This window comes from Nicotiana tabacum, chromosome 9, assembly GCF_000715075.1.
Source record: "Nicotiana tabacum cultivar K326 chromosome 9, ASM71507v2, whole genome shotgun sequence".
Taxonomy (NCBI): domain Eukaryota; kingdom Viridiplantae; phylum Streptophyta; class Magnoliopsida; order Solanales; family Solanaceae; genus Nicotiana; species Nicotiana tabacum.
The window spans coordinates 118,832,057-118,904,145 of record NC_134088.1 but is presented as its reverse complement, the minus strand read 5'-3'; the positions used below and the strand labels follow the sequence as shown (position 1 = coordinate 118,904,145).

The 72,089-nt window shown below is 36.4% G+C and overlaps 4 protein-coding genes and 1 pseudogene across 4 annotated transcripts in view; 3 read left to right on the top strand and 2 right to left on the bottom strand.

Annotated features, from left to right (window-relative positions):
• LOC107793840 (uncharacterized) overlaps nt 1-3,894 on the top strand; it is a 9,847-nt gene extending 5,953 nt beyond the window's left edge. The window contains exons 9-14 of the mRNA XM_016616284.2: nt 97-198; nt 532-596; nt 752-833; nt 3,208-3,287; nt 3,377-3,461; nt 3,645-3,894. Of these exons, the coding sequence (XP_016471770.2) occupies nt 97-198; nt 532-596; nt 752-833; nt 3,208-3,287; nt 3,377-3,434 (387 nt within the window). The 3' untranslated portion in view covers nt 3,435-3,461; nt 3,645-3,894. The remainder of the gene's footprint in view (nt 1-96; nt 199-531; nt 597-751; nt 834-3,207; nt 3,288-3,376; nt 3,462-3,644) is intronic.
• Nucleotides 3,895-4,230: 336 nt separating this feature from the next.
• Nucleotides 4,231-16,109, bottom strand: LOC107793839 (uncharacterized). The gene is made up of 11 exons (XM_016616283.2): nt 13,730-16,109; nt 13,379-13,618; nt 12,465-12,594; nt 11,490-11,642; nt 11,123-11,367; nt 10,974-11,043; nt 8,933-9,139; nt 6,723-6,955; nt 6,297-6,375; nt 6,084-6,221; nt 4,231-5,105 (listed from the first exon to the last, which is right to left on the bottom strand). Exons 1-11 carry the CDS (start codon nt 15,952-15,954, stop codon nt 4,908-4,910), a joined length of 3,918 nt encoding a protein of 1,305 aa, XP_016471769.2. The 5' UTR covers nt 15,955-16,109; the 3' UTR covers nt 4,231-4,907.
• Nucleotides 16,110-18,240: 2,131 nt separating this feature from the next.
• On the top strand, nt 18,241-21,594 carry LOC107793838 (pentatricopeptide repeat-containing protein At5g39680-like; annotated as a pseudogene).
• A 10,410-nt stretch (nt 21,595-32,004) lies between these two features.
• LOC107793837 (uncharacterized) lies at nt 32,005-39,280 on the top strand. Its single transcript, XM_016616281.2, has 2 exons — nt 32,005-32,190; nt 38,454-39,280. The coding sequence occupies exon 2, from the start codon at nt 38,467-38,469 to the stop codon at nt 39,010-39,012; it is 546 nt and encodes a 181-aa protein (XP_016471767.2). The 5' UTR covers nt 32,005-32,190; nt 38,454-38,466; the 3' UTR covers nt 39,013-39,280.
• A 2,247-nt stretch (nt 39,281-41,527) lies between these two features.
• LOC107793836 (pentatricopeptide repeat-containing protein At5g39680) lies at nt 41,528-56,043 on the bottom strand. The gene is given in 8 exon segments (XM_075222136.1): nt 41,528-42,194; nt 44,835-44,935; nt 45,043-45,719; nt 46,419-46,497; nt 51,262-51,336; nt 52,297-52,431; nt 53,471-55,934; nt 55,936-56,043. Coding segments are annotated over 2 exon segments (2,127 nt in total). The 5' UTR covers nt 55,960-56,043; the 3' UTR covers nt 41,528-42,194; nt 44,835-44,935; nt 45,043-45,719; nt 46,419-46,497; nt 51,262-51,336; nt 52,297-52,431; nt 53,471-53,831.
• Nucleotides 56,044-72,089: the final 16,046 nt, after the last annotated feature.

Here is a 72,089-nt window from a genome sequence, read left to right as displayed (position 1 = left end):
AGCCTGGAAATACTGTTGACTCCTTGCTATGTTTTCTTTCAACAGTATATCACACACTCAATAGGTGTTTTAATCACATAGTACAAAATTCTGCAGGAATTCCTGAGGGATAGAAGCAAAGTGCAGCAGTTGGTTCAACTATTTGATCCAGTTGTTCGAGCCGTTGATGGCACAGCTGGAGAGGCAGTCTCAATGCGAGTAAGTCGTAAGATGACCACCAACTATTGTTAGTTTATGTACTTAAGTTGTCTGCACTCACAGTGTATAATATTTACACCATCAGGTTAGATTACTTGTTATAACAGGTAAGTATTTATAACAAACATGATCAATCCCCCCACCCCACCCACACCCCACACACACACACAAAAAAAAAGAGTAGATAAACTGCTATAAGAGGTTAAATTACATATATAACTTAAACCCTAATAAGTTCATTCAGTTTTAATGCTGCTGAGAAATGCTAAAGATTGTCCAATCCTACTCGCAAACAGTAAACTCAGCAAGTTAGTTTGATCTTTTGTGAAACAGGTGGATTTAGAATGCTCAGATGGACACAACAGAATTGGTATATTTAGTCATAAAAGACTTTCTCGGTACGTTATCCATGTAAAAACCTTTACTTTTTCAGCTGTTGATTGTCAAGTTACTATCTGTGGGACGATCGAATCCCTGTGATTTTCTTGAGCGAATCTAAGCAAGAATGTAATGAATGCCAAAGGTTGTAAGCTTTAAAATGTTTCTTTTTCAGATCAGTGGGAATTTCAACAGCCGCATTTATCCTTGCTATTCTTGAGGGAAGCACAAAACCTGGTGTCTGGTTTCCTGAAGAGGTATGTAATGATGAACCAACATACCCGTGATTTTTTTTCTTTATAAATAGTAGATTTCGGGTCCACTTGCACACACCTCAGTTATTCCGTCAGGTTCTTCCTACTCCCACCAGTACAAGTATCGAGTAACTCTATCGTTTAAGCAGATGAGAAGAAATCACTTAGCATTTTTGTCTCTACTGATTTAACCATAATCTCTCATGGTTTTCATCATCCACCTAGAGGCGGCTCTAAAGGCTCGGGCAGTGAGGCCGTCGTCTTAGGCACCCAAAACTTGAAGGCCCCAAATTTATTTTAAATTCTTATTATTATTACTATATATTATATAAATAATATAAATAATTAGTATAAAGAAAAGTGTTACAGTATATTTTTTGTTATTTGATTGAGGTTATTTTATATCAATAAATTCATAAATTATAATAATTTTCTTCACTGTTTAATTAGTATATTTGCGATTAATTAGTATATTTGCTTCAGTCTTCAATTTTAGTTTTATCCTTTTTATATAGGAATTAAGTTAAATATATCGACAACATAATGAATTTCTTTTACAATGTTCTATCAAACTGCATAAACACAAAAGTATTCATGCACCGGTTTTCTTATAGTGTAATTCGACATATTATATTAGGTTATTTATAGGCAAAATGACCTCCCAGTCACTTAAACTTGCACCTGTTTATCAATCCGGTAAATCAACTTAGAATTTTCTCATTTGAACACCCCAACTTGGCAAAAAAGCAAATACTAAACACCTCCCGTTGAGCGTGTCTCTCAAGCGCCGTGACATGGCTGACATATCATATTCTTAGCCTATTATTATTTGACATGTATGATTAGTGGGTCCCAACTTATTGTCACCAATTTATCAAACATTCTAAAATCATTCTCTTTTTTCTTCTTCTTCTTCTTCTTCTTCTTCTTCACCGAGCAGCCACCAGCACCATTAATCTTCCATAAACATCATCCTTCTCCGCTCTAAAGTATCAAATCAATACTTAAGCAAAGTCAAAATTTTAACTTATTTTTACTCTCTTCCTTTTCACTTTTTTTCTTAAGTTTCATAGTCGTTGGTATCACCGTTCCTGCTACCTATCTCGTCGGAATTTCTGCAAATCGTAAGAAGTTTCTCTTATTCCTTTTCGTTTAGCAAAACATTCAATTTTTTATCATATTCCCTTCAAAGAGGGATTTCGTACCCCTGTGAATTGGATTTCATCCATCCGAAATTTTCCCGACGCAAGCGAGCTTGCCGGACTGATTTGCGGACTTGGGCAGATTCGAAACCTTGCTTATCTATGTCGTTTGTGGTAAAAAATCACTAGACTGCTTCTCTAGTAAGCTTGTCGTACTGATCCGGCCAATTTCTGATTTCTTTCTTCAATTTAACAATCCCCGGCGCGGCGTCTCTAACAGGCCAGCTAAGTTGTCGAACTACTTGCATTCTGTAGAAAAAGTGAGCTCTTGATACAAATGGTTGTGATTGATATTTGGGATTGAAAAGAAAATTGTAACTTCTAAGGTGGATTTTAAAGCAATTTAGTGTGTGTGTGTGTGTGTGGGGGGGGGGGGGTAGGGATTTTGAGAAGACGAGGAGATGGCAGTGTGCTGAAGTGAGGGGGTTTGGAAAAGATGGAGAGTGAGTGGGGGTGGATTTTCAATTTCTTTTTTATATTTTAGAATTCTTTTACTCAATTAATTTATACTCACGTGCCTAAATTAGGTGAATTGCACATAGTACTGCCACATAAGCATAGTCAACGGTCAAATGAATCTATTATTATGCAAATAGTTAAGTTGAGGTGTTAAAATGAAAATATTCTAAGTTCCTTTACCGGGTTGACAAACAGCTACAAGTTTAGGTGGTCTGGAGGCCATTTTGCCTTTATAATTTATTTTAGATATTCACCAATAAGCGCTACTTAATAGAATGAACTACAATTATAGTTTAAATTGATCATAAGGAGTAAATATTTTTGACACCATTAATGCTCAAAACTTAAGCTATTACGTTATGTACGTTTATTTCTTTTTCTTGTTTGTGATGATAGCCAAATCAAAATATGTGGACCTCAACATCCGATAGTCCACCACTTTATTTTTTGTACTCTTCTTCCAATTTTTTTTTATTTTTGAAATTCGCTTATTTTTGTCTTAAATGATTAATTTATTGTTTAGAAAGTAAATTTTGTTGTTAGTGTAAATATTTTATAAAATAAATTTAAGGGGCTCTCAATATGATTTCGCCTTAGGCCACGAGATCCATTGAGCCGCCCCTGCCGCTAGGCCATGCCCCTTGGGTGCAACATGCTCGTGAATTATTTTGACTGTCAACTTCATATTTAAACATTATTTGGAGCTTTCTCTGCAGCCTGAAGGAATTGCAGTTGAAGCAAGGGAAGTTCTTCTCCAAAGAGCTTCCCAGGGAACTATAAACTTCATAATCAACAAGTATGCATTTATTTCTTCGCATTTTTCTCTTGCAATGTGTGCTGCTTAAATTTTTAATACTTCAAATGTTACTTCTGGCTTCTTCTTAGGGCTCCATGGATGGTAGAAACAAATCCTAAAGAGCTCGGATTTGGAATTTATTCATAAATTCAGTATACAGATTTTACAGATCAAGTAAGTCTTCCTAAGTTTGGTGCTGGTTCATAATATGTACCTTTTGCATTTCAAATTTATAAATATATGGAGGTAGACAACCTTGACACTTGTATTGAGATGTTTTCTCGATTGTGTAAATATCTTTTACATCGTCAATGCATAGAGCTTAAATTCATTTCCTTTTTCCTTTTCCCTTTTCAGGCGTTGAGCGTGGAGCCAAAAAAGCAACCTCGCCCTGAAGATTAAAAAGATTACATTGTCTTATACATTGAAAATGCAGATAAAACAATGAAATGTCATTTTATTGTCTCCCTTTCCTTTTCTTTCCCCTGATTATCTTCTTTTATTTACATAGCTGGAGCACAATTCTATTAGAGAAGTCTGCTGAATGACAATGTTAAGACACATCTGATAATTATACATATTAAGCAGTTCCATGTTGATGCATCAAGCTGTGTTACTGTTTTAATTACCAATTATTTAGTGTTTTTGAGTAGTAGGATTTCTTTGGAAATCCTATATAACTACTTTACTTCCCTAGGTTTCGTGCGTGATTGTGAAATCCCAACACATGGGGTCTGGGGAGGGTAATGTGTACGCAGACGTTACCCTTATGAAGGTAGAGAGGTTGTTTCCGATATACCCTCGACTCTCGTGCATGATAACAAGACTTACTAAAATTTAAGTAGAGGAAGACTCAATATATAACAAAAGTTAAACAAAATGTGTAATACCCGACACCAAGTTTGTCAAATGAAATTAACAGGAAAGATGTTGTTACATTGACTAAAAACAAATCAAATAATTATCAAATTGCTCAAAAGGAATTGACTTTAGTGTATTACAAACAACAGAAAACCCCACCCACAATAAGGAAAATGAAAAGGAAAAAAAGAAACCACTCTATCATTCTTTCGACATTTCAAATACAAGCACACACTTCTGTACACAAATAAAATTACAAGTATTGCCTAAAATTTAAATGCAGAAATGAACTGGAACAGAAAATGATAGAAAAATCACTTGGAAAAAATCAGTCATATCCTTCTCAAACCGTTGAGCTGGTCTCTATAGCATGTCTGTATACATTGTCTGATAACTATACAACAGCATCCGTGCAGGCTATCCTCGTTTATTGCCGAAACATTTTTGCATGCATGAGTCCGGTTTGATGTACATTCGAATCTCTCTCAAAGTTGCTAAGCCAATGTTTGAAATCCTCAAACAAGGTTTTATGTAACAATTTTTTGTTCATCTCTGCTCGAATGACTAGTCAGGAAGTGCCAAATATGAAAGGCAGAGGTGTCGGTATGTTGAAAATACTTCATCCACAAATTCCACGCCTCTTCTTTTGTCATTTCTCACACATCCTGCGCTAACAGCAGACTACACATGCAAGCAGAATGCTGAATACGTGGCTGGATCGAACTGTATGAAGGCTCAAGCACAGCAAGTTCGTCACAACTACCAGTTTGATCTATTTCTGTCCGACTCTCTGGGCTGGGTACTCTTATATGCTCTCCAAACATCTTCCCAATGGTGTCTACTTCCACTTCTCTCAGACGGATAATTGCTAAAATCCGTGTGTGTTCTAAATGTGCTGCTCTCATTGCCTCTACTTTGACTATTTCTCATCTCTTCTTCAAGGTCATAACGTGAACGCTTCAAAATAATAGCAGTAACTCAGTTTAAGATTCAAATTTCAGCAAACAACTGTACAATCTACAGAAGGAAGCTGTAAGCAGTCGAACCACCTTAGTAAAGAAGAGAAAAAGAGAAGAAAACCAAGAAGTCCTTGCCCTTCCAACCATCGGATTGGGAGTTCGAGTCACCAAAGGAGGGAAAAAGTGAAGTGCTGTTAATCCTCTTGGGAGATGGGTGGACGGGTCAGGCACGGGAGGTGGGTTGGGCTGGCTCCTAGTGTTTTAACAATATACACCAATGCAGGTTTTGTTTTGGTTAAAGCTTTAGGCTTGTCAACTACAGCAGCTGCTTTTCTTGAAAAGCTCCTCGACTCCCAACAACAATTAAGAAAATTCCATTCAAGGGAAGGACATCTAACTTTCATAAGCTCTGCATTGACAACCCCCGCAACACTAGGAACAAGATACATGGGATAAGGCAAGGGCATAAACAAGATTGATTTCTTCGATTATATTAAAATATTCTGAAATTAATAGGCACTCAAGCAGGTTTGGTACATAAACTTGCTACAAGCCCCTAATTCCATGCCAACCTACACCCTAGGGGAAGATCCACGAGTACCCAAGACCGGGATAGGGAAAGAAAGACTAGCAACAAATTGGCCATTTTACACGCTACGCGTTCTTTGATCTTGATAACAAATTTAATTTTATAATTGTGGTGTCCGGGTCAGCTTTGTTCGCACTTTGACTAATTCCACGGAGATACCTGCTACCTCCCACCTGCAACAAGTACCAGGTAACTCTATCCACCAAGGCTTGGACAGATGGGAAGAAATCACCAAGTATTTTTTTTCTCACGCTGGGATTTAAACCTGAGATCTAAGGTTTTGAACCCACTTCATTGACCGCTAGGCCACACCCTCAGGTGTGATCATGGTAACAAATTACCTCAGGAGAAAAACTATGAAGCACAATAGAGTATGCATAAACATACCTTTGCAGAGTCCGAAAGCACTGCATAGGCCTCTCCTATCATCTTAAAGAGCCTGTCGGCATCTCTGTGGACTTCTTCTGCTATGTCTTTCCACAGTCCATCATCCGCATTGTCATTTCTAGCCAGTGATTGCCCAGCCTAGATCAGCAAAACAATGTTTAGCTAAAGTCGCCATAAGCGGTGTTATAAAGTAGCAAAGGTCCTAGAAAGAACCTTATCAGGGTGATGCTTGAGCGCAGCTTTTCTATAGGCTTTCCTAATTTCTGATGCACCAGCAGATGAATCAACTCCCCTGTCATTGTCGCATCAATCGTTAGAAAAACAATTGCTTACTAAAAAATCATACACCTGTATGCATATTATTTCCACAAACAAATACTCTCTCTATTTTTTTGATAAGGTAACAAATACTCTCTCTATTCGTTTTATAGATGTAAGCTAGAGATGTATAACATAGCAAACAAAACCTTAATATCTTGTAATTTTTAACATGCCATGTCTATTTCTATAGCATGTCATTAAAGGTAAATGTGGCCTCTTAACATTAAAGAGTTTTTAAATATCGAAAGGTGTCAATCTTTTCATGACAGAGCAAAAAATAAAGAGTTCAATAACTTGAGTCACAATTAAGAAACTTACAAGATGAGGTAAAAGTTCAAGGGGATTTCCTTTCTGGCTTCTTCCTCCATTGCCGAAAGCTTCTGTTGTGTTTGCCGAATCTCATTTATGAAACTCATTTTGTTATGTGATCCAGATCCACCAACTTTATTTTCCATATGCCTTGTCAGAAGGGACACAAGTCGCTGAAGATCTGAAGCTGCTCGTCCGTAATCTCTGATCATCTCAAAAAGAGAAGCCCGTCTAGAAAGTGCCTGCATTAGTTTATGTTGGCATTAACCGAAGATATACTGTACCCTAAAATCAGGTAGCTAACTCCACAAAATTGCTATGGATACTTCTTCACTAGAAAAACACTGCCATAACTGACCAAATTCAATGTACTAGGTTACCGAAAACTTCAGTGTAGTCAAGTGAAGTCCTCCGGGTAATGTTTAGAACTGCACAAAGAACTACTGTGCTTACCCAGCCCATTCATATGAGAGAAACAATAAAACTACCATATTTGAACCAGTAACTCAATCAGCATAGGACTTCGTGAAGCAAATGAGAAGGAATTTTTTTTTCCTATTTAAGTCATCTATGGCTATATTCATCATAAAAATATGCAAATGAAAAAAAGTAGCTAGAAAAAAGAGATCGTCCAAAATGCAGTCCTGGAGAAGTCCGATCTCATAATTATTGCAAACAAAAAACTCCATATAATAGTACGATCATGCCAATTGGGATTTTCCTGGATTTTATTATGTTGAGAGTGGGATCGGGGGACAGAGTGACAGACAAAGGAAGTGGATTAGATTCTGCACCGCTACAGTCAGAAAATCAGTCCTACTGAATGGTAGCCTGTGCGTATATTTCGGTAGCTCGAGAGGTCTAAGACAAAGCGGATCCATTATCGTCCATGTTGTTTAAACTGGTAATGGAAGCACTGAACAGAATGATGGTTTGAATTGTGACAAGTGGATACCTGAGGGGTTCTCTACAGTGTTTAGGGGTCAAGGCATTGACAGAGTTACACATCTCTTGTTCACAACAACGCTCTAGTATTTTGTGATGCCGAAGGAACCAACTGGAAACCTTGAGACATGCACTTATTAGGTTCTAGGGCAGTGCTTGGTCTCGAGATCAACCTCAGAAAGTTTGAGACCATCCAGTGGGTGAAGTGAACAAATATTGATAGTTGTACAGGTGCTCAAATGCAGGATTGAAGCTCTTCCAACCACTAGTATCAGTTGTTGGTTCATCAAACAAAGAAACAGAAGCAAGCAATCCAGTAGTAGAAAGGGTAAAGAAAATGACTTATGAGTTGGCAGAAAGATTTGCTCAAAAGGGAGAAGTAGAGAAAGGAAGTGTTAATTAAAAGCACTACATCACTTATTTCACTTGGTTGGTCGGCTAAGTAATCCGTTCATCCTCCAGATCCAACCTTTTGTGTAAGAGCTAGCTAAACAAGGTTTCCATTCATCTTTTTTACCATAGACAGCTTCGATTATTTGCTTCCAGGAAGCGTCATCTTCAGAACTGTATTTTCATAGCCACTTGAAGAGCAAACTTTTATTATGCAGTTTCAAGTTTCTAACTCCCATTCCTCCCCCTTTATTATCCCTTATTACTTTATCCCATTTGATCAAATGCATCTTTCTATTTTCAAAACACCCTTCCCAAAGAAATTTACTCCTCGGGGAGTTCAGCTTTCTTTCAACAATAGCTGGTAAAGTAAACATTGAAATTAGATAAGTTGGAATCCCATCAAGTACACTATTTATAAGCGTAAGTCTTCCCCCATATGAAAGACACTGCTTCTTCCAGGGAGTTAGTTTGTTATTGCATTTATCCCGTACTCCCTGCCATAGGTTTGGATCATTTCTTCTTGCCCTCAAGGGAAGTACTAAATATTTTGTAGGAAAATTTTCCACTTTGCACTCCAACAAAGCTGCTAATTCTTCAACCACATCATCAGCACTAATGCTATACATCCGAACCAACACAAGCCCAATCACGGCCCTCTAGTGAACACTGAACAGTACAAGCTTTCAACTCTTATGCAATAATAAACTGCAGAGGAAACCATTTTCCTCTTTTCCTTCTGAGCATTTGGAGAGTTTATGTTGGAGACAAAAAATGGGTAATAGAAAATTACCCTTCAAGGCAAGACTACACGAAAACGCAGTAGGCCTAAGAGAGAAATTACATTCAACAGCTGAACTGAAAAGACAATTCTGAAACAATACCTTCACATAATTCCCATCTAGCGCAATTGCCAGGCTGCAATCTGCAATGGCATCTGAAATTTGACCCATAGCTCGGTATGCAGCAGCACGATTGCAGAAACATATTGCAGTGAAAGGCCGCGACTCAAAATTACATGATACTGCAGCAGTATAATGCTCAACAGCTTCTGCATGCTTTCCTGATTGGAATGCTGCATTTCCAGCTGCCTGCATGGTAAAGGGTTGAATATCTTGAAGTGCAAAACAAGATGTTCTTTTTCATTTTTATATTTACTGTTTTCATGGGGTGGCGGCAAAATTTTTTTGCATTACTTGCTCTGAGATCTTTCAGAAATCAGAAAATGCAAAGAAGATGAGTAGTAAAACAAGGTAGGTAGAGATGGGTAGGAATATATTAATACTTAAAGGCTGAACAAACAAGTCGAGGTCTATAAAGAGGCAAGAGTCTGAAGCAACTAGAAACAAGAACCATAATCAGTTCACTCTGTAATGGAGCAACCCTACAATTTCATGTTTGCTGATGGATTCAGGGCATTAGGACTACTAACTTAAGTAAATTACTAGACTCACTAAAACCATACAACTTTCAGTACAAACACAACAGAATACGTCAATAATTGTATCTCATTTAGTCACGAGAATGGCTATATTATTATAGGCTTTCTCAGTAAACTGCTTTGTTGCATGTCAATCGCCATTTCTTTGTTCTTCTTTTTCAGAAAGGTTACTAACTACAGTAGCTTGCTCGTCTTAGGAGCTTACCAAAAAGGGCATCAAATAACTTTTTTCTTTCCGCCTCAAAAAAAAGTAACACAACTTTGCTAGGAAATTTTATGACTGACCAAGAATGACCAACCAAAGTAGGTGATGATAGAAAAAACATACACCCCTCAAAGAGCAATTCCTAACGCTTTTCCCCATAATAATTAATCACAATGCAACAGTAGAAGATTACTTGTCTATTTAAGGGTGGAGGAAATAAGCAGCTATTTACAGATGATAGAAAGCTTCCAAGGTCAGTAGTTAATTCCAGATAGTTTAGTGCGGAAGGAACGTAAGGATCGCCTTTTCTCAGTGAAGTTCTGATATAATGTTTTGTCACAAAATAGACAGCAAGAACAAATATGACCATGAAAATTCGTATGGAGAACAAAGCACCTTATGCAGTAGAGTGTTTTTCATGTGTCGTGTGTGAAGAAGATTATGAAGACGCAAAACAATTATTTATATATTTGTTGAATCAAAAACCAGATCTAGTACATGCTGAATTTGCTTGAAGTTATATGGTGCAGCCATGCTACATTTTTGGAATAGAAGAATAATACGAGGAGAAAAGAGTTGTGGAACACTATACCAGCGGTTATATGGTGGACTATGTGGAGGAAAGGAACCAATGATACTTTGAAGGCAAAAAGGAAAACTTTCTCAGTGGTATAGACAGAGCAGCCCTAGCAAATTTAAAGATTCAAAGACACAACTTCAAATATAAATTTTCGCTTAGTGTGATACCTAGTGAGTTGCTCTAGTGGTAAGCACCCTCCACTTCCAACCAAGAGGTTGTGAGTTCGAGTCACCCCAAGAGCAAGGTGGGGAGTTCTTGGAGGGAGGGAGCTTGAGGGTCTATCGGAAACAGCCTCTCTACCCTAGGGTAGGGGTAAGGTCTGCGTACACACTAGCCTCCCCAGACCCCACTAGTGGGATTATAGTGGGTTGTTGTTGTTGTTGTTGTTAGTGTGATACCTACCATCTCTCTCATTTATCATGGCTACTAATTAGCTAATGCAATCAGAGACCAGGATTGTCTCTTCTTCTTCTGTTATTGTTATTCCATTTACCTTCCAATTCATCCCAGAAGATCTTCAAAAATATCAATAGGTAAATCATTTTACGAGTTTCACGAAAATAGAGATTTATAGTTCAAATGGCAGCTACCACATTTAGTTACTGAATAATACATGTATAACAATGAAATAAGCTAAATATAAAAGTGATGGATGCTTGTTTAGGAAAGGGAAGATGATAAAGCACAAAGTTCACTCACCTTGAGGCACAAGAGCTCACGTATTGTTACAGCTAAAGGAACAGCAGCTTCTAAATTCTTGAGTCCACTACTGCAAAGTCAAATTATAAGACTGTAAGCTAACGCCTACCTGTAAAAGTGGATAAAGATATTCCAAATAAAGAAGCCACCTTTCCATTAGACACGTCGATTTTTCTTGGTTCTTCATAAAAGTATCAGCCTCTTCAAGCTTCCCAAGATAAAAGTAAGACTTGACTATTTTAGAAAAATACCAGAGCCCAGAGGAAGCACTTTTCTCTGTGGCCGCACTATCTAATTCCGATGACTGGTAACTGGAATTAGAAGGCAGAGCATTTGACTTAGCAAATTCAAGTGTCTTCTCACATAACTGAATCACCTCTTCGTACCTCCTCAGCTGTTCATTAAACTCACAGTTTAGTTTAATTCAAGAAATTCAAAAGATTTTTAGAGCACTTGTTGCAAACTGTTAAGTATTCAAAATTTAATTTTACAGTCTCATGGTTCAATGACAAATACCAAGAGAAGAGCATCTGCTTTCATTTCAAGAAGTTTCTCCGAATAGGTGCTTATTGTCAAAGCCTCAGAGATTGCACCCAAGGCCAAGTCTGCATCACTTTGCCTTCGCCTTTGCAGAAGTTCCACACACTGCTTCATACATTCTGATACTCTCTGAGGATATCGAAAAAGACCAATTAGTTTTCATTTATCAAGAAGTGCAACAAAGTTCATTTTGTTTGCAAAGAATTCAGATGTTGCTTAAATGTCATTATTAAGGAAGAAGCTGGACAAATAAAATCATAATCAAAATTCATTAGAATGCCAAGAACACAACCTAATGACCTATGAGTAAATTACCTATTCTGTCCGCATATTTCCAGTTTTCATTTCTTAGTGAACAACAGCTGTGGTACACGGAGGGGAGTGTCAGATAAGAAGTTATCTAGCAACAGATACTTAATTCATCCTCCACCTTCTTTTTTTTGATGAAGTAATGAATTTTATAAAAAAAGGAATCAAGAAAATGCAAGAAGACCCTCAACTTCTTTTAATCAGTACACCCTCTCGACTTTGTGTTCATATTATCCCTATTTTCTCTTCCTTTTCTCAATTTTGGGGCCCTCTAAGTGACCTTGCATCTCATAGGAGATAACATAAACAAGTTGTTCATGTCGCATGCTTTGCCAAGCTCAAAATTTTTATGACTAAAGTTTCCAGATAATCTCATTTAAAACCTAATGTAAAATCCATAGATCTTGTTGGAATTTTTCTTTTCTTTCTTTCATCAAACAACTAGTGGATTTGAAACAAACTGGGGCATAAACGACATTAATTGTGTTATTGCTGAGGTAAATAATTGCATACAAGACACGGCTACGACAATTCAAATAAGGGGGGCACAGTCTAGGAGGTAACTGTCTGGCGAAAGAATCTGCTAAAGATAAGTCCTGATAAGAAGAATGTAAAGCAAACTACTGAAGTTAATCATTTTACCTGTGTCTTTTCCAAGCCCTCCGAAGCTTCCACCAATATTTTTCTGTCCGCACATACCTCCGGCCCTTGTTGCAAGCACTTCATGAAAAACTTTGATGCATTTTTGACTTCCCCAAGGGCAAGGTAACAGCTAGAAAATGCAAAACAAAACATAGTTACAAAAACAAAGTGTCTGCTTTTCCTTCTGTCTATAAATGGTATTAACACTACTATACACTTTGGCATATACTGGATGCTGGAATGCAACTGTCTACAACATTCTAATTATACGATTAATCACCGCTGAAGTAAGTTCGTGATTTGAAGCTGTAAACAGAATTTCAGGAACTATCTAGAGTGGCTAAATCTTGAAAAGCTGCAAATTATAAAATTCGATCACCAAGAAATTTGTGACCTTTGTATAAGACCTAAATGCATCAGATGAAAAAGGACAAGAGTAAAAGCTGTATCATTGATTACACTAAATACACGCACATATCAAAAGACAGAGACCACAGTAACTGGGAAATATCAACTTTTTCTCCTTTTTCTAATTTACATATTTATAGATATTAAAAGATGAACCTAAAGGTATTGATATTCAGTTTCTAAATGAGTCTTCCCGACAAAGTTATACAAGAAATGTTGACACTGCGTGAAAACAACCAATATAACTAAGTTATCACATTAAAGAAGGTTTATCCAACAAGAATCACGGAATGATAAACTCAAGACAGAATATTATACGTGCTCCATGCACTGTGATTGTTTTAATTTTTAAATCAGACATGTTTATGCATACTAAAGGACAGTGATCAAACTTGTATCAGCCAACCATATGTTCAGAAAGGTAAGAGGAAGCTAAACCTATACCATATGGAAACTAAAGGAACTTATGACAAAGGGGAAGGTAATTAATAACACATGGATCATACTTTGCAGCTCGAACTTGGACCCTGAAAAAGTTCGGATCTAATGCAACAGCCTTCATACAATCCTCAAGTGCTTCTCTCATTCTTCCAAGAGACATACGTGTTGCTGCACGGTTGCTATAACATAACATTAAAGCCCGAAGACAGCTCTTAGATGTCTCGCTTCCAGACACACAGTTCAGTCCTTGTGTGTAGAATTCCTCCGCTTTAGACAAGTTCCCATTTGCATAGGCTTGATTCCCCCTAATATAAATAGAGATCACAAGCATGAACTTCGGACAAAAATGCAACAAAAAAAGGAATAAGTGAGTGAACAAGGTAAATCCCTCCATGATAAAAAACAGTAACTTGTACCTCAATCGCCATTTTTCACAAGCTTCCTGAGCAGCCATGCTTGCCGCAACCGTTTCATGGTTGACCTTCTGCACCTTAGCTGGTTCATCATTTCCCTGGCTATGGCTTGTCAAAGCAGGTATATATCCTTTCTTACCCTGAGTGGGAGATGAAAGAGGAGATCCAGAAACTTGCAAAAATTGCACTGGTGATGATGAGAAAGAAAATTGCGTAGTTGACATTGAACTACACGAATCATTGGTGAGCTTCGTTCGATTTTTCTTCTTCTGTTGCCGTGTTGCTGCTGCTATCTGATTTTGAGCAACAGAGGATGCACCAAATATGAAGTTACCCTCAATGCAACACTCCTCAAAATTTGAAGTAACACTAAACTGACTTCCTCCATCGCTATCTTGTCTCTCAATTGTTGATTTGGAAGTCACTTCATTTTCTGCTGCAGTTACGAAAGAATCAGTACTATAATCTAAATGCTCGGTAGCAGATTTGAAGCTTTCAGTCTCAGTCCCAGATATAGACTCTTCAAAAGGACCGCCTGTATCTACACCATGATGAATAAAGTGTCCAAATTTTACTTCTTGTGTTTCGTTGTATGTCACATCATTTTCATTGATATTCATGCGTTCTGTTGCATCTACCAGATCTTCATCTGTTACATCATTTGCAACCACTGGTCGTGAATCACTACATCCATAATTCTCATTCGGACTACAGGACTCATCGGAAGCCAAAGAAGTTTCCCTTGACAATGTATTATCTGTTGGTGGTTCACGATACGGAGAAATATCCATTGGTGAATATGGTTCGGAAGGTTCGGCATTCTCTTCTGAACTTCCTCTGAAGGCAAAGTCTTGAGCAAAGTCCACTGGAGTTGAGTGTGTTTGCTTAGGCTTCCCTTTCTTTTTCTTGTATCTGGGGTCTTTAGTCGCTTCCCTTCTAGTTTCAACTTTCTTATTTAAGCTTCCTTTAACAGTTGGTGTCTTAAATCCAAAATTTTGCATTAGCATACCATCAGACTTTGTAGTGAAACTAAATTCAACCGGATTAGTAAAGGGACTATTCCGCGTTGCTGCCTGAAATGAGAACCCTGAAGGAATTGAATCTGAAATTCCACCAGCATCGGTATTGCCCGAAAACTCAGTCTTCCCTTTATCCACATTATCTGCGGAAGCAGGCAAATCGGTCTGTGTTTGACCAAAATGGTTTCTGCTTCTGCTTCCAACTCCTGACTCATTCACATTATCATGCTTATTAACAATATTTCCACTGGGGTCACTTGAACTTGGATCAACCTTTACATTCTCATTAGCAACATAAGAACCCATAGGCTCATTTATATGCATGTTTTTCATCTTATCATGAAGCAAGGTCTCTGAGCTTCCACCCAAAGAGCCTCTTTCCATATATGCATAGTCCTTCACGTCATTCTCAATGCTTTCTTTGATATTCAACTTGTTCATCTCATTCAAGAGTTTAACTCCTACACCCTCACCAAACTTATTATCAACATTTTCACTACTCGACAAGCTGCCAAACACGTTAAACTCGGGTTTTACATTCGGTGCAGAGTCAACATTTCCCTCACTATCAATGTTTAACTTGCTCTCCATCTCCTTGCTTACCATTTCATCAAGTTTCGCATCGCCACCCGTAAACACGAAAGACCCTCCTTTATCAGCAACAGAATTAACCACATTGTTGTTTACACCACTCACATTCATTTTCTTCCCACTTTCAAGTTTCAGTTTTCTCATTTCATCAACAAGAAATGTTCCTTCGCCTACATTGATATTTGAATTTGCTCCAAACGGACCACTTTTATCATTACTACCACTAATTCTACTAGCTCCAAAAACAAACCCTTTATTACCAGCATCCCCACTACCCCAATACCCCAAATTACCCCCCGCCCCCAAATTACCTCCCACCCCCAAACCCATGTCCATTTCTTGATTTTCCACAAAACCCTTAAAAGGGTTGAAAGGTTGATCCTTTTTATGAGAACCCGTGTATTTCTTCTTATACAATCTGGGTTTTTGCAGCTTTGCAGAAGACCCAAATGGAGACGGGTTCGGATCTTGACCCTGACCCGTATGTCCAAGATTGTGATCCATTGGAACCCCACAAAATATTTTCTGCTGCTTTGAAAGATTATAAGAAGATTGAGTGTTAGAAATCTGACCTTTATGAAGATACAAATCTCCGGTATCAGTCAACGCCGGCGACATAAGTCATCTAATCGAACGGATGGCGTTTACTCCCATAAATTCTGATCATGAAATAATTTGGTTTGTTTTTGGGAGAAATCAAATGAAGCTTGTAGAGGAGGGTCTACTTCCTCCTTAATTTTCTTTTTAGCTTACTATTTTCTAATTGTTGTTTAATTATTGTTGTTTGTTTACAAATTTTCATGTTGTGTGTGTATACATTTTTATTTTTTTTAAATCTTTGGTTTCTTAATCATGAGGGTTTTTTATTTTATTTTATTCCATGACTGTGGGAATTTTATGTTTTTGAATATGACAGTTCTTTTTTTTTAATTTTATTTTATTTTTTTAAATGTTTGTCTTTATCTTTTTATAGGATCTTTTAGTGGCCTTTCATATTTTTCAGGTCCATATAATAACAATTGTTTTCATTCTGTGGTGTGATGCAAATTGTTCATCTTTTAATTTGAATAATTATTTTTACATTGAGTGTGTTTGGTGTTATTTATACGTTATGTCCCTTTATAATTTTAAATTTAAGAAAATGACCTTTTTAGATATCTTAGTGTAAAAGATATATCTCTCATGTGTAAAAAAAAAAAAAAAAAGTAGGGTCATAAAACTAAAAACAAGTTTGTAAAGAGCCAAAAAACCAATTGACCTGTTTGGTGCTATTTTGCATTGTTATTATTTTGATATGGATTGAATATTCAAATAAATACCTTTGTCCTTACAAATAATTGAGTGGAATGAATATATCAATCATATGAGACTTGAAAACAAAAATAATCCTTTTATGAGTGTTATTAAGAGATTAACTAGTTATATGAATCTATTATTTGTATCGCAATAAAATGATGTATGCACAATTAATGAAACATGAACTAGGTCAAGAATTATACGGACAAAAGGATAATTTGGGATAGAGCTTCACCAATTGACCTATACTAAGGTTAATCAATATGAAAATTCCTTAAGACACAATTGATCTTCTCGAATACAAACGACTATCAAAAAGTGACTAAACATATAAGTTTATTTTCGCTTAAATCATACCTTTTGTACACTTCATAATGTAAAAGTAATATGAAACAAGCTTTTATAAAATGGTAGCGGTTTTAAATATGCACCATTAAGCTTGATATTGTCTATTATGAATGATCTAGTCATAAGAATATCCCCTTGTACTTCACAATATAAGTGTAATAGAAACTAGCTTTATAAAATGACAGCGTTCCTAAAAATACATCATTAAGCTTGATATTGTCTATTCTAAATGATAGTCATAAAAATATCCCCTTCTACTTGAATTTCAAAACAAATTTTGTCTATAATGCATTTAGAACAACACAATTAATGAGAATTTTAATTCTCGGTAAAATAAAAATATATTTACAAGAGTACAAGCATAATTTTGATCATTGCCACGTCCAACACAATTTACAAGCATTAATCTACCACCTTATGGAAGCAAAGGTAAGGATCTATTAGGAAAAAAACGTAGGTCTAACCAAAATAATTATCTGTGTATTTAAAAAGTATTATTTTATGACGAAACTCAATGTTTTATATTGTTTTGATGTGCGTTAATTTCTTTTTTGAATTTTTTTTCTATTTTTGTTCACAGCAATGTTTTATCTGGAAAAGAAAAATTAATATTTAAAAAGTATTATTTTATGACGAAACTCAATGTTTTATATTGTTTTGACGTGCGTTAATTTCTTTTTTGAATTTTTTTTCTATTTTTGTTCACAGCAATGTTTTATCTGGAAAAGAAAAAATAACTTGTTTTTCAAATATTAATTTTTCTTAACTTCTCCACAAAACTACAAAAGAAATTATTTTGATAAAGTTTGAAACCAAAAGAATTTTCAGATAACTTGTTGAAAGTTTAAGACAACCAAAATAAACAAAGCTAGAAAACCTGAAAAGAATTTACCAAAACAATTTCAACCATTTCTCCAACCAAACCCTTTTTTTGTGTGTGTTTTGTTGATTTTTTTCTATTTTTTTTAAAAAAATTCTTTTTTCTAAAAAAAAACATTTTTATTACTCTTTTTTGAAAATCAAATCTCTTAATTCCTCAGTCCATCAGTTGCTCGCCGTCTCTGCTCCGTCTGCTCCATGTCTCTGCTTTTCTACAGAGGTTCTCTTTTTCTCCTCTTCATATTAATTCCTGTCATACTGTTCTAAAATTTGCTAAAATCTTGTTTGTCAAAGGTGCTAACTTTAGACTCTAAACTCGAGCTTAATCTTTTTTTTTGTGGGTGGGGGTGGGGTGGGGTGGGGTGGGGGGGAATTATATACTACCGAGTTTAAACGTGCGCCAATGGCCCTCGAGGATTTATGGGTTATAGAAAAAACTGAGCTTATTCTTTTTAGTTACTAACTTAAAACGTTCAAATCTGGAATCGTTCCCAATTAGCTTAAATTTTTAGTTAAGGTGTTGAACAGTTGAATAAATAAAGAAGTGATTGGAATTACTAGTGTGGGCAGCGTTCATTATGTTTGCGTGATTGAACTTTGGTTGAAACTAGTGTTGCTTTTATCATTTGATGGACCGATACAAGAATCTAGCATCATCTTTTTGCAGTGCAATTTTCTTCTAGGGTTTATAAGTTGCTAAGCACTAATTAAATGGAAAGCTATGACTGACATGTGTCCAGTGGTTTGGGGGGCTGAGGGGCTGGGAAGAAGATACTAGTATAGCAATATTGTAACTGATGTAAATAAGAAAAGCTTCTTGGTTTCAAATGCATGCTGAAGTAACTTGATACATGGCTCTTGCACATGTTTTTCTATATAATTTTTGACAGTACATATTCTAAACATGTCTTGTCTTATATTTTCAGATTTAGCATTCTTTTTGTTCCGTCAACATACACTTCAAGTGTCTGGAGCTGTATTACTCTACAAACAAGACTATAGTGAGACTTGACTATGTTTCTGACAAGCAATGTCCACCCGCGTTCTTCTGCACGTGAGTGCGTTTTCTCTATCCCAAGTGAACTCCCAACGTCTCTTTTCCGTGGAGTATGCTGTAAAGTCAGGGGCGGATCCAGCCTTTTGGTACCGGGTTCATCTGAACCCAGTACTATCGACGTGGAGCACAAATTTATGTTAAATTATAACAAATAGTAGTTATGAATCCACAACTTTAAAAATATAATCGGTTCAAGGCTAAAAATCTTAAAAATTGAACCCATAGAATTTAAATCCTAGATCCGCCTCTGTGTAAAGTTGTTGAAAAAGTTAGTTGATGATGGAACTTCAAGTTGGGAAAAGCTGTTCATGCACTTCTTGTTGTTTCTAGTAATGTCTCAGAAGACCACATAATTCAGAATAATTGTCTCATTAATCTCTACTCGAGGTGTGGACAACTTGCTGTTGCTCGGCAGGTGTTTGACAGATTGAGTCAACGAAATGTAGTTTCTTGGAGCTTTTTAATGGCAGGGTATTTGCACAATGGGTATGCTTGGGAAGTAACCAAATTGTTCAAAGACATGATTTCAGTGGATAAAATATTCCCAAATGAGTATGTCTTGTCTACCGTACTTTCTTCTTGTTCTAGCGGTGGTTTGCTACACGAAGGGCGGCAGTGTCATGCGTTAGTGTTGAAAGCAGGATTGGTCTTTCATCAATATGTGAAGAATGCTCTTCTATCCTTGTATACAGTGTCTTCAGATATGGAAGGGGTTTTGGAAATCTTGAAGTCTGTTCCTGGATTAGACATCATTACTTATAATTCTGTACTGAAGGGGTTCTTGGATCATGGGTATACAAGTGAAGCGTTGGATGTTTTCTCAAGGATGTTGGCTCACGGCTCGGCGGGGGATAGTGTCAGTTACGTGAACATATTTGGTCTGTGTGCTCGCTTCAAGGATTTGAAGTTGGGTAAGCAAGTTCACTGCAGAATGCTGAAGTCTGGTCTTCAGCTTGATGTGTTTCTAAGCAGCGCAATCATGGACATGTACGGAAAGTGTGGTGAAATTTCAGGTGCAAGATATATTTTTGATTCTTAAGCGAACCATAATGTGGTGTCTTGGACGACAATCTTGGCTGCAAATTTCCAAAATGAATGCTTTGAGGAAGCCCTGAAACTGTTCTTACGAATGGAACTTCAGGATATTATTCCAAATGAATACACATTCGCAGTGTTGTTGAATTCCTGTGCAGGTCTATCAGCACTTGGTTACGGGAAAACATTACATGCACGTGTCGAGAAGACAGGATATGGTTTTTTTGTTGTAGTTGGAAATGCTTTGATCAATATGTATTTTAGGAATGGCCATATTGAAGCCACTAGGGCCTTGTTTTCAAACATGATATGTCGAGATACTGTTACTTGGAATATGATAATATCAGGTTTCTCTCATCATGGGCTTGGTGAGGAAGCATTGGATGTGTTTCAGCATATGTTAGCTGCCAAAGAGCAACCAAACTATGTAACCTTTGTCGGGGTTATTTTGGCTTGTGGACATTTGGGTAGGATAGAAGAAGGATTTTACTACTTGCAGCATCTAATGAGGGACATCGGCCTTGAACCTGGGTTAGAGCACTATACCTGTGTTGTTGGGCTCCTAGGTAAAGCTGGAACACTTGATGAGGCTGAGAATTTCATGAGGTCGACGCCAATCACATGGGATGTTGTTGCCTGGCGTACTTTGCTTAATGCTTGTAACGTCCACCGCAATTATGGTTTAGGAAAGAGAGTAGCAGAGCATTTGTTGCAACTGAACCCCAACGACGTGGGAACTTATATCCTGTTGTCCAATATGCATGCCAAGGTGAAAAGGTGGGATGGAGTAGCAAAGATACGGAAGCTATTAAGAGAAAGGAACATAAAGAAAGAACCTGGATTGAGCTGGACTGAAATAAGAAATGAAACTCATGTGCTTGTTTCTGATGACACTCAACTCCCAGAGACGGCTCAAATCCATGAGAAGGTGAGAAAATTGTTGGCTGAAATAAAACCATTGGGTTATGTTCCGGACATAGCTTCTGTCTTGCATGACGTTGAGCAAGAACAACAAGAGGGTTATCTGAGTTACCACAGCGAAAAGCTGGCTGTAGCATATGCTCTCATGAAAACACCATCCCAAGCGCCAATTCATGTTATTAAGAATCTCAGAATATGTGATGATTGCCATTCTGCTTTGAAGCTTATCTCTAAGGTCACAATGAGAACGATAGTTGTAAGAGATGTCAATCGATTCCACAGCTTTCAAGATGGGTCCTGTTCATGTGCCGATTATTGGTGAAAAAGCACAAGTTTGACATAAAGTTTCGTACACTGTGTCAAAGGAGATTTATGCTTGCTGCTCATGTTCTCAGCCAACTAGAGATAGTGAGCTTGAACAAAGCTCTTTTAACTACACAGCCATGTAAGTTGTCTGAAACGGCCATTCATCATATAATAAGTTTGTTTCTAGCTTCCAAAATTCTAATAATATTCATTACATTGAAATCAATAAGTTAGAAATTATAATAATATTCATTCTAATAAGTTTGTTATTGCTGCTGTTGTTGTTGTATCCTTACAAAATTCTTGTTGTTTCTTCTTTTCGCCTTCTGAACAGAATTAACTATAACCTGATGGCATTGTAATTAGGTGTTCATATGTACACAAACTTATTGAGTTCATAATTTGTTTATGTTTAATTTGTGTTTGATCAAGCTGGAAACACAGTTGCCAGTATCTTACAATATGCAGATACTGTAATGTATTAGTGATTGTATCATTCCAATTTGTATTTTATGATTTCTAGACATATCTTAAAATTCTTGTACAATATAATTTAGGCTATGCCAACAGAGAATGAGATGTTCTGCAAAATTTTGGGCGGGCAGTTTTCACCGTGGAGACTTGATTCACAGAATCCACATGTAAATCTTGGACTTCTGTCTAGTTTTCCAGGGAGGATATCTAAGCTGTCACGGATGCTTGGACGCTGAGAATCACTTCAAAGATGATTTTTTGGGTGTAACCATTCGATATCCGGTACTACCGCTGCATAGGGCCATTAAATGGGAAGCGCTCCCTACCCGGAGTTTCTCCATTTTCAGGACTAAAACTCGAGACCTCTACTTTGAATTTTAGTGAAGGTAAATAAAGATATTAATTGTTCGTCTCAACTGTAATAGGGTGCCTAGGAGGTCATATAATGGTTTAGCAACTTTTGAATAAAGCTGTTACTTCCCTTTTGAGACAGATAATTTGACAATATAGCATGGGAAGGTGTATCTAAGAAGTAGACATGAGAAAGGGCTGCCTTCTAGTGCTTGAGAAAGAAGCATCTTTCCATACATCATACTGCCAAGCCAAAGTGACAGGCTTATCCTGCTAACAACTCAATTTACCAGGTTTTTCCTCCTCCGCGATAATGCAGGAGGAAAGGTGTATAGAAGAAACAGACTTGCTAGAAAAAAAAAGAAAAATTTCTGTTCTCCGAAATTGCACAAATGAAGAGAGATCACTTTACAGTAGCAGGAACATGTTGTCGCTGTGCAGTCATTTATGATATTCATCATCTTGCAGAAATGCAGGATAAGGTTGCGTACAATAGACCCTTGTGGTCCGGCCCTTTCCCGGACCCGCACCGGACTGCCCTTTTTTATCATCTGTTCAAATAAAATCTTTATAACCTTACATCACATGGAGCACACAATGTTGGTCATGATATCAATATGTCCATGAAAATAAATAGAAACATAGAGATAGCAAATCTACACTTCTCTGATCTCCCCTATCTCTCCGGAACATGTTATTGCTAAACTCAAGCCCACAGGGCTATGTTAATGAAATGCTTAGATTTGTAAATGTTGATTTGCATAAGTACTTCTGCCTGGCCAGTTGGTTCATATTTTATTGCCAGCTTAGTTACTGCCCATATAAATGTCCAATTGCTGAACTAGAGTTGACAATGAATCAAAGTTGCTTGTGCTGGAGGAGACAATGACATGAAAACATATGAAAGCCATGACATGTATGTATACAAGAAACTCTGACAGAAAGGAGAAAGAGCATCTATCTAGCATACATAGGCCCGTGGCAGGTCGCTTACATTAATATGTACGCAATAATAATAATAATAATAATAATAATAATAATAATAATAATAATAATAATAACAACAACATGAATAGAGGTAAGACATGTAAGTCATATCAACAATCGAGACCAATTCGGCAGTCACAATCAATTATTTCTTTTATCATTCTATTTCGACGTGCAATTCGTTCCCACAATATAATCTTTCTAATAAATTCTGTTGCGGCGTGCAACCCGATCCAATAATATAAACTTTCAAATATTTTTGTTGCGGCGTGCAACCTGATCCCACAGTATAACCTTTCAAATAGATTCCGTTGTGGCGTGTAACCCGATTCAATAATATAAATTAATAACACTTATACGTAAGACTACTTCAATAAATGCACAATTAATATGAAATTATTAGGCAACAAGGTATACAACAATTATAAATTATGTAGGAAGCAGATAGGGGGCAAGTAACAAATAAGTGTAGAATCAGGGAGGAGATAGACAATTTAATATACGAAATGCTAATTGTCAAGTAGCAATTATGGCACAAAAATCAATTAAACAGGTAGCAATTAAGGCATGAAATCAAAGCATAATAGTAGGCAATGAAAATAATAGAATCAATTAATTCATGAAATGAGGCAATTAGCGGATATGTAGAAACATGAAAACAAGCAATTTGACGACGCATAGACACTCGTCACCTCGCTTATACGTCGTTACACATGAAATTCACATAACACATAGTTCAAGGGTTCTATTCCCTCAAGTCAAGGTTAACCACGACACTTACCTTGCTTCGCAATTCAAGTGATCACTCGACCACAATTTTTCCTTTCGAATTAGTCTCCAACCTAATCAAACCTATCAATTTATTGGCCAACAATTCAATTGGAGCTTTAGAAACTATTCACAGTTCGAAAGAGACTTAATTTAAGTTATTTTCGGAAAAGTCAATCGAAAGTCAACGTGGGACCCACTTTTCGGAATCCGACAAAAATTCACGAAATTCGAACACTCGTTCCGATATGAGTTCAACAATACAAAAATTATCGAATTCTAACATCGGATCGCCTTTTAAATCTTCATTTTCATTTTTGGAAGATTTTACAAAGACCCCCAATTTTCTTCCGTTCAATTCACTAATTAATGATGTAAATAAGTATGAAGTCAAGGAATATAACTAATTTCGGATAAAGAATACTTACCCAACTCAAACTCGTAAAAAATCCCTCTCAAATCACCAAAAACTGAGGTCTAAAACTATAAAAATGAACAAAAGTATCGGACTTCGAACTTATACATTATGTCCAGGCAAGTCGCATGTGTGAAATGCGATTTGTCTCATTATTTCCAGGCAAAAATTTGCAGTACCAGCCTTCAGTAAATTGATAATAACTTTCTGTACAGATGTCCAGTTGATTAATGGTTTACCTTTCTGGAAACTAGATTCAAACGGTTACAATTTTCATGTTTTGATCATCTCCAAATCCCGTCTAGATTACTATATATAAGTTTTCAAAGTCAGCCCTGTGCAGCAGAAATTTCTCACGATGCACACTGCCATCCAAAATAACTGTAGTACCAGTATTCAGTAAATCGATCATAACTTTCTGTATAAATGTCCAAATGATGAATAGTTTACATTTTTCTGGAAACTAGACTCAAAGAGCTACAACTTTCATTTACGGATCATCTCCAAATTCCTTACAGGTTACGAGATATAAGCTTCCAAAATCAGTCATGTGCAACAAATATTTCTCGCGATGCACATTGTTGTAGCAAAAAACCTAGCAATTAAAAATGGCCTAGAAATGGTCTGAAACTCGTCCGAAACTCATCCGAGCCACTCGGGACCCCGTCCAATTATACCAACCAGACCCGTAACTTAACGCGGACCAACTAGAGGTATCAAATCACGTCAAACAACGTCGAAACTATAAATCACAACTCGATTCAGATTTATGAGTTTATGAAATTTTCAATTCTATAACTCGCGCCGAAACATGTCAATTCAATCCAGAATCACCTCAAATTTTGTAGGTAAGTCCCAAATGATATAACGGAGCTATTTCAATTCTTAGAATCTCAGTCCAAGTCTGATATCGACAAAGCCAAATATATTGTCAAACTTTGGAAATTTTTAACCTTTAAGTTTCTAGATTTCGTCAAATGGTGATAATTCGAGCTAGAGACTTCCGAATTTGATTCCGGGCATGCGCCCAAGTCCCAAATCACAATACGGATCCACCGAAATCATCAAAATATTGATCCGGGTTCGTCTGCTCAAAACGTTGACCGAAGTCAACTTTAAAGCACAATTTCACATTTTAATTAATTTTTCACATACAAAAATTCCGGAAAAAATATACGGGCTGCACACGCAAATCAAGAAATTCTGAATGATGCTATTCGAGATCTCAGAACACATAATTGAATGTTAAATTTAAAGATGACCTATCGGGTCATCACTGATTAATTTTATGGTCTTCTTTTTGGTATTACAATCGTCTTCATGTATTTTTTATTATTATTTATTAGTCATTTACAGATCCATTTACTCGTAAGTTGTACAATGAGCTATTGAATATGCGATCATATTACATTTTTAATCATCATTAGTGGGTAATTTTGACTTAAAATTGTGTACCAAAAATGTGATTAAGTCATAACTTTCAATGAGTTAACCAATGATGAAACTTGATTAGAGTGACATATTCTGCTAAATAAAATCAATCTCATTATAGGCAAAAATTATACACCCTATATCCCCAAAACGCTCGTCACTTATTGGGATAATTTAATCAATTTCACAGCTAAAATCACATTTGTTTATTCAATTCAAAAAGATAAGATTTTGATTTACAAGTACTATGTAAAAATGTACTAAAAATTGCATTTCCTCACATATTAAGTTGACAAAGTAATACGTTTAGGAAATTACAACCAAAGATCACTTATTTACTAATCTAAGTGGAAAAACTATACAGTATAGCCGCTTTATAAAATAATAGCCGATATATATATATATATATATATATATATATATATATATAGCAGTGTATATTTTTGTATATTTGGCTAATGAATGTAATTATTTTTGACGGACCGGCCAAATGTGTAACTTGGCTATAAAAATAGAAGAATTAACCTAAATAGCTGCCCACCTAACGACTTAAACTAAAAATAGCCGGTTGAGGTATAATATATACATAATTTATGTATTATATGTGTATAATTATGTATAATCAATGTATAAACTATATATATGACTACAAAAGTAAATAATGAATATGACCGACTATTTGTGTAAAGATTAATTATTGATCCCAAGCCCAAATTTTATGTAACGGGCCGGAGGAAAAACAAACAAATTGAGCCCAAATTCATCCATTTTCTTGCGAAAGAATTCTTTGCCAAAATCTCCTCTCTACAGTCTTCTCTTCCCCCATCTCATTACCGCAGCGATCTCCTCGCTTTTCTCATGTCCAAATCAAACCTGTATGTTTCTATTTCTCTTCATATATTCCCCTATATTTTTATGTATAATTAGACCAAGACTTTTATTCTTTTTTTGGGGCAATCATGTTAATGGATTAAGAACAAATATTAGTGAATTTTGATTTATAATGCTTTGTTTGCTTCTATTTATCTAATTAGACCAAAACCCTTTTTCCCTTTTTACAGTGATATTTAATCGGTTAAACTCAAAATTTAATATATTTGCTCAACTGTGATATTATTGCTCCTTGTGATTTTTGCAAGTTTATATGTGTTCTTTTTTTTTTGGACAACCGTGATGTCCGGCTCAACTTGCGCGCACGGTAACTTTGTCCACCAAGACTTGAACAAATGAGAATAAATCATGCTTTTGTCTCTTTTGGGATTTGAACCTGGAATTTTATGGTTATTTTTTTTCAATGTTATAATTGCTCAAATTTGTGATGGGTATATTAAGTTTGCTTTAAGAAGTAAGAATCAGCTATCTGAAAATCTAGATGGGCTTAGTTCAAATGGCAAAGGTTGAAGGAATTGAGACAGGTCATAGGTTCGACCCTATGTGAACTAAGCATGTTATTTAAGTGGGGAAGGGTAGAGGGGAGGGTCCATTATATTCGAGTTTCGAAGGCTGTTGTTGGTCCTAAGAGTTGGCCCCAGACAGATTTCTTGGCAAGCCAAAAAAAGAAATATGGGCTTACCCCTTGCTCCTTTGCTAGTACGGGGGAATTTGGATGTCTACCATACCTGGTCTTTCACTCCAATTTTTGAAAATCTTGATGACTAATTAACTTTTGTGCTCCCACGGCCTCTAATATGGACCCCTCATTGTTGTTCTTGCTTTTTCTGATTACCTATGGTTTCCTGCTGTGTTCATTATTCACCATATGTTTCTCCTCTGAGGCTTTGGTCTATCAGTAAGAGCGCAACGTGTGATGTGTGGGTTAGGTTCACGCCGTGCCATATACCAAAGCCTGGTATTTAAGTTAGTAGAGAAGATAGAAAGGCGGGCCAATCAGCCACCGAATTTCAAATTGTGTGCCATTAGCCCTCGAGGATTTCTCGATTATAAAAAACAAAAAATATTCACCATAACATCCGTAACTCTGTTTGCATCTAGGTGCCCATGATATTCCAAGGAATGACCCAACTACGTTTAATAGTTGTATGTCATAACTCATAAACTCCTTTCATTCTATCTTATGTGAGATTAATTCCTTAAATTGCAAACATGTTTGCATTTTGGTCATTTGATGGTTGTTATATATTCACTTCATTATTTTTTTTGGCAATTCATTTACTCATCTAATTGTTGTTTGTGTTTATTATTGTTCTTTTTTCATGCACGATATATAACTGCTCAGACATTATGTACTTTAAGCTTTAAGTTCTAGTAAACCTTGGCACTTTTGAGTTAAAGAGAGTACAAAATTAGAGTAAATACTCTAATCAACCCAAATACCCTCGAGAATATATGCTCGCAAGATCGCTCCAAAAAAGGGTTCACACAAGTATTTCTCGACACTCAACTCTCTTACAAAATACTCTCAATTACTAAAGGAGGAGAAGAAACAAGAAATGAAGACTCAAGTCTTATTGGTGTATTTAAAATGAACAAATTGTCTTTCCTTTTATAGGCAAAAAAGCTTTGGCCTCTTGGTTGTAAAAGAAAATATACAATTTGTGCAAATGATATCTGTGAGCACCTAATTTTTGCCTACATAGGAAATGACTCCTAAAAAATAATCCAAAAATAATTTTAATTATTTTTTTTAATGAATTTTAGAAGTTTTTCTTTATTTATTTTGTATTTATTCGCATTGTTTATGCATGTTAGAAATATCGTAAATCATAAAAATCATAAAAATATTCAAATCCTAATTTCATAGCATTTTAGATTTTAAATTGCATTTTAGGATTTAATTATATTATTTAAATATCTAAAAATCAAAAAATACATTCTTAGGTTAGTTAATTAGTCGTAGTAGTCCATCATTAGGTAAAATAGACAAATAGGCTAGTCATATAAAAAATGGGTTTTAAATAGATTTTTGAGTCTAACGTGGCTAATTTCGCAAAATCTAATATATACTATATTAAAAAGCACGAAGGTCCTTAGCGAAATGTCGTTCGCATTTTTTACCCTTTAAAAATATATTTCATACTAAACAAAATAGTCATTTGATTATTTTTCTAATATTTAGGACTTCAAAATCAACTAATATTCTGCTTCTTAAATCTTTCCTTATTTGGATCATGTAAAAATTTCTAATATTCAGGACTTTAAATTTAATATAAATTTTATTTTTATATAATATTTTTCCTTATTTGACCAACTTTTATATCCTTATGTGTGGACTTGATTTCTTTTTTGGAGTTTAATACGTGGAACTTAAAATTTTCCATGTTTTTAGATTCTTTCCCCAGATATTACCGATAATAGAATACCTACCAATCATTGGAAATCAGCAATGCATGTTCTTTTTCGTTTTGACTTTTTGAGAGTTAATTTTGATTCAAAGTATACATTTTTAGAAGTTTAAACTAACATGATAATATTAATTTAAAAAATAAATCGAGCTACAACCATATTATGTAAAATTATAACTACAATTGTTATTTTAATATTTTGATAAACTAATATATTTCGAACTTTAAAATAACTACAAAGTTTTAATTTTTTTACAAGAAGAGGTCCACTTAACTTACATATAATCTTAATGAACTTTGAAAAAAAACTTATGTAATTAGGTTACAAAGAACAAATTCCATCACCATGCTTAAAAAGACATATAACTATAAAAAAAAAAAGGTTTTAATATTAGACTCAAACCGGAGAAAAGAAAAAAAGAAACAATGAAAAATTCAAAGCACATTTTTAAACTTTAAGTCTCTTTTGTTATAAAAGTAGCTTAACTTTATTTTTTAACATATAATATTTATTTTAAAATCTTGATTTAAAATTAGATTTTATCATTCTATTCTCCAGAAAAATGAAAAACGAATTGATTGATGTAATAATTCGCATAAAATTTTTATACTCCATTTTATATCTACTAAAAGAGTGTGCACTCTCTTTTATCTAATAAAAAATATTTTTTTGGTATAATAATATTATAAATGTAGAGTTTTTAAAGAGATGTTAGATGGTATACAATAACATAATATATTTATATTTTAAATAATAAAATATCTATTAATCACAAAATATTATACAACTAATTCAATTAAATTCATCATACTCGCATGTTCAAAAGATATTAAATTCACAATTATAGTGTCAATTTAATATTAATTATTATGATTTAAATTATTTTTTGATTTATCAATTGTTATTTTCAACAATTTCTTCTACTTGTATATATTTATACTGTTTAAGGTGATGCACACGTGCAACGCACGTACATTAAAGGAATTTTTACACACCTATATATTATTAGAAACTTTATTACCCTCTCTACTCAAGTTTCAATTTAATTACATTCTATATACAAATTTACTAATTATATACACTTTAGGAATTAAATGAGTATCCCTTTATATTAGGAATCAATTATTTCCCATTTTTATTCTCTATCCCTCATGCGCTCGCTCTCTCTCTCTCTCTCTCTCTCTCTCTCTCTCTCTCTCTCTCTCTCTCTCTCTCTCTCTCTCTCTCTCTCTCTCTCTCTCTCTCATGCGCTCTCTTGCTCTCTACGTCTCTCTCTATCTCTCAATCCCTAATTCCAGTAATGTAGAGCAAAGGAAAAGAGAGCACAATTCCACCATTGACAGCCATTAAAAAGCTTTGAAACTTTGAATTCGAATTTGAGTTTTCAAAAAATATTATTTGTTTGAATTTGGTATTGTTACAAACAATTGAGAATTATTTCTACGTCTCTCTCTATCTCTCAATCCCTAATTCCAGTAATGTAAAGCAAATGAAAAGATAGCAGCAATTCCACCACTGACAGCCATTAAAAAGCTTTGAAGCTTTGAATTCGAATTTGGATTTTCAAAAATCATTATTTGTTTGGATTGGGTGTTGTTGCAAATAATTGATAATATGGTTTGGAGTTTATATCTCAATTTTGAGGGTGTTTTGGTGAAGATTATACTTGATTTTCGCTGAATTTCAGATTGAAACTCGAATAAGAAGAAGTAGAAGACATGACATACATTATACTTACGAAATTGTAGTAAAATTGTAGAAAAATTATATTCTGTTGTTTATATATATTCTGTTGTTTATATATATATATATATATTATTTAACTATTGTATGAAAGTTGAACAATATTGTATAAAAATTGTATTTAAGTTGTATGATATTGTAGTTGTATATAACTTAGTAAAAATAATGTATGACAATTATAGATAAGTTGTATAATATATATAATTAGTTGTATAAAATTTAGTTTTACGATGTATAAATTAGATACAAAATATACAAAAGACATATTGTATAAAAATTATATTTACGTGGTATGATATTGTAGTTATATATAAATGGGTAGAAATAATGTATGAAAATTGTAGATAAGTTGTATAATATATATAATTAGTTGCATGAAATTTATTTTTACTATGTATAAATCAGATACAAAATATACAAAGGACATATTGTATAAAATTTGTATAAAAATTGTATTTAAGTGGTATGATATTGTAATTGTATATAACTGGCCAGAAGGCGGAGATCACCATCACAAGGAGGGAGAGGAGAAGAAGACGGAGAAAAAGGAAAGAAGTACAAAAAGGAGAAGAAGCACGATGGGCATGACATCAACATCAGTGACAATGATAGCGATTAGATCTAATCCTCGATCACTAAATAAAGATCCTTTCTAATTAGCCTTTCTCCAATGTATTTCCAACTGCTTTATGATATAGATCATCTATCTTCCTTACCACTTAGCAGTTGCTTGTATGTTTTACATTCGGTGGAATTTAATTAATGTTTGAATCGCTTGCTGTATATCTTCTTCGATTTTTCTTTTACTTTTTGCTCGTTTTTGCAATTAAGAAAGTCACGATCAAGGTGTTTCCGTCGGCAAGAGGAGGGCATATGGATTACTAGACAAATCTGTTCATGGATCCCAAGGGTTCAAAGCAGCCGCAGGAGAGATCCCGTATCAATATTCTGGAGAGAAGAAAAAGAAGAGGAAAAAAAAGGCTTTAACTAAATTCCTTGATTGAAGGTACTAATAATGAATTAGGAGTCTTTTAAGGTGAAATGTATATATTTTGTAAATAAAACTTATGTAGGTAGGGTAAATATCAAAATATGGACATTTTTCATAATAAGATTTCAAATAGTGTATAAGAATGAGAAAATCCCTACATTATAACTAGTAAATAAAATAAGGGGCTATGGCTTCACATCTCCGAACTGGGCCAAAACCAGCCCAATTACTCCACAAGCCCGCCCCAAATTCCTCCCAAATACCCGGTCCAACAGCCATTCCTCCCAGGCCATCAAACGACGTGGTTTAACATCAAACCTACGTCGTTTCGTCCCCAACACAATCACTTTGCAATTTCAGGTTGTAAGTTTCGGCGAGTTCAAAACTTCGGAGTTCTCTGTTCTTATCAAAAATTGCTGAAAGCTAAAAAGTGATTATTGTTTCCGCTATTGTCGAGTGTGGCTCGTTTGGTCGCTGTTTCTGTTGCTGGATTTCACCTTCTATTTCAGACCTTTGTTGGTTGTCTTCAGTTTATTTTCGGCTGTTTAGGTATGTATACATTTACCCGAAATCCTCTTTTGAATATGAATGAATATTTGGATTGTTGACCCTATGAATATGTTCAATTTTCTGGATTCCTTGTGTTCAATCTCCAGATCTGTCAGCTTGTTTTTATCTGTTGATAATTTTTATTTAAAAAAAAAAATGGAATTAGTCATTAATTAGTTTGGCTTTACTGCTGCTGTTTTGTTCTAAACTCAGCATGTTAGTGGCTAAATATCATCATGTTTGGCATCTGCACTGTTAATTGAGCACTTAGTAAATTCACAAGAGTTTTGAATTGGGTTGTTTGTTACTGAAATGTTCACTCACTGAAGATAAAAGTATGAATGTTGAGATCAAGCATAAACTGATATGAATCATTTGTTTAAGACTTGTTGGCTGCAATTCGTATGAACACTCCTTAATGCCGGAGTTTAGAGAGAATGAAAATATTTGCTTGTTATCTTTATATATTAATTCGTTTCTCTCCAGATATGGTTTTAACAATGCTTTGGTTTATATTGTTTTCTTTAGTTAAAAATGCTTGTTTTGGTTGGTCCGTTGACTTGTTCTTGGGATAGTTTTCCTTAACTGTTTCATTATTCTTTTGGTATCTTTATTTTATTTGAAAGTACTTTAACGAATGTTTGAGATGGTGAGTTTGCCTATTTACGTTGATGGATTTCTTTTAACTCATGAGTTATATTAATATTAGTGATTGGAGTTTAGACTTTAGTAAAGAAAGAGCTTTAGGAAGTAACTGACTTAGATTCCTTAGGAGACCTATCCTTCACAAATGCTGTAGTATATTGGGATTTATCAAATCAGTCTTAATACATCAAATTCCACCCAAGCTTAAACTCCATAATTCTTGAACTTCGACATCAGCATCTCATCAATCATAATCCATACAGTTGAGCCTCGATTTAGTTTAGAACAATAATCACTTATGAACATCGTAGCTTGCTTTAGGCGCAATTAATAATAAAACATCGTGACTATGGGTACGGTTTCCGTGGCATAGTCATGATACATAATCCCAATTCGAGTGCGCGTTTCACGCGACTCGACTATAACTTCAAATAATAATAAAAATCAACATGTTGTAAATCGCGTGTGCGTTTTACGTGGCGTGATTTGCAATATATACAAAAACAACGAGTGCGCGACATCACGACTTGTTCAAATAAATCCCATAAATACTAAAAGCGGTTAATTATCTAATTAAAAGCGGTTAGGAAGTTAAAAATGCACAATAGGTTTTACATATGTATTAAATCAGATAATTAGGCCAATTATTAATAGTTGAGCGACCGTGCTACAACCACGGAACTCGGGAGTGCCTCACACCTTTTCCCGAGTTAACAAAATTCCTTACCCGGTCTTCTGTGTTCGCGGACCAAAAATAGAGTCAATTTCCTCGATTTGGGATTTAAAAAAAATCGTTGACTTGGGACACCATAATAATTATCCCAAGTGGCGACTCTGAATAAATAAATAATCTCATTTCGAATAATGTCACTTTAATTGAAAAAACTCCCTATCCCCTCGGGAAAAAGGAGGTGTGACAATATCCACGACACAATGCAATATTTTTGGGTCCCAAAAAATATTGCCAACAAAGTCTACTTTGTAAATAGGCTTATGCTTATGTGAGATGGATTCCACTAGCCAAAATATTGGCCATAATTACAATTCTCCACCTTGGCCTAATTTTGGTTGATATAGTCAAAATTCAATTTTACAATCTCATGGTTCAATGACAAATACCAAGAGAAGAGCATCTGCTTTCATTTCAAGAAGTTTCTCCGAATAGGTGCTTATTGTCAAAGCCTCAGAGATTGCACCTGTCACGACCCAAATCTCCCTTCGTAGGATGTCGTGATGGCACCTAATCTTAGGCTCTGTTTTAAAAGGCGTTTCTGGGGCGAGGCGTACCAAAAACGCCCCGGGGCGATGGTGTGGGGCGAAAGTCTCAAGAGGCGTACGCCTCACAATTTGGGGCGTACGCCCGGGCGTTCGGGGCGTATTTTTTTAGTAAGGAGTAAGCCCCAGAGACTTTCAAATTAAAACAAAATTTGTTGAATTAGTCCTTCATATAATACCCAAATTCTCAAAAGTCAGTTTGGTAATTACTCAAAAGGTTTAAAAAGGAACTCAAAAGTATTAAATTTAAAAGTAAAGACCTTTTTTTTTGATTTAAGCTCTAATTCATGGTTTTTCCAATTATTTATCTTGTCCGCTAGTCTGCTAATATCTCCCAAAAGTAACGAATATTTAATTTTTTTTACAAATAGAAAGAGAACTACATTTTTCTTCATAGCAGCAAATTCAAAGTTCAAATTGCAGGTTAATCCTCCTTTTTGTTCCTCCATATAGAAAACTTTATTCTTTTAGACTCAAATTACGTGTGCTTGTAAGTAACGTATAATAGATTGCTTTGATTAGTTTTTTGTGGGGATGGAGCACACATATATATAGTTTTCTTCAATTTTTATGCAATTTTACCTGTTTATAACTATTAACCGTCATTATATTATTTTATAAAATATTAAAAATTAAATACCAATGGAGCTTACGCCCGCTGAGGCATATATAAAACGCCCCGCCTTATGCCCACGCCTTTTAAAACACTGACTCTTAGGGACTAGGTAAGCCTAACGTTTACCGAAATAATAACAATACTAAATAACGACTGACAAATGCGAAGTATAAATCTCTATACAATACTTACAATCCCAAAACCCGGTAGTACAAGTCATAAGCTCTACTGAGTTACTAGAAAGCCTACAAATACAATTGTTTGAAGTAGAGGTAACACAGTGCAAGTACAATATCAGAAGGCGACTCCGAAGCCTGCGAATGCAGCAACAGGTTTACCTTGAGTCTCTACAGCAAGATCCGTACTGCTAGCGAGCGGTCGACCGACTCCACATTACATGGCTCTGCACAAAAATGTGCAGAAATATAGTATGAGTACACCACAGTCGGTACCCAGTAAGTATCAAGACTAACCTCGGTGGAGTAGTGACGTACAATCAAGACACTCACTAATCAAATAACAGGTGCAATATAGCATACAAAAAATTAATAGAAAACAAATAGCAGTGGTAGCAACAAAAATCAACTAGTGATGTAAACAACAAGGCAACAAGAACACCATAATTATTAGAGTAAGAAACACAAGTACAACCAATTAAACAAGTCCTTCAAATATAAATCTTTCACATTTAATTCTTTCGAACAAATACCCTCCAAGTATATTTCTTCAAATAAGTATCTTTCGAATATAAAACTCTTTCAAATAAATATCTCATATCATAATCATAAAATACGGTTCTTAGCCCCTTTCATATCCGCACGATTAATTTATTTTCAATAAAGTAAGGTTACAATTTTAAACCAAGTAAGAATTCAACAAAGAAATGAGTTTATTTTAGAAATAGTTTGAGCGAAGAAAATGACATTTCAATTTAAATAAAACATCAGATAAACTACTGATTTGGATGTAAAACTTATCAAATTAAATATAATAGTATTTTTTTTTATTTAAATCAAATCAATCATCAAGAACAAGTACAAACCAGAAATACAAATCCTCAAAAGTCTCGTACGAAAAAGCCAAAGCCAACACAACACTACAAGCAATACAAAACACTTAATATTAAGTCAAATAATATATCACGGAGAACACATGAATTTACATATTACGAAAAAAAAAAAAATAACCAAAGGCAAGTGCAATCATAGAGAAATATCAACAAAAAGGGCACTCCCGAGATACTGCCTCGTAGTCCTAAATCATAAATATCAACAACAACAATGCCTCTGGGCCATCATAATTCAATTCCCGACATAACCCACCTTGTCTCGCGCACATGCGCAATAATAAAGTAAATGTCCGCCTTATCTCGCCGCACGCGCATAATAATATTCCCATCTTGTCTCGCCACATGCGCAAACCCACATATATAGCCCGCCTTGTCACGCCGCATGTGCATATATCAATAGTAATAATAGCACGGCAGAAACCTCGTGCAAAACTCAACTTGAACAGCGCGTCCCCAGAAAAATACCCAAAGGTACCTCTCAACAATATCACGCGTCATTATCACAACATCTCATAAATTGCACCTCAAGTGCTCAATTATCACAATATATCACAAATTTCACATCAAGTACTGAAATATCACAACTTGCCACAGAAATCAACAATACATTAATTTCCACAATAAGGAGTCCATGGCTTGACCATAATGTGCACAAATCTTAACAAAAATGCCCGGGAGTGAACAACTCAACAAAATAATATTTCACAATTTAAAACTTTACCTTAATATGATTTACGGCCTTTATAACTCAATACTAATTTCCTCAACATGAACTGGAAAATAATTCATCAAGTAACAACGCCTTCTTTAATCCAAAATTTTGGCAATTAGATTAATGCCTCCTTTAAAAATTATTTAATAAATTATTTGCAAGTGAATAATCCATAATGAAATTATCTCCAAGAAATATCAACTCAACAAAAACACATGATTCACATAAAAATCAAGGTGGCAATCACACTAAATTATCATATAAAAACAAATTCAACAAACAAGGATTTACTATATTCCAACAATTTTCCAATTTAATACATAAGGGTGCCTACGAATTTCAACCAATGTAATTTGCGCATATAAACCAAGTACGTACTCGTCACCTCGCGTACATGGTTTTCAATTACACAATTTGCACATAAGACTCAGTGCCTAAGGAGTATTTCCCCCACTCAACGTTAGGTAAGATACTTACCTCGAACCGTGAAATTATTTACTCCGTTGTGCCTTTGCCTCGCGAATTGGCCTCCGAAATCCTCGTATCTAGTCACAATTAATTCGATTCAGTCAATACAAATTATTGGAATTAATTCCATAAGAAAATACAATTTTCTAACAAAATCCGAAATTTAACCCAAAAATCTCCCGTGGGGCCCATGGCCCCGAATCCGACGAAACTCACAAAATCCGACAACCCATTCAATTACGAGTCCAACCATACTAGTTTCACTCAAATCCGACTCCGAATCGACATCGAAATCTCAAAAATTCGTTTTATCAAATTTCTACAATCTTCTCCAAATTTTCATCTCAGAACACTAATTAAATGATGAAAACAATGATATATTTGTGTATATTGACCAAATCCGAGTTAGAATCACTTACCCCGATATTTTTCCTTTGAAAATTTCTCAAAAATCGCCTCTCCCCGAGCTCCAATTTGTCAAAAATGGAAAATGGGACGAAGTCCCTTTTTATAACTTAAAGTTTCTGTCCAGGCGCTGCCCTCGATTTCCTGCCTCGATTTCCAGCCTGAATTCTTTTTGGCCACTCTTGTTATTCGAGTTTAACTTTGAGTGGATCGTGAGATGGTTGACATTCTCCCTAGTCTCTGTACATAAGAAGCACCTAGGAATGTATTAGTTTCCTTTGCCTCAGTTTTTCCTCTTTGGTTCCCATGCCTCCGTCCAAACAAAAAGTTGACCTCCCTAGCTCTTTTCATGTTTCCTGTCACCACTGAAAAACATCCACCCGAAGGAAAAATAACCTTAAGTTTGCATTTCTGTTTGCCATTTTCCTGAGATCCATCTGTGCATTTAGTTGCACTGTATGTTCACTTTTGTTGTCAGATTGTTTTTATTCTGCTTACAACTCTGACCTCCCATTTCAGTTTAGAACATATTTGTTTTGGGTTATGATTTCTTGTTGTTGACATTCTTTCCTATATCCCGTTTTATCTACTGTGAAGTGGAGCTGAAGAGTCTCCTTGTCGGATTACTATATTATTTCTAAATGAATCAATTAGATTTCCCTGTTTCTTTTTTCAGTGGCCTATCATATTTACTTTTGCATGTGCTTGGTCTTTCTTATTAGTAATATGTTTTTGGATATATATTTTAAAGATTTTGTTGTCTAGCGTTTGTTTAAGACTGTTTATACATACATATACAACCACATGAATCAATCCTGCAATCTGGTGACACTGGGTTTGAACAATCCTGCACTTATATTGATTGGTTAGTTACTCTCTTCGTAATGAAAACTTAACATAAGAAAAGAAGAGTAAGTGTTCCAGAAGTACGTCATGCTGAATCTGTATGATTTACTGCTGCATTTGTTTTAACATTATGTTGCCTTTTGCCTTTATTGAGATGCAAATTTTCTCATATTGCCTCAAGTTGTCAATTTATATGACTAATGAATTGATTTATTTTACTTGTGAAGAGTTGCTGTCGTCATGGGTGAATCATTCACTATACAGATCAGCAGCAATTTAGTCAAACAACTTGCTGATGATGGTGAAAAACTGAAGAAAAGAACAAGGAAGCCAAAAACAAAGATACAAAGAGAGAACAAAACAGCGCATGCTAATGTGCATCAGAAGCCAATCTCTAGTGATCCTGACGCAGTGAAGGGGCCTGCTGCTACAGGATGGCCTGTTCAGCCTCCTTTGTTCATGCCAGTCCCGCCTCAACCTCAACCTGCAATCGCAGAATTAGAAGCTATTCGATCTGTCCTCAAAGAGAGTGAGAAGGTTTTGGAGAAGTTGCAGAAACAGGAGGAAAATATGTTGCAAGAAGTGACACAGAAGGCGAAGGATCTACATGATAAGGAGTTCAAGCTTCCGAATCAAAAGCCTATCCCCTGCTTGGATGAGAGAGATGCTTGTGTGAAATGCTACAAGGAACACGAAAAGGATCCCCTAAATTGTGCTAATGTGGTTCAAAATTTTGCAGAATGTGCTCGCAGAGTTAAGAAGCAAGTCGGCTTGGTGGATAAGTAGATTTAACTCACAAATGATATTTTATAAGTTGGTTGCCAGTTCAGGGCCACTCCCAACTTCACTTGGTGGAAATAAGAAAAAGAACACTAAATTGTTTTAACCATGTAGACTTGAAGAAGCTTATGGTTGTTGCTTTTTGTCCTCTTTCATGGCTTCTAAATTGTGGATGCAATGATTTTGTGGCACTTGCCAAAATGAAATTTTCCAAAACAGGTATTGCTGGTGGTTTGACCGGAGAAAACCATAAATATGGTAAATGATGGACTTGTTACTTTCTTTCTTTATCCTAAAATCTTTGTTTTATTTTCTCTTAGGGTTCTGGTCTAGTGGCATGAGCGTTATCCGTGGTGTGCGTTAAGCACATGTTACGGGTTGACTAGTATTTTAGTGGAGAAGGGTAGAGGTGCGTGATTATTTACCGAATTTTGAACCTTGTGCTTCTAGCCCTGGCGAACTTTTCAGTTTTATTGAGTGTGAAAAAAAGGGATCTTTAGATAAGTAGCTGGTTGAAATCACTATTTACTTTTCTTGTCCAGTTTATATTTGATTACATATTATTTATTATACATGGTTATACATATATTATTCATGAATTACTCGGTTATTTTTAATTTAAGCGATTGGGTGTGCATCTACTTATTTTTATATATCAGCAAAAATATTTCATTGATAATTATAATTTAAAAGCTTTAACTTTAACATTTTGAAAGATTTTTATACAATATCTATTGTAAAATATCACTCACCATTTACTTTTAAGTGATTTAATAGTTTGAAAATATTATACAATATTTAAGAACAAATTTCAAAGTTCTTAATACATATAAATATCTATGAATCGAGATTAATTAAATAAAGATGTTTAGAAGAAACTTTGTATTGTAAAATTTGACTATATTAATAAATTTTAATAGTTGAGACGAACACTAAATGTCTTTATTTACCTACACTAACTTCAAATCCTAGACCTAATTTATGTAGGATCTGCACCGAAAATGAGATTCTCTAAAAAAATATGTCCAAAGTAAAATAATATCATCCAACACAAAGAAATTATCTCCAAAATTGTTGCCCCAAGTAAAATATTTTTCTAAACAGAATGTTTTCCACTCCTGTTACATCATAGGAAAACGCACTTAGGTGAAGCATTGAGCTCATATTTTTCCTAGTTGGCATCTACTCTTTTACCACCAAGGGATATTGTAGGATGAATGGAATCGATTAATTCTAAACCAGAGGTCTCGAGTTTTAGTCATGAATATGGTTGTCCAACGGGACGGGACGGGACAAAATTAACGGGACAGAACAGGACAGGACGATATTTAGCCGGGACGGGACGACACGGGACGGGACAAACGGGACGAAACGGTAAGCCCATCCCGTCCCGCTAACAAACGGGACGAGACGGGACGGAACGGGACGGGACAGACGGTAGGCCCATCCCGTCCCGCTAACAAACGGGATGGGACGGGACGGGACGGATTCGCGGGCCTTAAGTGCCGTTTAAAAAAAAAATTATTTAAACATTGAGTTTGGGAACGTCTATTCTTTTGACAATGACTAAGTTTTTAAAATTTGCAACAACTAGTTTTTTCACTTATTTAATAAACTTAAAAATTAAACGAAAATTAGGAAACTAAGTAAAAAATTATAAAATATTAAAACAAAAGACTTGTAATGAAATATTCTAGTAATTATAAATTTATAATAGAGTTAAAATTTATTTATTATAATTTCAAGCCATTAAGTAACTAAGTAAGAGTGTAAGACAATTCATAAAAAAAATTAAACGCTTAGAGCCTTTTATTTTATTAATAGAACTTTCAAATCTCACATACAAATATAATTCTTTTGAAGAGCACCTAATCTACGCAGCCACCTTCTATGAAAGGTTCTGTTTGAACTAGGCCTCTTAGTAGCCAATTACAAATTATCATACTAATATTTGTAAGCTCCTATATAACTTCATTGTAACTTATCTATAATTTCTCTCGGACATTCTTCTGGAATTGGCAATGTTGATTGATGTTCCATGAGTTCCATGCCGTCATAGCTCCCAGTGCTAAGTATCTCATTGTATTCTTCTTCTTCTTCCCTAGTTTCACCACCTGTTGTTTCCATAGATTTATATTTATCAAACATTAATCTAACATAAGAATATATGTTAGCTTGGCAGTTTTCGAGAGATGGTTGTTTATTTTTTTGAATTGCTAAATTCTCATAAATTTTACGAAAAAGTCCATTTGCACCTCTTAATTTTAAAGATGGGTTAAGTATAATAAAAATTAAATAAACTTGGGGAATAAGAAAAAATACTTTTAAAATTTTGCAATCATTTCATTAATGGCCGGCACATAAGTTGGATTAAATTTGTAATCATTTCATTAAGCTAGTTGCTGCAGTTGTGTTAGCACTTAGCAGAAGCATTATCTAAGGTGATAGTTAAAATTTTATCAATGAGTCCATAAAAATCAATAATTTATAGAACAATAGTTGCAATATATGCTCCAGTGTATTTTGAATCAACAAATTTATAACCAATAATACATTTTTGCATGTTCCAGTGATGATCAACCCAATGACATATAACAGTTAAATAATCACAACCATTAGGACTACGACCTATATCATATGTGATAGACACTATACAATCTAAGTGAAAAAATACACAACGAATATACGGAAGATATTCGGTTTGAAATTTAAAAACATAATTTCTAACCGTGGTCTTAGGAAAACCTTGAAAAGTAGGATTATAAGTTTCTTGTATATAATGCACAAAAAAAAAATAGGACGCGATACGGGACAAACGGGACGAAATAGCCATCCCGTGTCCCGTTTAACATGGGCCCATCCCGTTTAGAATTAAGTGGGACGGGACGGGATGGGACGGGACGGCCCGTCCCCTTGGACAGCCTTAGTCCTGAATGATTCCTGGTAGGAAGCGCTTTCCCATTTAATGGCCCTACACAGCGATAGTACAGGATATCGAATGTTATACCCAAAAAAATCATCTTTGAAGAGATTCTCAGCATCCAAGCATCAGTGACAGCTTAGATATCCTCCCTGGAAAACTAGACAGAAGTCCCAGATTTACATGTGGATTCTGTGAATCAAGTCTTCACTTTGAAAACTGCCCACCCGATTATTTTGCAGAACATCTCATTCTCAGTTGGCATAACCTGAATTATATTGTACAAGAATTTTAAGATATGTATAGAAATCATAAGATACAAATTGGAACGATACGTCAAATGATACAATCAGTATTTGCATATCGTAAGATACTGGCAACTGTGTTTCCAGCTTGATCAAACAAACACAAACATAAAGAAATTATGAACTCAATAAGTTTGTGAACATATAAACACCTAATTACTATGCCATCATGTTATAGTTAATTCTGTTCAGAAGGCGAAAAGAAGAAACAACAGCAGGAACTTTATAAGGATACAGATTGAAAAGGAATGCACATAACTCACAGATGAAGCAACAGGTTTCAGTTCATAGAATCAATGCAACTGAGGAAATCTATCACAAATTGACTATATAAGATACAGTCAATTATAATTTGAAATGAATTCCGAAGTTGGAATTTGAAAACTAGACACTAGAATTGCTTGGATATACAAGAGAAAATGCGTCATTGTTTCGGTGAGAGGTGGTCTGCCTCTACCTTAATCATTTTCTAAGTTTGTTTCCCCAAAAATGTTTTCCTGTGAAGAAGTTAGGATAGGATCCTTGTGGGGAAGAAAGCATCAAGACAGTAGAGAAACTCTTCCTTTCTCCTTGTAATTCTACTGAATCGAAGGATGTGGTTTTTATGGTTGTTTAGTTGGTATATTGTTCTTTACAATAATTTGAAAAAAAGAACCTTCCCACACTCATTTGAATGATAATCAGGATTTCAGTGTTAATCTAAATGAAATAAATCTAGGTAAAATGAAGCCAGCAGTAAGGTGAAGCACTGATATCAAGACATGCCAAATATCGGATAGCAACTTGATCATGAAGCTTTAAGATGGATATGAAATTAGGAAAATTCAACTGTAAGCTCACTAGTGATGGGTATATTAAGTTTTCATGATTTAGAGCTCTTTATGAGGAAAGGACTACACAAATGAAGGGAGTAGATTTTAACACATCAGTATTCGTTGCCGTCCATTTGACGGTTCAAGGTAAAATGAAGCCTGTAGTAGTTTAGACACATAAGAGGAAGAAAGGTAAAGCATACATATCAAGACACGCCAAATATTGGACCCAATTTGATCATGGGGCTTTAAGATGGAGATGAAATTATAAGTTCATTTTTTGTATTCTCCAAGAACATCCCAACCCACTTGTCTAGCAAGAATTGAGGAGAAAGGTCAGAGAGCAAGCAACATCTCAATTGACCAAGCAAGTAGCAATACCAGTACCCGTTCAATTATCTAAGTGGACCAGACATTCGGAAACAAAACATCCCATAAACCATAACTTTTGTACAGAAGTACCTTCAGTCCCAAGGATGCACCAGTTAAGTAACTTGGCAGGCTGGTAGGAGTGACATCCATGTGAGAAAATGATGTGCTTGAACTGGAGGGAGGCAAAAGGGCAGCCCGGTGCACTAAAGCTCCCGCTATGCGCGAGGTCCGGTGTAGGGCCGGACCACAAGGGTCTATTGTACGCAGCCTTACCCTGCATTTCTGCAAGAGGCTGTTTCCACGGCTTGAACCCGTGACCTCCTGGTCACATGACAACAACTTTACCAGGTACGCCCAGTGTTTTAAAAGGCGTGGGCGTAAGGCGAGGTGTTTTACATATGCCTCGGCGAGGCGTAAGCCCCATAGGTATTTAATTTTTGAGTATTTTATTTTTAATATTTTATAAAATAATATAATTACAGTAAATATTTATAAGCAGTTAAAATTACATAAAAAATAAAGAAAACTATAAATATATGGGGAAAATATCTATATATATAGATGTGCTTCATCCCTACAAAAAACTAGTCAAAACAATCTATTATACGCTACTTAGAAGCTCAAGTAACTTGAGTCGAAAAGAATAAAGTTTTCTACATGGAGGAACAAAAATGATGACTAACCTTCAATTTGAACTTGCTGCTATGAAGAAGAATGGAGTTCTATTTGTATTTGTAAAAAAAAAAATTGAATATTCGTTGCTTTTGGGAGATATTAGCAGACTAGCAGACAAGATAAAGAATTGGGAAAGACCATGAATTGGGGCTTCAATCAATAAAAAAAAAGTCTTGACTTTTAAATTTAATACATTTCAATTCCTTTTTAAAACTTTTGATTAATTACCAAGCTGAATTTTGAAAATTTGGGTATTATATGAAGGACTTATTCAACAAATTTTGTTTTAATTTGAAAAAATCTCTGGGGTTTACGCCTTACTAAAAAAACTCGCCCCGAACGCCCGGGCGTACACCCCGAATTGCTGGGCGTACGCCTCTTGAGACTTTCGCCCCACACCATCACCCCGGGGCGTTTTTGGTGTGCCTCGCCCCGAAAACGCCTTTTAAAACACTGGTTACGCCAAGGCTCCCCTTCTGGAGGGAGGAGGGGAGGAAAATGATTGAGACGGGGGTTTCATCCATTGGTCACAATCCTGTGTTATTTGTGATAATGCAGTCTTAAGCCTATCTGGGGACCATGAGAGAAACAGGGCTTTATAAAGGACAAAAGGCAGGCAAAATATTTAATATCTTACAAGAAAATTGAATGGAGGAAAAGATTTTTAAAAAATGCAATAAAAGAATGAATATTTATTAATTCGTTTGAAACTATGGGAGGAAGTGAATGAATAAAATTACTTACACGACAGTGTCAGTCACAGCCTTTCCACTAGGATGAGTACTTTGCTGACCAAAGGTCTCAAAGACAAAGTGAAAGAAGATCCCAAACAATTGTCAAAACCCCTGTTGAGGAAATTATATTCAAAAAGAAGAAAAGAATACAAAAGAAAATCACCAGGCAGAACAAATATTTATTGGAGATCAATGTCATCTAAAGGCAATAAAAGTACCTTAAAAACTCAACATTAACAATCTCTAACTTCTGAATCAACCTCGCACATTTATCCAATAGCCTGTGTTGCATTTATGTTCAGCTTGACAGAATTCATCACCATCATCATCAGCATATCCAAGTATGACCAGTATTTACCTCAGGAGGCTAAGTGATGATCCTGTTTGTGCTTTTATTTGTTCATTGTTCCAATGTTAAGAGCGATTTCTTGAATGACCAGGTTTAGCAATCCGGCTAGGTAATTGGCTATCTTCGTCAATAAAATCAGCATGAAGATCTTCATTTTCATTTTCAGATAAAGAAGCATTCCCCTTGACATGATTTACGTCACTGTTTGTCAAAGAAGAATTTTTATCAAAAGAATCTTCATTGGAGTTTCCACTTTCTTGCGTTGCAGATCCATTAAGCAAACAAGAGTCCCAAGTATTCCTTCGAACTACCATTTAGTTTTGGCAGAAACAGGTTTCCACCCTTAAGCCAACTTGAAAATCCATTCCTCTTCGAGTCAGTTTGTATAGGATGTACAGATTTACGTGGCAGTCGAGTATTGGGAGAGGTTTCAGATGAAACTATCAAAGCTGCTCCATCACCAACCAGCCCAGCAAAGCTTACCACTTCTGTTGTCTCCGGTGGCAATATCAGCCAATTCTCCTTTTCCAGCACCATCTTGAGAGCCTGTATTAGAAAAGATATTTAATATCTTATCATGCAGAGGGTGCAAAAACACACACAGGATAACTCTAATGAAGGGTCTTTAATAATCAAATTACTAAATCTGCCTTAAGCGACTTCGTATAAAACATCCGTACATGAGTTAGGTTGCATAACCAATCAACATTTCTCCAAACACTACACGAGCACCCCAGATGATGAACATTTTCACGAATTTGAGGTTGAGTATAGAGATTGTCAAGCACAACTCTCCACTAATGTCATTATAAGACTTAACAAATCAAATACGAATGATGCTAGTTAAGATTGAGCTTTGACTGATGACTCTGTAGAAATGTGACTAACTCACAGGCAAGTAAAAGCTTGAACAATTTCTTTTTTATACAAATAACAAAAAATTACATGTACATTGAGGGTCTATACACTTGGCTTCCGAGTAAGAGAAGTACCGATCAAATTTATAGGGTAATTCTTCTATACACTTGCTACTTTATCAAATCTCAACCAAAAGCATTGCCTCTTCTCGTAAAACTGAAATCAATCACAAACATGAAAATATTTTACCCTTTATTACAACTCTCATCCCCCACACCTGGGACTGTCAAGCAAGCAGTTCTGCATAATACTGGTACAAAGGCATGCATAAGTAAGTCTAAATGGTTCCAGAAGATTCAAGTAAACGGCACCAAGAACATCTCTTACCCATTACTTCATAATGCTCCATGACATGGTGTGACAAGCGTTCAGAAATTCTGTCCAGCTGTGCTAATCTAAGAGCAGCCTACAGTTAAATACAAAGCAGAATTAATTTTTTTAGTAACGAAGCATTCATTTATACAGTTGATACATGTCTCATAAAAGCATACTGGTAAAAAGTTCTGGGGCTCTTTTATCCATGACAAAGCCAATTATAAAATGTGGTCCCTATGTTTGTTTCTACTATGAGTTGCTTTTCCGATGAAACGAGAATTGGTGACAAAATAGGAAAGAAGCTGAAAAAAGAAATGGATTCAATTCCATATAATAAAGGCAAAAATCAAGGAAAACAAGCTCCTTCACGTCATTGCAGATTGCCAAGTCGTACAACAAATAATATCAATTATTTTTTACAACAAATAAATGTTAAGAAAACTAGTACAAGATCAAAGATAGAGTGGAATATTCAACTAGTATACTCTACCACATGCACCAATAGCAAAATGTTAGTAGCATACTTCCAAGCTTACCCTCTTTGCATGCAGACAAATAACAAATTGAAAGTGACTTTCACTTAGACAAGCCTTAGGTCACCGGAAAAATTACACGATGACTAAGTTCTTTCTTCCCGGTTAACGCTGGAATGACGCACAACGATCTTTTCTCACTAATGCTCTGATACCATGTGAGAAGGCACGGGAGAAAATATGTTATTGATATTGGATGATAAATACAATACAAGAGGTCCCTATTTATAGCTATACACTACAAGGAGATATTACTCCTCTTCCAATGTGGGACAAGACTACACTATACATATCTGTAAACTAACACTCCCCCTCAAGCCGGTGCATACACATCATATGTACCGAACTTGTTACAAATGTAGCTAATACGAGAACCAATAAGAGACTTAGTGAAAATATCTGCTAGTTGATCATTCGACTTTACAAACTTTGTAACAATATCTCCTGAAAGTATTTTTTCTCTGACAAAGTGAGAGTCGATCTCAATGTGTTTAGTCCTCTCATGGAACACCGGATTTGACGCAATATGAAGAGCAGCTTGGTTATCTCACACTAGTTCCATCTTGCTGATTTCTCCGAACTTTAACTCCTTGAGCAACTGCTTGACCCAAACTAACTCACACGTCGCCATAGCCATGACCCGATATTCGGCTTCGGCGCTAGATCGAGCAACTACATTCTGTTTCTTGCTCTTCCACGAGACCAAGTTACCTCCTACTAGAACACAATATCCAGACGTAGAACGTCTATCAAAAGGTGATCCTGCCCAATCAGCATCTGTGTACCCAACAATCTGCTCGTGGCCTCGATCCTCGAATAGTAATCCTTTGCCTGGAGCTGACTTTATAAACCGAAGAATGCGAACAACTGTATCCCAGTGACTATCACAGGGAGAATCCATAAACTGACTTACAACACTCACCGGAAAAGAGATGTCAGGTCTAGTCACTGTGAGGTAATTCAATTTTTCAACCAACCTCCTATATCTCGTAGGGTCTCTAAGAGGCTCCCCCTGTCCAGGGGGGAAGCTTAGCATTCGGATCCATAAGAGAGTCAATAGGTCTGCAACCCATCATTCCAGTCTCCTCAAGAATGTCTAAGGCATACTTCCGCTGTGAAATAACAATACCTGAACTAGACTGAGCGACCTCAATACCTAGAAAATACTTCAATCTGCCCAGATCCTTAGTCTGAAAGTGCTGAAAGAGATGCTGCTTTAGATTAGTAATACCATCCTGATCATTGCCAGTAATAACAATATCATCAATATAAACCACTAGATAAATACACAGATTAGGAGCAAAATGCCAATAAAACACAGAGTGATCAGCCTCACTACGAGTCATGCCGAACTCCTGAATAATTGTGCTAAACTTACCAAACCAAGCTCGAGGGACTGTTTCAAACCATATAGTGACTTGCGCAATCTGCACACACAACCATTAAACTCCCCCTGAGCAACAAAACCAGGTGGTTGCTCCATATAAACTTCTTCCTCAAGATCACCGTGGAGAAAAGCATTCTTAATGTCTAACTGATAAAGAGGCCAATGACGTACAACAGCCATGGACAAAAAGAGACGAACAGATGCTACTTTAGCCACGGGAGAGAAAGTATCACTATAATCAAGCCCAAAAATCTAAGTATATCCTTTTGCAACAAGACGAGCCTTAAGCCGATCAACCTGGCCATCCGGGCCGACTTTGACTGCATAAACCCAACGACAACCAACAGTAGACTTACCTGCAGAAAGAGGAACAAGCTCCCAAGTGTCACTCGCGTGTAAAGCAGACATCTCGTCAATCATAGCATGTCGCCATCCTGGATGAGATAGTGCCTCACCGACTTAGGGATAGAAACAGTGGACAAAGAAGATATAAAAGCATAATGAGGTGACGACAGGCGATGATAACTTAAATCGACATAGTGGGGATTAGGATTAAGTGTGGATCGTACACCTTTGCGGAGTGCAATTGGTTGACTAAGAGGAGACAAGTCCGCAGTAGGTGCAGAATCTGATGCGGGGCGTGAATCACCTGGGAATAATGCTGGATGTGGACGACGATGATAAGTCAAGAGTGGTGGAGCTGCAGAAGGTTGAACTGGATTATGTGGAGGAGCTGGAGCTATAGGTGGTGGAACTGGAGCTATAGGTGGTGGAGCTACAACTGGAGCTATAGGTGGTGAAGCTGGAATGATTGAATCTCCAAAAGATGAAACTGATAGTACCTCAGAAATATCTAAGTGATGACCTGAACCTGTGAAGCATGATTGAGTTTCAAAGAAGGTAACATCAGCGAACTTAAGGTACCGCTGGAGGTCAGGAGAGTAGCATCGATACCCCTTTTGTGTTCTCGAGAAACCTAGAAATACGCGCTTAAGAGTACGAGGAGCTAACTTATCTGTTCCTGGAGTAAGGTTATGGACAAAACAAGTGCTTCCAAAGATACGGGGTGGAAGAGAGAACAAATGTAAGTGGGGAAACATGAAAGAGAATGGAACTTAGTTCTGGATAGCTGAAGATGGCATACGATTAATAAGATAGCAAGATGTAAGAAATGCATCCCCCAAAAACGCAACGGAGCATGAGATTGTATGAGTAGGGTACGAGCAGTTTCAACTGTTTTCCGGTGGGGTTGACTGGGGTTTGGTCGCCGGAGCCTGAGGAGTCTTGTGGTGGTGTTGGTTTTTGCACAACACCAACAGAAAGTGATTTGCTTACGGACAACCTTCTAAGTCGCCGGAAAATTGCACGGCGAAGAGGTCTTTCTTCCCGGAAGTCGCTGGAATGATGCACATCGACGTGTTTCTCACTAATGCTCTGATACCATGTGAGAAGGCACGGGAGAAAATATGTTATTGATATTAAATGATAAATACAATACAAGAGGTTCCTATTTATAGCTATACACTACAAGGAGATATTACTCCTCTTCCAATGTGGGACAAGACTACACTATACATATCTGTAACACTAACAGGAACTACAATTTAAGTAAAATGTTAAAATACTTTACTAGTCAAAATACTCAAAAATAATACGAGTATAAAGCTTGCTTAAACCAATGCGCATGGACAGCACATTTATGTTGACTATCCAACTTACATCAAGTATATATACAGTAAAAGAGAGTAGCGTCAAGAGAGTGGACAGTTTAGAGCCATGTCCCTTTGACCATTATTCTTCTTTCTTTAATAAGAAAAAACAACTCGAATTGATATGAAAGGAATAAAAGATGAGTACATGTCGTCAATGATCAATCTAAGTCGAATAACAAAGTTTCCCAAATCTTGTGGAAGATTGTAAGAGAAACATTACGCAAGTGGTAAATTGCTTTACACACAAAGAATGGAGGAAGACTGTTGTACCCAAGCATCTTGTTGCGAAAGAGACCACTCGAGAAGAGATCTGAGCTTACACTCCTTATCTTAAAAAAAGGGAGAGTTCTGGGCTTACACTCTATCTAAAATCCAAATGCGCCATAGAATAGTCAATAAAACACCTTGCAAGAGAAGTTTACCATTCATTGTGCCACCATTTTGTCCGTTAAACATTAACTGACTGAATATGGAATCCCCACAAAATTGCCAAATAACCCAAATGATCTCTGCCACAATCCACTTGCAAAAGGAAATGTCTAAGCAACTCAATGGGACATTTTAACATCCAAATGACGACGATTATTCTTTTTTTTTACCAAGAAATTCGTTTTCCAGCTTCAAATTTCGGGGGATAATGGCCCCCTCTACCGTTCTCCACTTAAATACTAGACTTGTTCCCCAACCAGGATTCAAACTAGTGACATGCGACTACCACACATCCCGCGATGTATCCCCTTCGCTGTTGAACCAGAACTTTGAGGGGCATGAGGACGGTTATGCCTATATTTTGTGGATCTGTCACTGGAATGTATCATTACCCAAGGCATAATTGGCTGGATCACTAGATCTAAAACTAGTGTGTACTGCCATGAGCCTATTGAACCCAACATAGATCAAGCACCACCTTTTTATCAGCCAACAATTAAAGGTGACTGTTTCTTTGCCAACAAAGTAATCTGATGCAGATATTGGGTACATATTTGCAGCGGAAGTAATAACTTTCAGATTCTTCATAAACCATAAAGCGGATAACAATTCTTATATCTTAAAAAAAATACTTTTTTGCTAATTGATATACAGTTAAACATAACAAACAACAATTAAACTTGTACAATGACAAGCATATGGCAAATCAAATAAAGAATTCTCCCTCAGCACCCAAAAGAAAGAATTGCAAGTACCTGTTCTTCCAAGTAAGCTAGTTCACAAATTGCAAGTACCTGTTCTTCCAAGTAAGCTAGTTCACCATCTTCAGAAGGAATATGCTCCAGAATATGTCCGACAGGATCAAATTCCTACACGTAGATATCCCAGGAACCATCACGAGAATTGGAGTGATATGGATTGCAAATGCTCAAGTACGGAGACAACTAAGGGGAAGAAAAGAAGATAAAAGTTGAAGCAACTAAGGGAATAAAAAATAGATCTCCAACAGATTGGCAATGGAGGAAGATAACGAGTAAATAACATGGCCAGGAATCAAGATGTATGTTGTACTCAAATATCCTTTCCATGTAGAAAGACAATAACCCATGCATATGCTGCAGCTTTCACATGAATGAAAGCTAGGTTCATTAACAGAACAATCTTGATGAAAAAACTAATAAAAGACATGAGTTGTTTGCTGACAGAAGTAATAGCCTAACAGGCAGGCCAACCCTTTCAGTCTACACCCACACCAAACTGTAATTAGTAGAAAGTCCACCCACAATTGGCATTTCTTGTCTACAATTCATAAACACTTGTTTCTCAACAAATGTTAAGTGTGCAGGCAATACTTTCAAAAGAGCGAAGTCTGGATTGAGCTGATGGAAGAATTTTGACTAAGAACACAAAGAAAAATCAAAAACATGCATCATGAGAAGAAAATTAGAGGTAACTATCCAATAGCAATCAAACTACAAGCAACAACAACATGACAACTTATAGAGACTGACAGCGTTAACCTTGTTCAAAGTTCATGGAAAGAGCTTTGTTACATAAATCCTGGGAAAGAAGAAGTCTGGGAATTACAGATCATATGCCTGGTAACTACTCCAATAATACTCGTGCAAAGATTGATGCAGATCTTGCCAATATATAAGAAATGAGGTATACAACGACTTTCATAGGCTCATTAACAAAGGCCAAATATTATCACATCAATGAAATCTGTATTAGGATCATCACCCGTACTATACCAATGATCCACTAGAGAACGTACAGGACAGAAAGACACGCAACTATAATATTTATTAAAATGCAGAAGGTGAAACCTCTTAATAGAATTCTTCCTCCAGCTCCTCGACAACTTGACCAGGAGGTTTGCTCCCATATATAGAGCTCAATACCTCTGGGGAGTCCAGCTAGAACACGTGCAGTGCAGCAGCGGCTGCAGCTCGTTCAGGAACCTGCAGGAAAACTTGTAAAAATAGAACTGAAGGCCGTTTTTTGCTTAGTCGTCAAAAAAAGAATAGAAATGAAGACAATTAAGGAAAATGTCGACAACCTTCACGCAATTTATAATCCTCCCTCAGAAACAGAGACTGAATGATCGCATTTTTATTTCCATTCATGTTTACTAGAGGTGCACATAGGGAGCACGCATGTGACACATTAATTGTTCTTTAAGTGTTTACACCCCAAAAACTGACAGAAATAAGAAAACTTCAGTCATAAGAGCGTACGCATAAGAGAAGTGGATGCCTTCAAGAAAAATACATAACCATGCCCTCCAATTTCTCCAAGCATCACTCTAAGGTATACCAACCTTTTTAATGTAACTTTTGCCTATTCCAGTGAAGGTGGAGAAGAGAATAAACAATCTTAGAAATAATTTCTTATAGGATGGCAATGCTGAAATTAGAAAATTGCATTTGCTTAGGTAGCAAAAAATCAAAATATGAAAAAAAGGAGGTTGACTTGGGGTGAGGATACTAGAATATAACAGAGGCTTGCTATGTTAATGGTTGTGGAGGCTTAACGATGGGAAAGCTGCTTTATGGAAACTGTTATTACTTATTATCACTAAGTATTTGAAAGAGGGTTTTGGGGATGCTAAACCGGTGGATTCCCCTTGTGGAGTTGCTGTCTGGAAGCAGATTGTTAATCTGTGGGGAGAATTCAAGAATTCTGTTAAACTGGACTATTTCCCTTTTCATACTTTTAGCATCAAGCTTCATCTGCAACTTCCTGATCTCCATTGAGATAGGAAGAACGGCTAACACAAGGACAGAAGGTAGTCACATACTCCATTAATATATCTAGTCAGCTATAGCAGATCCTTCGCTTACATTTTAATATTTCATACTAGATGATGCACTTTGCTGATTTTATAATCAATTCTTTTTAGCTTGTATATTTCAATGCTATAAATATTACTGGTATTTTGGAAACTAGAAACAAACTTATTATATGATGAATAGGTGGTTGAGTAATTACCAAACTCACTTTTGAGAATTTGGGTATTATTTTTTTTTTATTTGCACCGGGTGTCCAAGTCTCTTTGAGCCCCGACTAATCCCGGGGGTGCACAGGCCCTCGGCAAGGAGTTTCCCGCAAGTGCACCACGGTTAATTCAGGTTTTACCCAGTCCGATGGCCCTCAGAAATTGTTTGCACCCAGTGGGTTTCGAACTTGAGACCTTGAAAGGGAGCAAACCCCAAGGCTCAAGTCAATTGCCACCAGGCCAACCCTTGAGTGTTTTGGCTGAGAATACGATTATGTGAGCTTCTTTACCAATCACACATAGCAGCATGCAAAATTCTCCTTTGACGCCTTGTAAGACATTATATGTCAATCTTGTGATTTTTCACCAGTAATCTGCACAGGAACAGGACCCATCTTGAAAGCTGTGGAACCGATTGACATCTCTTACAACTATCATTCTCATTGTGACCTTTGAGATAAGCTTCAAAGCAGAATGGCAATCATCACATATTCTGAGATTCTTAATAACATGAATTGGCGCTTGGGATGGTGTTTTCATGAGAGCATATGCTACAGCCAGCTTTTCGCTGTGGTAACTAAGATAACCTTCTTGCTGTTCTTGCTCGACATCATGCAAGACAGAAGCTGTGTCTGGAACATAACCCAACGGTTTTATATCAGCCAGCAATTTTCTCACCTTCTCATGGATTTGAGCCGTCTCTGGGTGTTGAGTGTCATCAGAAACAAACACATGAGTTTCATTTCTTATTTCAGTCCAGCTCAATCCAGGTTCTTTCTTTATGTTCCTTTCTCTTAATAGCTTCCGTATCTTTGCTACTCCATCCCACCTTTTCACCTTGGCATGCATATTGGACAACAGGATATAAGTTCCCACATCGTTGGGGTTCAATTGCAACAAATGGTCTGCGACTCTCTTTCCTAGACCATAATTGCAATGTACGTTACAAGCATTAAGCAAAGTACGCCAGGCAACGACATCCCATGTGACTGGCGTCGACCTCATGAAATTCTCAGCCTCATCAAGTTTTCCAGCTTTACCTAGGAGCCCAACAACACAGGTATAGTGCTCTAACCCAGGTTCAAGGCCGATGTCCCTCATTAGATGCTGCAAGTAGTAAAATCCTTCTTCTATTCTACCCAAATGTCCACAAGCCAAAAGAACCCCGACAAAGGTTACATAGTTTGGTTGCTCTTCGGCAGCTAACATGTGCTGAAACACATCCAATGCTTCCTCACCAAGCCCATGATGAGAGAAACCTGATATTATCATATTCCAAGTAACAGTATCTCGACAAATCATGCTTGAAAACAAGGCCCTAGTGGCTTCGATATGGCCACTCCTAAAATACATATTGATCAAAGCATTCCCAACTACAACAAAAGCTCCATGTCCTGTCTGCTCAACACGTGCATGTAATGTTTTCCCGCAACCAAGTGCTGATAGACCCGCACAGGAATTCAACAACACTGCGAATGTGTATTCATTTGGAATAACATCCTGAAGTTCCATTCGTAAGAATAGTTTCAGGGCTTCCTCAAAGCATTCATTTTGGAAATTTGCAGCCAAGATTGCCGTCCAAGACACCACATTATGGTTCGCATAAGAATCAAAAATATATCTTGCACCTGAAATTTCACCACACTTTCCGTACATGTCCATGATTGCGCTGCTTAGAAACACATCAAGCTGAAGACCAGACTTCAGCATTCTGCAGTGAACTTGCTTACCCAACTTCAAATCCTTGAAGCGAGCACACAGACCAAATATGTTCACGTAACTGACACTATCCCCCGCCGAGCCGTGAGCCAACATCCTTGAGAAAACATCCAACGCTTCACTTGTATACCCATGATCCAAGAACCCCTTCAGTACAGAATTATAAGTAATGATGTCTAATCCAGGAACAGACTTCAAGATTTCCAAAACCCCTTCCATATCTGAAGACACTGTATACAAGGATAGAAGAGCATTCTTCACATACTGATGAAAGACCAATCCTGCTTTCAACACTAACGTATGACACTGCCGCCCTTCGTGTAGCAAACCACCGCTAGAACAAGAAGAAAGTACGGTAGACAAGACATACTCATTTGGGAATATTTTATCCACTGAAATCATGTCTTTGAACAATTTGGTTACTTCCCAAGCATACCCATTGTGCAAATACCCTGCCATTAAAATGCTCCAAGAAACTACATTTCGTTGACTCGATCTGTCAAACACCCGCCGAGCAACAGCAAGTTGTCCACACCTCGAGTAGAGATTAATGAGACAATTATTCTGAATTATGTGGTCTTCTGAGGCATGACTAGAAACAACAAGAAGTGCATGAACAGCTTTTCCCAACTTGAAGTTCCCATCATCAACTAACTTTTTCAACAACTTTACAGCATACTCCACGGAAAAGAGACGTTGAGAGTTCACTTGGGATAGAGAAAACGCACTCACATGCAGAAGAACGCGTGTGGACATTGCTTGTCAGAAGCATAGTCAAGTCTCACTATAGTCCTGTTTGTAGAGTAATACAGCTCCAGACACTTGAAGTGTATGTTGACGGAACAAAAAGAATGCTAAATCTGAAAATATAAGACAAGACATGTTTAGAATATATACTGTCAAAAATTATATAGAAAAACATGTGCAAGAGCCATGTATCAAGTTACTTCAGCATGCATTTGAAACAAAGAAGCTTCTCTTATTTACATCAGTTACAATATTGCTATACTAGTATCTTCTTCCCAGCCCCCCAAACTACTGGACACATGTCAGTCATAGCTTTCCATTTAATTAGCGACCAACATTGTGTGCTCCATGTGATGTAAGGTTATAAAGATTTTATTTGAACATATGATAAAAAAAAAGGGCAGCCTGGTGCGGGTCCGGGAAGGGCCGGACCACAAGGGTCTATTGTACGCAGCCTTACCCTGCATTTCTGCAAGATGATGAATATCATAAATGACTGCACAGTGACAACATGTTCCTGCTACTGTAAAGTGATCTCTGTTCATTTGTGCAATTTCGGAGAACAGAAATTTTTCTTTTTTTCTAGCAAGTCTGCTTCTTCTATACACCTTTCCTCCTGCATTATCGCGGAGGAGGAAAAACCTGGTAAATTGAGTTGTTAGCAGGATAAGCCTGTCACTTTGGCTTGGCAGTATGATGTATGGAAAGATGCTTCTTTCTCAAGCACTAGAAGACAGCCCTTTCTCATGTCTACTTCTTAGATACACCTTCCCCTGCTATATTGTCAAATTATCTGTCTCAAAGGGAAGTAAGAGCTTTATTCACAAGTTGCTAAACCATTGTATGACCTCCTAGGCACCCTATTACAGTTGAGACGAACAATTAATATCTTTATTTACCTTCACTAAACTTCAAAGTAGAGGTCTCGAGTTTTAGTCCTGAAAATGGAGAAACTTCGTGTAAGGAGCGCTTCCCATTTAATGGCCCTACGCAGCGGTAGTACCGGATATCAAATGGTTATACCCAAAAAATCATCTTTGAAGTGATTCTCAGCGTCCAAGCATCCGTAACAGCTTAGATATCCAAGATGTAAGCTAGACAGAAGTCCAAGATGTACATGTGGATTCTGTGAATCAAGTCTCCACGTTGAAAACTGCCCGCCCAAAATTTTGCAGAACATCTCATTCTCAGTTGGCACAGCCTGAATTATATCGTACATGAATTTTAAGATATGTCTAGAAATCATAAAATACAAATTGGAATGATACAATCACTAATACATTACAGTATCTGCATATTGCAAGATACTGGCAACTGTGTGTCCAGCTTGATCAAACACAAATTAAACATAAACAAATAATGAGCTGAATAAGTTTTGTGTGCATATGAACACCTAAGGAATCTAAGTCAGTTACTTCCTAAAGCTCTTTCTTTACTAAAGTCTAAACTCCAATCACTAATATTAATATAACTCATGAGTTAAAAGAAATCCATCAACGTAAATACGCAAACTCACCATCTCAAACATTCGTTAAAATACTTTCAAATAAAACAGAGATACCAAAAGAATAATGAAACAGTTAAGGAAAACTATCCCAAGAACAAGTCAACGGACCAACCAAAACAAGCATTTTTAACTAAAGAAAACAATATAAACCAAAGCATTGTTAAAACCATATCTGGAGAGAAACGAATTAATATATAAAGATAACAAGCAAATATTTTCATTCTCTCTAAATTCCGGTATTAAGGAGTGTTCATACGAATTGCAGCCAACAAGTCTTAAACAAATGATTCATATCAGTTTATGCTTGATCTCAACATTCATACTTTTATCTTCAGTGAGTGAACATTTCAGTAACAAACAACCCAATTCAAAACTCTTGTGAATTTACTAAGTGCTCAATTAACAGTGCAGATGCCAAACATGATGATATTTAGCCACTAACATGCTGAGTTTAGAACAAAACAGCAGCAGTAAAGCCAAACTAATTAATGACTAATTCCATTTTTTTAAAAGAAAAAAAAAAAGAATTATCAACAGATAAAAACAAGCTGACAGGTCTGGAGATTGAACACAAGGAATACAGAAAATTGAACATATTCATAGGGTCAACAATCCAAATATTCATTCATATTCAAAAGAGGATTTCGGGTAAATGTATACATACCTAAACAGCCGAAAATAAACTGAAGACAACCAACAAAGGTCTGAAATAGAAGGTGAAATCCAGCAACAGAAACAGCGACAAACCAGCGACCAAACGAGCCACACTCGATAATAGCGGAAACAATAATCACTTTTGGGTGTAAAGTGGTGAAGATGGGCGGCGGACAGTGGAGTTGTTGGCTCTCTTTGTATGTGAGTAGGTCTGAGAGAGTGGAGGAGGAGGAAATCCGTCTGTTGAGAATGAAAAGGGGGGGATTGTTTGGGGACGAAACGACGTAGTTTTGATATTAAACTACGTCATTTGGTGGCCTGGGAGGAATGGTTGTTGGACCGGGTATTTGGGAGGAATTTGGGGCGGGCTTGTGGAGTAATTGGGCTGGTTTTGGCCCATTTCAGAGATGTGAAGCCATAGCCCCTTATTTTCTTTACTAGTTTTAGTGTACGTGCGTTGCAAGTGTGCTTCACCTTAAACAGTATAAATGTATACAAGTAGAAGAAATTGTTGAAAATAACAATTGATAAATCAAAAATTAATTTAAATCATAAAAATAATAATTATTAAATTGATACAATAACTGTGAATTTAATATCTTTTGAACATGCAAAGATGATGAATTTAATTGAATTAATTGTATAATATTTTGTGGTTAATAGATATTTTATTATTTAAAATACAAATATATTATGATATTGTATCTCATCTAACATCTCTTTAAAAACTTTATATTTATAATATTATTATACAAAAAGTACTAATTTTTTATTAAATAAAAGAGAGTGCACACTCTTTCCGTAGATATAAAATGGAATATAAAATTTTTATGCGAATTATTACCCGAATCAATCTGTTTTTTATTTTTCTGGAAAATAAAATGATAAAATCTAATTTTAATTTATCAAGATTTTAAAATAAATACTATATGTTAAAAAAATAAAGTTAAGCTACTTTTATAACAAAAGAGACTAAAAGTTTAAAAATGTGCTCTGAATTTTTCGTTGTTTCTTTCTTTTTTCTCGGGTTTGAGTCTAATATTAAAACCTTTCTTTTTGATAGTTATATGTCTTTTTAAGCATGGTGATGGAATTTGTTCTTTGTAACCTAATTACATAAGGTTTTTTTCAAAGTTCATTAAGATTATATGTAAGTTAAGTGGACCTCTTCTTGTAAAAAAATTAAAACTTTGTAGATATTTTTAAGTTTGAAATATATTAGTTTATCAAAATATTAAAATAACAATTGTAGTTATAATTTTACATAATATAGTTGTAGCTCGATTTATTTTTTAAATTAATATTTTCATGTTAGTTTAAACTTCTAAAAAATTATACTTGGAATTAAAATCAACTCTTAAAAAGTTAAAACGAAAAAGAACATGCATTGCTGATTTCCAATGATTTTTAGGTATTCTATTATCGGTAATATTTGGGGAAAGAATCTAAGAACATGGAAAATTTTAAGTGCCACGCATTAAACACCAAAAAAGAAATTAAGTGCATGCATAAGGATATAAAAGTTGGTCAAATAAGGAAAAATATTATATAAAATAAAATTTATATTAAATTTAAAGTCATGAATATTAGAAATTTTTACATGATCCAAATAAGGAAAGATTTAAGAAGCGGAATATTAGTTGATTTTGAAGTCCTAAATATTAAAAAAATAATCAAATGACTATTTTGTTTAGTATAAAATTTATTTTTAAAGCGTTAAAAGATGAACGACATTTCGCTAAGGGACTTCGTGCTTTTAATATAGTATAGATTAGATTTTGCAAAATTAGCCACTTTAGACTCGAAAATCTAATCAAAACCCATTTTTTGTATAACTAGCCTATTTATCTATTTTACCTAATGATGGACTACTGTAACTAATTAACTAATTAACTAACCTAAGAATGTATTTTTTGATTTTTAGATATTTAAATAATGTATTTAACAATGTAATTAAATCCTAAAATGCAATTTAAAATATAAAATGCTATGAAATTAGGATTTGAACATTTTTATGATTTTTATGATTTACGATATTCCTAACATGCATAAACAATGCAAATAAATACAAAATAAATAAAGAAAAACTTCTAAAATTCATAAAAAGAATTAAAATTATTTTTGAATTATTTTTTAGGAGTAATTTCCTATGTGGACAAAAATTAGGTGCTCACACATATCATTTGCACAAGTTGTATCTTCTTCTTTTTTACAACTAAGAGGCCAAGATTTTTTTGCCTATAAAAGGAAAGACCATTTGTTCATTTTAAATACACCAACAAAACTTGAGTCTTCATTTCTTGTTTCTCCTCCTCCTTTTGTAATTGAGAGTATTTTGTAAGAGAGTTGAGTGCCGAGAAACACTTGTGTGGACCCTTTTTTTGAGCGATCTTGTGAGCATATATTCTCGGGGGTATTTGGGCTGATTATAGTATTTACTCTAATTTTGTACTCTCTTTAACTCAAAAGTGCCAAGGTTTACTGGAACTTGAAGCTTAAAGCACATAATGTCTAAGCAGTTATATATCGTGAATGGAAAAAGAACAACTATAAACACAGACAACAATTAGATGGGTAAACGAATTGCCAAAAAAATAATAATGAAGTGAATATATAACAACCATCAAATGACCAAAATGCAAACATGTTTGCAATTTAAAGAATTAATCTCACATGAGATAGAATGAAATGAGTTTTTGAGTTATGACATACAACTATTAAACGAAATTGGGTCATTCCTTGGAATATCATGGGCACCTAGATGGAAACAGAGTTACAGATGTTATGGTGAATATTTTTTATTTTTTTATAATCGAGAAATCCTCGAGGGCTAATGACACACAATTTGAAACTTTATGGCTGATTGACCCGCCTTTCTATCTTCTCTACTAACTTAAATACCAGACTTTGGTATATGGCACGATGTAAATTTAACCCATACATCACACGTTACGCTCTTACCGATAGACCAAAGCCTCGAAGGAGAAACATATGGTGAATAATGAACACAAACAGCAAGAACCCATAGGTAATCAGAAGAAGCAAGAACAACTGGGGGGGGGGGGTAAAGTTCGTGGGAGCACAAAAGTTAATTAGTCATCAATATTTTCAAAAATTCGAGTGAAAGACCAGGTATGGTAGACACCCAATTTACCCCGTATTAGCAAAGGAGCAAGGGGTAAGCCCATATATTTTTTTGGCTTGCCAAGAAATATGCCTGGGGCCAACTCTTAGGACCAATAATAGCCTTCGAAACTCGAGTATAATGGACCCGCCCCTCTACCCTTCCCCACTTAAATAACAGGCTTAGTTTACATAGGGTCGAACCTATGACCTGTCTCAATTCCCTCAACCTTTGCCATTTGAACTAAGCCCATCTAGATTTTCAGATAGTTGATTCTTACTTCTTAAATCAAACTTAATATACCTATCACAAATTTGAGCAATTATAACATTGGAAAAAAAAAATAACCATAAAGTTTCAGGTTCAAATCCCAAACAGAGACAAAAGCATGATTTCTTCTCATTTGTTCAAGTATTGGTGGACAGAGTTACCGGATACTGTTGCTTTTCTATTAGGAGGTTGCAAGTATCATATGTAATTCGTCCAGATGTGCGCAAGCTCGCCCAGACACCACGGTTGTCAAAAAAAAAACACATTTAAACTTGCAAAAATCACAAGGAGCAATAATATCACAGTTGAGCAAATACAGCATTTATAAACGAATTTATTAAATTTTGAGTTTAACCGATTAAATATCACTATAAAAAGGGAAAACGAGTTTTGGTCTAATTAGATAAATAGAAGCAAACAAAGCATTATAAATCAAAATTCACTAATATTTGTTCTTAATCCATTAACATGATTGCCCCAAAAAAAGGATAAAAGTCTTGGTCTAATTATACATAAAAATAAAGGGGAATATATGAAGAGAAATAGAAACATACAGGTTTGATTTGGACATGAGAAAAGCGAGGAGATCGCTGCGGTAATGAGATGGGGGAAGAGAAGACTGTAGAGAGGAGATTTTGGCAAAGAATTCTTTCGCAAGAAAATGGATGAATTTGGGCTCAATTTGTTTGTTTTTCCTCCGGCCCGTTACATAAAATTTGGGCTTGGGATCAATAATTAATCTTTACACAAATAGTCGGTCATATTCATTATTTACTTTTGTAGTCATATATATAGTTTATACATTGATTATGCATAATTATACACATATAATACATAAATTATGTATATATTATACATCCACTAGCTATTTTTAGTTTAAGTCGTTAGGTGGGCAGCTATTTAGGTTAATTCTTCTATTTTTATAGCCAAGTTACACATTTGGCCGGTCGGTAAAAAATAATTACATTCATTAGCCAAATATACAAAAGTATACACTACTTATATATATACATATTTATATCGGCTATTATTTTATAAAGTGGCTATATTGTATAGTTGTAACGACCCGGCCAGTCGTTTTAAGTATTATAACCCCGTTCCCTCATTTACTGTTCAATTTATGCCTTATAATTAATTTATGACTTATCGGGTTAGTTGGTTCGGGTTCGGAAAAAATTCGGAGTGAAATGAGACACTTAGTCTCATAATTAAAAATTTTAAGATAGAAAAGTTGCACGAATGTGGACTTAGGTGTAAACGACCTCGGATATGAATTTTTATGATTTCAATAGCTCCGTATGGTGATTTTGGGCTTAGGAGCGTGTCCGAAAAATTGTTTGGAGGTCCGTAGAGGAATTAGGCTTGAAATGCCGAAAGTTGAATTTTTGGGAAGTTTAACCCGGGGGAGGGGGGTAACTTTTTAATATCGGGGTCAAAATCTGATTCTGAAAATTTTAATAGGTATGTTATGTCATTTATGACTTGTGTGCAAAATTTGAGGTCAATCGGACGTGATTTGATAGGTTTCGGCGTTGTTTGTAGAAATAAAAAGTTTCAAAGTTCATTAGGCTTGAATCTATGTGTGATTCATGTTTATAGTATTGTTGGATGTAATTTGAAGACTCGACTAAGTTCGTATGATGTTTTAGGACTTGTTGGTATATTTGGTTGAGGTCCCGAGGGCCTCGGGTGAGTTCCGGATGGGTAACGGATCAAAAAGTGAACTAAAATAGCTACTGCAATTTCCTTCTGCTGCAGATTCCATCTCCCAGAATCGAGCCCTGAATCGTGCCCAGAATAGGGCCATGATCGAGCCCAGGATCGAAGCCACGATCGAAGGCAGGGTCGAGGGTCATGATCGAGTGTAACGACCCGGCCGGTCGTTTTGAGTATTACAACCTCGTTTCCCCCATTTCTGCTTCTTTATGTATTGTTTAGCTGTATTGTGTTGCATCGGGTTTGTTGGTTCGGGTCAGGAGTGATTTCAGAGTGGAATGACATACTTAGTCTCTAAAGTAGAAGCTTTAAGTTGAAAAAGTCAACCGGATGTTGATCTATGTGTAAGCGATCTAGGAATTTAATTCTGATAGTTCCATTAGCTTCGTAGGTGATTTTTGGACTTAGGAGTGTGTCCGGAATATGATTTGAAGGTCCGTAGTAGAATTAGGCTTGAATTGGCGAAAGTTGGAAATTTGGCGATTTTGGTCGGCAGTGGAAAAATTTGATATCAGGGTCGGAATGGAATTCTGGAAGTTGGAGTAGGTTTGTAGTGTCACTTGTGACGTGTGTGCAAAATTTGAGGTCATTCAGACGTGGTTTGATTGGTTTCGGCATCGGTTGTCGAATTTGGAAGTTTAGAAGTTCTTAGGCTTGAATCCGGGGGTAATTTGGTGATCTGATGTTGTTTGATGTGATTCGAGAGCTCGATTGAGTTTGCATGGTATTTTAAGACTTGATGGTACCTTTGGTTGAGGTTCCGGAGGCCTCAGGTGTTTCGGGGTGAGTTTTGAGCGAGTCCGGGTATTTCCGGAACTCAGGTATGGTTCTGGTGCTTAAAATTTCGCGAACCTCAGTAGAATTTTGCGGACCTCAGCAGAATTTCGCGGACCGCATAATTTTGCCGCGGCCGCACTCCAGGAAAAGTTTTGCAGGTCCGCTGGTCCGATTTCGGAAGCCTATATCTTTTGATCTACAAGGAATTTTAAGATGCTTCAAAAATGAAAGTTGTAGCCCTTCGTGTCTAGTTTCCATAAAGGTAAATAACTCATTATTTGGACATCTATAGAGAAAGGTATGGCCAAAATACTAAAACCTGGCATTGCAGCCACCTAAAAGTGCGGCCGCACCTGTTTTTCGCGACCGCATGACCTGGGAGGTGCGGCCGCGCTTGGAATTTCGCGGACCGCATAGTAGGAGTTCAGAGGGTGCACTATATAAATGGGGTTTAGGGCATTATTTTATATGTTGGACCCAATGAGTTCGGTTTGTGGCGAATGTTCGTGGGTTTTTCAAAATATTCATCGGGGTAAGTGATTCTTACTCGAATTTAGTTAATATATATGAATATATCAATGATTTCATAGCAAAATTGTAGAAACTTCATAAAATAAAGTTTTGGGATTTGAATGTCGATTCGAAGTCGGATTTGAGTGAAACTAGTATGGTTGGACTCGTAAGTGAATGGGTGTTCATAATTTGTGACTTTTACCCGATTCTGAGTCGTGGGCCCGAGGGCCGGGTTTGAGCCAATTTTGGGTTTTTGGTCTAAATTGGTAGTTTTTCTTGTGGAATTCATTCCATTAGCGTATATTGATGGTATTGTACTGATTGTGAATAGATTCGGAGCATTTGGAGGCCGAGTCGAGAGACAAGAGCATCGCAGGGTAGAGATTTGACCGGTTTGAGGTAAGTAACTCTTCTAATATTGGAGCTGAGGGTATGAACCCTGAATATATATATTATGTGAATTGTTGGGAGGTGACGCACATGCTAGGTGACAGGCGTGTGGGCGTGCACTATAGAAATTATGACATAATTATTTATATGGAATTTTGTAGTTAAATAATCTTGCATTCTCCATGCGATTTTATGTGTCAAAGAAATTAAGCTGAAAAATATATTAAAAATTATGTTGAGCCTATGTGCCAGTATTTTGGGACCCATAGAGGTCATATTGTTGTGAGTTATTTGTTTTAAATTGAAAATTAATACTCAGTCATATTCATTTCATTACATATCATATCTCAGTCTCTGTTGTTATTTATTGATACATCATATCATCATTTTTGGGCTATTTTCATGACATTGTGAGCCCATGAGAGAGAGATTGGAGAGATTGATGACTGAGGGAGGCCGAGGGACTGATTATGAGGATATTTTTGGGATCGGGCTGCACGCTGCAGCAGGCTATGTATATATTATTACTATTATATGGATCTGGGCTGCCCGCATGCAGCATGCCTTATTGGCTTATTATGGCACGTGAGTTGTCCGTGCGGATTCTGATATGATATTATAGCACGTGAGTTGTTCGTGCAGATTATAGCGCTTGGGCTGTAGGAGCCCCTCTGGAGTCTGTACACCCCCACCCCCAGTGAGCGCAGGTACCTACTGAGTGCGAGTGCTGAGTGACTGGGAGGCATGAGTGATTGTGAGGTATGCCCGAGTGGGAAGATACGAGTGATTGTGAGGTCTGCCCGATGGGCTGTTTATGATTTTATCATTGAGTTGCATCGCATTGGCATGCACACATGACATACAGGCATAGAGATGTATTTTTCTCATGCTGTACTGCATCACATCATTCATGAATTTCATACATTTTTGACAGATGGGCATAGTGATGCAGTTGTTTTTACACGGGTTATCTGGAAGGAAAAATGAAATATCTCATTTATTATTGAAAGGATTTTTGGGAAAAATTATTGTTTACAAACTTATTCATATTTTCGGCAACTTCGGTAAACGATTTGGGTTTCCACTGATGTACTTGAAAGGAAGAACTATATTTTTTGAAATCATGATTTTGCTGAGCTTTTTATCTCTGAGTTACTTCTGGTATTATTTGCTTTATGTTGTTATGGACTGTTGTGGACTATTAATTTTGGACCCGACCTTGGTGGAAGCTCGTCACTACTTTCAACCTAAGGCTAGGTTTGTTACTTACTCAGTACATGGGGTAGATAGTACTAATACTATACTTCTGCACATTGCGTGCAGATGTTGGCTGTTGTTATTGTCGTGCTCGATGGTTGCGGGATTTGAAGATGTACCTACGTTCCTGTTGTAGCTGCCTCTTGTTCATGGTAGCCTTAGATTTATAAAAGCTTTGTTTATGTACTATTCAAACAGACTATGTATTTCTTTCATTTCCGCTTTGTAAACTCTATTCTTAGAAGCTCATGATTTGTATAACCAGTTCTTGGGGATTGTATAAGATTAAGACCTTTAATTACTTAAATTGCTTTAATAATTATTATTGGAATTGGATAGTTGGTAATTGGCTTACCTAACGGGTTGGGTTAGGTGCCATCACGACTAGTTGGATTTTGGGTCGTGACATTTAGGTCATAGGTGCAGAAATAGCTGAGAAACCCTCTACGAAATGACGATAATACCATGTCAAACCAAGAAAACTCTGGAGAGGCTACTGGGCATTTAGGATATATAATTCCCATCTTTCTTTCCTTATCGTGCGGGATTGATTCGGCTTGAGACATAACTCTTTGAATTCCTTTCACGTATTCGTATGCGCATATGAGCACTAAGTATCAGTTATGCATCGCTGACTTATGATTCTATGAACGAGCTTCGAGGTGAGTATTCTGTGTTTTGGTGATGGGCCAGTCTGGAGGATTTGAGGCCATTATTGGACCGTAGCTTGAGCTCGGTAGCTTCAGTTGTAACTTGTACATTTGGACACATATATCTAGTAATGACCCTACAGTGGAATTTATGGCTCGATAAGCGGTAGAATGGCTTTGCGATGAGTATGATGTGATTGCGGGATGTGTTAAGACGATTGAAATGTGACGAGAAGTGTTTTCCTTGAAATGTAAAGGAAAGGCCATTGGGTGCTTGGTTTTCGATTTGATGTGGCGTACAGTCTCGAGTATGAATGTTTTGAAGGATCTTTCACATTGTTAAATTTTGGGGTAAATTAAATTCTCATGTCTGGTTAATGAGTTTGGACTCATATTGACTAAGTGATTGCATAGTAATTGTGACTGCGAAAAGATATAACAAGATGCTAATTTAAGGTTAAGCAAGTGGGTTATCCCCCGCGGAGTAATCTACGTAGGTGTATTCCTTATGATGTGAGTAGAGAGTTTCATTTCTGCTTACGTATGTGTGGAGATTTGAATTTGTATCTGGCTGAGAAGGTTGACTTGATTGTCAAGAGAATAAATGCGAGCTTAGCGGATGATTGGGGTATTTTTATGGTTGGCGTTGCATGAGTGGGAAAAGAAGTTTCGTTGAACTGACTGTGGCATTATGGCAAGAATAGAGTATGGGTATTGTGAGTTATGAAATATTTTAATCTACGGCTTTGAGCCAAGTGGGGGAGCATGCTATTGATAATTCAATTTCATGGTTATATGTAAAGGTTTAGTTTTGGGTTAGTTATGACTTGCAGAAGTTGAGATCGAGGATAACTCGAATAAGGAAATTCCTGGTTACAGATTATATTGCACGTATGAGTATATGAAAATCGTGGGATGAGTGAGTTATTATTGGTGAATGATGTAGTGCGTACAGAGTATGAATTTGATATGTGGTGTTAAACTAGAGTTACTTCTTTGGGTGTTGTTGTGCTAATAGGGCACGTGTCTTTTGGCCCATTTGGGTGGTGCAATTAGATTTGAGCAAAGTTGGTGACTCCCCAGAAAATTCTAGTGGGTTTGAAAATCATATATAGCAATTGAGGATGTCTCTGGACTTGCATATGGATAAAATCTGGGATTTTCTTTTGACGGTGCCTGGACTTGTGAAAATTCTGTATGACTATGGATTCTACATTTTTGTATAAGAAAGGTAAGAAGAACAATTTTAAATTCACATTAGGTATTCTTAGAGTAAGGGTTACAGTTGTAGTAATTTTCAAGGTGCTTAAGAAGAATACAATTGCTTATGGGCCGTAAGGCGTTGTGGTTCTCTGCTAGGTTGTGGGGTGAGTTGTGGTTAAGGATCGTGGTATTTTAGCAAGGAGAAGTATCAATTCGAAGGCAAATTCGGAAGGGACTCGGAGAAATAGGACAACTGGGTAGTAGACTGGATCGGTATGATAATGGTAGGATCGGTCTTTGGGTAATTACGATGTGGTAAGACTTTGCAGATGTTTTGGTGGCAATATTCTTGGGTTTGACGACCTGTGAGGCTTGGTCGAGTTAGAGGAATTTAGTTCTAAGGGCTTGATTATGTGCAAATGGATTCCAAAGTATTCTTGATGGTTTCTACCGGTGTGGAGTACATGTTGTGTATTGTGATTTCCTCCTGGAAAGAAGCAAGAGAAAGGTTTCTAACAAAAAGGGTATGTAAATTATTGGTGACTCAAAGTTGATAATAAGATTCTTGTGCTTTTCACATGATGGCAAGATAGATGTTATGTGTGGTACGAAAGCTAGATTTTCATATATAAGGTGGCAGTACAGTCTTGAAGAGAAGGTAATGAATGTTGGACAACATGGACGGTTTCAAATAACTAGATGAATACTATAACTACTTGGTGTTGTATGAGAAGGGAGCGGACTTCAGAAGGCGCATTGTATTTTGACTTACGGATGTATAAATTAGTATTGCGGTACTCACATGGTTGATAGACTGCTGATATTCAAATTTTACCAAGTGACACAGAAGAACTTTTAAAGTATTTCTCGTGGGATAATCGTGTATGAGAGAGGTGTTAGGCATTCGGGCGGTGGAGATGGAATCAAATATGGTGATTCGTGTGTGATATAGATTTGGAGACAGGGAGTTCTCAGGAGCAGATTGTTTCATGGTTGTGGACTCTGAAGTCATGGCCGAAGCTAGCCAGATGATGGTATGTGTTATGATTCAGTCATTGTTGACTTTCAGAGGATTATTTATTTATTTGTGGGTAACCAAAGTCGATTTGGGGTCCACAGGTAGGCCCAATTAAGATGTGTACTCTACAGCGAGCCGGAATGGTTGGCTCCATACTGCTATTGTTGAGGGATGTGTCATTCGGTTGATGTTGAACTTATTCGTGTTCTGAAATGATCTGTGAGTTACTCCTTTATACTACGAGGAGTTGTGATTCATTGGTTATGCTCACAGATGGTGCGGTTCTATTTGAGCTTTATAGCAGAATTTGAGCGTGATGAGTAATTGGGTATTGCATGACCGATTGCGTAATGGTTATGTTCTTTCAGGTTTTGTGTGGCATTTTTGTCATTTGCCTCTCTGTGGTTATTGATTTTGAGCGGGGTGGCTTGAGGTATATATTATGAACCAGCGTTTGGATGGGGTCACGCATTGCAGCGGAGATGTTAAAGTATGAACCTTGTGTTAGGACCGGGTGATGGTTCTACGGTGTATGATGAATTTTCAACATTTCGTTGTGGTGGTACTTGTTAATCTAGCGGGGCAGTTCTCTCATTTGAGTCATTTTCCATGACTGAGTACATTTGAATTGTTGCGTATTGGTGCACGGATGGCACGGGTTGTGGCTCTGAGATATATTGGTGCGACATGTCTATGGAAATAGTCGTGTTTAGTAATATAAGGTCATTGGACCTAGAATGTGTACTATCAGGTTTGATTACGGTATGTTCGGAAGGATAATATTGAAAGTCGGCTCAGAAAGCGATTTATAGTTCTGGTTGGGGCAAGAGAGCTCCGTGACTTGTTGATCTGGCAAGTGGTCATGAAATTTTGTGTGTTTCTTTTATTATCAACAATGTACGGAGGTTTTGGGATGAGGTTTGGTTCGATATGGGTTTAATACTAGTAATTGGTTGGTTTTGGAGTAGTTACTGTGGTCAGGAATGGTGCTACGAGCATGCGAGTTATGTAATATGTTAGGTGATTATGTCCGTGGTTATGGTGATGGTTATGGCTTGATATAGCTTGTTCAAACTCATACACTGTGTAAATGTAAGATTCGTGTCTTGAAAGAAATTCTAAAGGTTGGTAATTAATTTCCAAGGTTTATGGGCTAAAGTTAAATCAATGAATTCAGTGGTATGGTGTTGTCAAGCCTATATGGAATAGGGTGACGGGGGTTCACCCCTAAGTACGTGCATGGTAAGATAGAATAGTGATTTGATGGTCTAGAAACAACTCCTGGCACGTTCGAGGACGAACGTATGCTTAAGTGGGGGAGAATGTAACGACCCAGCCGATCGTTTTGAGTATTACAACCTCGTTTCCCCCCCACTTCTGCTTCTTTATGTGTTGTTTAGCTGTATTATGTTGTATCGGGTTGGTTGGTTCGTGTCCAGAGTGGTTTCGGAGTGGAATGAGATACTTAGTCTCTAAAGTAGAAGCTTAAGTTAAAAAAGTCAACCAGATATTGACCTATGTGTAAACGATCTAGGAATTTAATTCTGACAATTCCATTAGCTTCATAGGTGATTTTTAGACTTAGGAGTGCGTCTGGAATGTGATTTGGAGGTCCGTAGTAGAATTAAGCTTGAATTGGCGAAAGTTAAAAATTTGGCGATTTTGGTCGGCAGTGGAAAAATTTGATATCGGGGTCGGAATGGAATTTCGGAAGTTGGAGTAGGTTCGTAGTATCATTTGTGACGTGTGTGCAAAATTTGAGATCATTCAGACGTGGTTTGGTTGGTTTCGACATCGGTTGTCGAATTTGAAAGCTTAGAAGTTCTTAGGCTTGAATCCGAGGATAATTTGGTGATTTGATGTTGTTTGATGTGATTCGAGAGCTCGATTGAGTTTGCATGGTATTTTAAGACTTGATGGTACCTTTGGTTGAGGTTTCGGAGGCCTCGGGTGTGTTTTGGGGTGAGTTTTGAGCGAGTTCGGGCATTTCCGGAACTCAGGTATGGTTCTGGTGCTTAGAATTTTGCGAACCTTAGCAGAATTTCGCGGACCTCAGCAGAATTTCGCGGACCGCATAATTTTGCCGCGGCCGCACTTCAAGAAAAGTTTTGCAGATCCACTGGTCCAACTTCAGAAGCCTATATTTTGTGATCTACAAGGAATTTTGAGATGATTCAAATATGAAAGTTGTAGCCCTTCGTGTCTAGTTTCCAGAAAGGTAAAGAGATCATCATTTGGACATATTTAGGGAAAGTTATGGCCAAAATACTAAAGCCTGGTAGTGTAGCCACCGAAAAGTGCGGTCGCACCAGTTTTTCGCGACCGCAAGACCTGGGAGGCGCGGCCGCGCTTGGAATTTCGCGGTCCGCTAGTGGGAGTTCAGAGGGTGCACTATATAAATGGGGTTTAGGGCATTATTTCACATTTTGGACCTAGGGAGCTCGGTTTGTGGCGATGTTTCGTGGGGTTTTCAAGAAATTCATCGGGGTAAGTGATTCTAACTCGAATTTGGTTAATATATATGAATATATCAATGATTTCATCATCTGATTAGTACTTTGAGGTGGAAATTTGGAAAAAATTGTAGAAACTTCATAAAACGAAGTTTTGGGATTTGAATGTCAATTCGAAGTCGGATTTGAGTGAAACTAGTATGGTTGGACTCGTGAGTGAATGAGTGTTCGTAATTTGTGACTTTTACCCGATTCTGAGTCGTGGGCCGGGTTTGAGCCAATTTCGGATTTTTGGTCTAAATTGGTAGTTTTTCTTGTGGAATTCATTCCATTAGCGTATATTGATGGTATTGTACTGATTGTGAATAGATTCAGAGCATTTGGAGGGCGAGTCAAGAGGCAAGAGCATCGCGGGGTAGAGATTTGACCGGTTTGAGGTAAGTAACTCTTCTAATCTTGGAGCTGAGGGTATGAACCCTGAATATATATATATATATATATATATATATATCTAATCTTAGAGTTGAGGGTATAAACCCTGAATATATGTATTTTGTGAATTGTTGGGAGGTGACGCACATGCTAGGTGACGGGCGTGTGGGCGTGCACTATAGAAATTATGA

Coding starts and splice junctions, on each gene's coding strand:
- LOC107793839 (XM_016616283.2), bottom strand. CDS start 15,954: ATGTCGCCGGCGTTGACTGATACCGGAGATTTGTATCTTCATAAAGGT. Junction 13,619..13,729: donor TGTGAAAAATGGCGATTGAG/GTACAAGTTACT, acceptor TATTTATATTAG/GGGGAATCAAGCCTATGCAA. Junction 12,595..13,378: donor GTCCAAGTTCGAGCTGCAAA/GTATGATCCATG, acceptor TGCATTTTCTAG/CTGTTACCTTGCCCTTGGGG.
- LOC107793837 (XM_016616281.2), top strand. CDS start 38,467: ATGGGTGAATCATTCACTATACAGATCAGCAGCAATTTAGTCAAACAA.